This window comes from Euphorbia lathyris, chromosome 4 (genome assembly GCF_963576675.1).
Source record: "Euphorbia lathyris chromosome 4, ddEupLath1.1, whole genome shotgun sequence".
NCBI classification, from domain to species: domain Eukaryota; kingdom Viridiplantae; phylum Streptophyta; class Magnoliopsida; order Malpighiales; family Euphorbiaceae; genus Euphorbia; species Euphorbia lathyris.
Window position 1 is genome coordinate 15,733,974 of NC_088913.1, and position 71,940 is coordinate 15,805,913.

The 71,940-nt window shown below is 36.9% G+C and overlaps 4 protein-coding genes across 10 annotated transcripts in view; all 4 read left to right on the plus strand.

Moving 5' to 3' along the window:
* Positions 1-333, plus strand: part of LOC136225583 (uncharacterized) — a 4,765-nt gene extending 4,432 nt beyond the window's left edge. The window contains exon 5 of the mRNA XM_066013662.1: positions 68-333. Within this exon, the coding sequence (XP_065869734.1) occupies positions 68-124 (57 nt within the window). The 3' untranslated portion in view covers positions 125-333. The remainder of the gene's footprint in view (positions 1-67) is intronic.
* A 27,521-nt stretch (positions 334-27,854) lies between these two features.
* On the plus strand, positions 27,855-31,172 carry LOC136227616 (uncharacterized). 5 transcript variants are annotated; one of them, XR_010688150.1, is made up of 4 exons: positions 27,857-28,055; positions 28,147-28,187; positions 29,967-30,145; positions 30,271-31,172. XR_010688150.1 is itself a non-coding variant. In XM_066016322.1 (3 exons), exons 1-3 carry the CDS (start codon positions 27,968-27,970, stop codon positions 30,709-30,711), a joined length of 570 nt encoding a protein of 189 aa, XP_065872394.1. In that variant the 5' UTR covers positions 27,858-27,967; the 3' UTR covers positions 30,712-31,172. The 5 variants fall into 5 exon arrangements, 1 of the variants encoding a protein (XP_065872394.1); XR_010688149.1 differs by having other exon boundaries at positions 27,858-28,055; positions 29,849-30,145; XR_010688148.1 differs by having other exon boundaries at positions 27,855-28,055; positions 28,147-30,145.
* Positions 31,173-38,085: 6,913 nt separating this feature from the next.
* Positions 38,086-42,110, plus strand: LOC136226664 (leucine-rich repeat protein 2-like). Its single transcript, XM_066015281.1, has 7 exons — positions 38,086-38,292; positions 38,501-38,633; positions 38,726-38,797; positions 40,080-40,223; positions 40,312-40,383; positions 40,481-40,552; positions 41,881-42,110. The coding sequence occupies exons 1-7, from the start codon at positions 38,208-38,210 to the stop codon at positions 41,945-41,947; spliced, it is 645 nt and encodes a 214-aa protein (XP_065871353.1). The 5' UTR covers positions 38,086-38,207; the 3' UTR covers positions 41,948-42,110.
* An 8,584-nt stretch (positions 42,111-50,694) lies between these two features.
* Positions 50,695-55,117, plus strand: LOC136226801 (uncharacterized). Of its 3 annotated transcripts, none has more exons than XM_066015457.1 (14): positions 50,695-50,777; positions 51,217-51,284; positions 51,782-51,927; positions 52,761-52,809; positions 52,898-53,044; positions 53,302-53,423; positions 53,501-53,570; positions 53,663-53,753; positions 53,823-53,892; positions 53,966-54,061; positions 54,142-54,241; positions 54,313-54,452; positions 54,529-54,633; positions 54,779-55,117. In XM_066015457.1, exons 1-14 carry the CDS (start codon positions 50,740-50,742, stop codon positions 54,827-54,829), a joined length of 1,293 nt encoding a protein of 430 aa, XP_065871529.1. In that variant the 5' UTR covers positions 50,695-50,739; the 3' UTR covers positions 54,830-55,117. The 3 variants fall into 3 exon arrangements, with proteins under 3 accessions (XP_065871529.1, XP_065871530.1, XP_065871531.1); XM_066015458.1 differs by having other exon boundaries at positions 52,898-52,951; XM_066015459.1 differs by lacking the exons at positions 54,529-54,633; positions 54,779-55,117 and having other exon boundaries at positions 54,324-54,452.
* Positions 55,118-71,940: the final 16,823 nt, after the last annotated feature.

Sequence of the window (71,940 nt, forward strand, 5' to 3'; positions counted from 1 at the left end):
TTAGTCTTGATTAGTGAAACTATGTGAAAATGTGAATGAACTTTTGTTGTGTTCTTCCATGTTACAGGCTGCTTGGATTAAAGCTGAAGAAGAGGAAAGAAGGGGTGCTGTAGAGAAATTGTAGTAGTCAGATTTTGTTAGACTCATTTTTTCATGGTTTATTTCTCTTGAATCCTTCTGTAACATGATGTGTGTATATTTGTTCTGGAACATTTCCTCTCTTTTTTTTCCCTAAAAATTTGAGGAATGTTTGCCAGCAGCATTTGTATAAATTCGGAACATTTTTCTTTGCCAATATATAGGGGGGGAAAAGATCTTCAACCACTTGATTGATATTTTCGATTTTTTTGTTAGATGAGCTTCTAACATTTCAATTTGACATAATAATAATAATTAAACTGTTGCTTATTACATGGGTAAATTACACCCATGGCCACTGAGCTTTACCTATTTTCACATTATGGCCACTGAACTTCATTTCTTCCCGGTATGACCATTGAACTTTACACTTTTTAACACCAGTAGCCACTTAACGCCTCAAAACGACCATTGTCGGCTAAAATTAAAAAATACAAAGCGTTAATGATATTTTAAAGAAATTTAATTCTTGAAAATTTTCGTTTTGAGGTTATTTCGGTGTTGTTTGGTTAGAAGAGAGATAAAGCTTCAAAAATTGTGATTTTTGAAAATAAAAAATGTAGTTTCATGGTAAATGTCGTTCTGAACAACTTTAATTCTTGAATATTTTCATTTTGAGGTCGTTAACGATCGTTAACGGTCATTTTGAGAAGTTAGTTAAAATTGATTGGTCACCGGTGTTAAAAAGTGTAAAGTTCAGTGGCCATACCAAAGAGAAATGAAGTTCAGTGGCCATAATGTGAAAATGAGTAAAGTTCAGTGGCCATGTGTGTAATATACCCCTTATTATATTAATAAATAAGTTGTGAACATTATTAAACTGGGGTAAATTACACCCATGGTCACTGAACTTTGTCCATTTTATCATTGTGGCAACTTCAATTCTTAACGGTATGACCATCAAAATTTACACTTTTTTAATACTGGTGGCCACACAACTTTAACCAAGTCCTCAAAATGACCGTTAACGATCTCAAAATGAAAATATTCAAGAATTAAAGTTGTCCAGAACGACATTTACCATGAAACAACATTTTTTATTTTTCAAAATCACATTTTTTGAGCTTTCTCTCTCTCAAAATTCACTTTCTCTCATAACTAAACAACACCTAGATGGCTTCAAAACGTAAATTTTCAAGAATTAAAGTTTCTTAGAATATCATTAACTCTTCATTTTTTTTCCATACCGTCAATGGTCGTTTTGAGACGTTGAGTGACCACCGGTGTTGAGAATTGAAGTTCAGTGACAATAATGTTAAATGAGTAAAGATCAGTGGCCATGGGTGTAATTTACCCCATTAAATTACACAAAATATCAGTAATAGATAAATTACACTCATTGCTCTCCATTTTGCCTTTACTTTCTTTATGGTTCTTTATGATTTCTCTCCTAGTTGAGAGGTTAGGGTTTTTCTCTCCTTTTTCCGGAAGACAGCTCTCTTGTCCCTTTGTTTTCGCAATCTGCTCTTGGTGTGCGATGGAGAATCTTATGGAGAACTTGTCCCTGCAAGACGATGAGAGGAAAGAGATTGCTATGCCTGGAAATCAAATCGAACAACCGGCGGTCGATTTGAACCTGTTTCTTGTAGGAAGGCTGCTGACGGATCGCTCGATCCACTTTCCGGCGATGGAGCATCGCCTTGCGAGTATCTGGAGGCCAGGAAAGGGCTTGTGTGTTCAAAAACTTCGGAAGAAGCGCTTTCTTTTCCAATTCTACCATTCGGTAGACATTAACCGCGTGATGGAAGGTGGTCCATGGTCGTTTGATAATCACCTACTAATTCTGCACCAATTGAAACCCGGCGAGGATCCCTTGGAGGTGGAACTGAATTCGGTTCCGATATGGCTGCGAATTCACAACCTTCCGTTCGGATATATGTCAGAGGCGGTGGGGAAACTGCTTGGAGGGTTCATTGGTTCGTTTCTATCTTATGATTCGAAGAATAATCTAGGCGGTTGGCGAACTTATATGCGAGTTAGGGTTTTAATGGATGTTCGGATGGTGTTGAAACGTTGGAAACGCATTAAAACGTCGGCTGGTATATCTCAGATTGTCCGGTTCAAGTACGAGAGGCTTACCTATTTTTACCTATTTTTGCTATTACTGTGGGTTATTGGGGCATACTGATATTTTTTTGCCCTAAACTTTTTACTGCTTCTCCGGATCAATTGAAGAAAGAATGGGGGCCGTGGCTAAAGGTACAACCGCGTTGTGTTACTGGGGGCGGAGGGGAACGGTGGTTGAGGAGGGCGGATGGGAGTCCGTTTCTCGCGGATAAATCGGGAGCTTTTTATTCTCCGGTTTTTTTTGGAGAAGGGTGGTGAGTTGTTGAAAGATCATCGGGAAGATGCTACTAATGGAATGTCTAAGGATAGTGATGTTAGCGGACAAGAAAAGGCGCATAGAGAGGGATGATAGTACCAAATGACCCTGCCGGGAGCCATGATAGGTTTTAGTTGAAACTGACGTGACTGGATTTTTAAATTTCATTTTTCTTATCTAATTCCCTAAACTCTTACTGTTTTATGCATAACGTTCTTGATCAATTATATTTCATATTAATTATACGCTTCATTCCATCAATACACTAAAAGTTAAGAATTATATGAATTATAGCATTAAAGAGTAGTACATAAAGCTCGAAATCAGATTGAACATAAATACTTCTTGGTACATAAAAAGGTTATCCAATCTCATTTTTTAAACACCGTTTCCATTCTTAACAAGCCTTTTTCCACACATCCAGTACTAGCTCTCATCCTTTTTCTTTATTCTTTTTTCTTATAAATCTCCATTACCCACACCTCCATAAAATTACCTTCTTTTCCTATTACCCCAAGCTTCCCCTCATATTCTGTAAGCTGAATATGTTTATAATCGTTAGTAAAAGAAAGTGAAAACAGATCATACTTTTCATCATCAATGTCGAATACGAAAACGTTTTTTTTTTTTTTTACAGATGTCATTTGATGAAACTTCCTACACGCAGAAATAGGTGGAATCCAACTATAAAACGGCTAATCATGTGGGAATTTTACTTACTCAATTTGCCTCCATTTACTGATCTTTGAATAAAAAATCTCACATCTAAGGCAATAATATTTACCGATGAAACATTGCTTTGATTGCGATAATCTCACTATTTTGTAGTGTAAGGTTTTGATTTAAAAACCTTATAATGGCTATCGACTCGGTTAAATATTTAGTCTTGATCTTTGGAATACGTTGTCATTCTTTAGTGTGAGGTTTGCAGACATAGTATCAGGGAATTCTCTTATTCTCAATACAAACCAAAATCCCTTATACGGACGAAGTTTTAACCGTTAAAGAACGAGAGGATTAGACTTAGGCTTTGCTTATAGTTTGTCCAAACTTGGAACAAAGAATCCTTAAACAACTAGTCTTAGACTTCGATTAGTATTTAGTTGGAATTCTATTACTGTTAGGTGCCGTTTGGTTCGCGGAATAGAATGGAATGGAATAGAATGGTTATTCGGAATAGAATAGCAAAGAATGGAATAGAAATTCTTAGGAATTACTATTCCTATTTTGGTTGATGGAATAAGGTAGAATGGAATATATAATTTTTTTATTAAAAAGACAATATTATCCTCAAATGTAATTTCTTATTTATTTTAAAATTTTAATTTTTTACTATAAATTGTTCAAATATTTAATATATATTATTTTAAAAAATATATAAAAAATAGAAAAATGGGAAACACGAAAGACGAAAAAAAACACGAAAAATACATTAAAAACGAAAAAACAATAAGAACATGAAAACGGAAAAATTGTAAAAACGCGAAAAAAGAGAGGTAAAAAAATAAAAACAAAAGAAAAAAATGAGATAAAAGTGGAAAATGGTGAAAACGCGAAAACATATAAACGTGTTAACACAAAAAAAATACACACGCAAAATATGAAAAAACACAGAAAAATGTGCAAACCGTAAAAAACACAAAACATGAAAAAAGTGGAAAACACGAAAATGTGAAAAAAAATGAAAAACGTGAAAAAATCGAAAAACACGAAAACATGAAAAAGTGTTAAAAACACGAAAAATGCGTTTGTAACGTTTTTTATGTTTTTCCGTGTTTCCCAAGTTTTCTTGTTTTTTCCGTTTGTTCACGTTTTCGTATTTTTCACGTTTTGTCATGTTATTGTGTTTTATTTTGCATTTTTTTGATTTTTCACGTTTTAGTTTTTCGGTTTTTCCCCTTTTTGTTTTTTTTTCGCGTTTTTGTATTTTTCGTATTTTGTTACTTTTTCGTGTTATTCACGTTTTTCCATGTTTTTCGTATTTTTTCATATTTTTTTGTTTTTAACGTTTTCGTGTTTTGTTTGCATTTTTCGCATTTTCATGTTTTTCACATATTGTCACGTTTTTGTGTTTTCGCATTTTTCGTATTTTTTCGCATTTTCGTGTTTTTATTTTTCACGTTTTTTAATATTTCGTGTTTTGTCACTTTTTCGCGCTATTCCTATTTTGTGTTTTTCGTGTGTTTGCTTTTTTTTTTTTTTGCGTCTTTGTGTTTTTCGCATTTGTTCACGTTTTCATGTTTTTCGCGTATTTTATTTTTTGCATATTCTCGTGTTTGTAACATTTTCACGTTTTATATGATATAAATTATGGATTGACCAAAATTTATAAGATTTGGGAAAGTGATTAGAGAGAAGATTGAGGATTTAATGGAGGATAATTTTGTAAATTACAAAAATATAATATTAGGAATAGGCTATTCTTAACCTAAATTGAAGAATAGCTATTCCATGAAATCAAGGAATAGGGATTCCATGGAATAGCTATTCCATATAAAAAATCAACCAAATGTGGGAATAACTATTCTTTAGGAATAGGCTATTCTATTCCCCCTCTATTCCGCGAACCAAACGAGCCCTTAGTAAAAGGAGAGTACTCATGTTACAGGGGGCTAGTGTCCAAACTTCGGAACAACTTTGAATTTTTTATAGGATAAGGTGCAAAAAAATATTTCTAACGTTTACATGTAATAGTAATATTACTCTTAACGTATAAAATAGTGTAATTTTACCCCTAATGTTGGCAGTTAAGAGCAATTTTATCCCTAATATTGGCAAGTTGTGTCAATTTCAGACATATTATAAAACACGGATATTTTATTCCTTATTCTGTACCAATTGCACGTAAGTTGATTCTAAAAAAATTTATACTTTTGATAATTTAATAATGCAATTGGATATTAATATTTTTAAATTCGGCAAAACATTTGAATTTTTTGTCCAACTCGTACAAAATATAGTATATTTTTTAAAAACTTTTTTCACGTTTAATGATATGTTTGTGATTTGTTACTAATAAGTGAATGTAGATGGTAAGATTTATGACCAATAATACAATTTGATGAATAATTTCTCCAATTGATCCAATTTGTCAACTCTAGGGGGTATAATTGATGTTAGCTGTCAGTATTAGGGGTAAAATTGCTCCTAGTTGTAAACATTACGGGTATTTTTACACCTTATCCCAATTTTTAAACTGATAACGGTTTTTTTTGTGTTTTTAAATATATATTTTTTAAAATTCTAACTTATTGTTTTATAAATAATAGGGAAAAGTATAAAAATAAACTTTGTGGTTACACCTATTTTCGAACAATACCCATGTGATTTAAAAGTTTGCAAAATGGTACCATATACTTCATTCCGTTAGCAAACACAAACCAAATTGACTAACGGTGTTAAAAGTCAAAGCGAAAAGAGTTAATTTGGTCCTTATATATATTTATTTTATAGATTAACCCCCTTATTATCTAATTATCAGAAATAAACCTTAAAATAAAAATTAAAAATCAAATACACCATCTTCTCCAATTCTTTAATTTCTTATTTTTGTTCTTCTTTCTCTTTTCTCTCTCTACTCTTTGTTAATTTTTCTCTTTAAAAAAAAAAATCTCTCCAGATCAATATTAAGTCTTTTAAGATTTCAAGCTTGAGTAACGTTAACATTAAGCTTCCTTCCACACTCATATATTTTTGTTTTAACAGTCATTTCTCGATAGTAATTATCAATAGTTTTTATTTATGTTCCTCCACACTCATATTTATTAAACATATAAAACACAAGAATTATTTTATTCAAATTTTATGAACAAATACAGTTGATAACACTCAATACTAGCTTGAATAACTTTTATTATTATTTTGATAATAACCAATTATGGTCTGAAACATTATAGCGGTACTTCAAAAATATCAGATGGTGGAAAAATGAAGTAAAAATGTGCAGAGCCACTTGAATAAACGGTGGATGATTTGATTTCTAGGGCCAGAAAAAAGGAAGAAAGAAACGGAACAGCCACCCAAAGTTCTGTAAAGAGGTACGTGATCACACGGAATTGCATGAATGTTGTTCGAAAACAGGTATAACCACAATATTTATTTTTGTATTTTTCTCTAAATAATATTAACATTGCTAACCACGGCTGAAAACACTACACTTCTATTAGGAATTGAAAATCTTTATCTATATTACTTTTATTTTAGTCTATTACGTAATTGGACTGTAATTAAATTGTTTATAGGTCGGATTGTAAAGTATTTGTAAGACTCAGCAGGTTTTTGCAAAAAAAATCTTAGCTGAGCATAGTTAAGCGGCCAGTGGCGAATACATGATTATTCGATTGGAAAGTCAATTTTATATATGCGTTCGGGGATTTTTTTTTTTTTAAATCATACTCGTTTAATTTTTTTTTATATATGCGTGTTATAATTTGAAATGGTCAAGAAAATCAATTTTATTAATGTACAATTTCTCAAAATTAAGCTAGATTTCGTTTAATAGTTCTAACATGTAAAAAAAATGGATTTAGGGAGGGCTGAACATGTAAAAAAAAGATTTCAGATGGCCTACCAGGCCAAATAAAAATTAATAATTTGGATTTAATGAGGCCTAAGATGCCAAAAAAAAATTAGAAATTTGGATTTAGAAAGGTCTAACAGCCAAAAAAAAAAATTAGAAATTTGGATTAATAGAGGCCTAACAGGTCTAAAAAAATTAAAAATTTAGATTTAGGGAGTACCTAATAGGTCCAAAATATTGAAATTTTGATTTTGGACAAACCTAACATGTAATGGGATATATTTAATTTTTTTATTAGTAAATACTACATTTTTACATTTTTTTATTTTTAGTTTTAAAATTTAATTTAGAAATTAAGTTGTTTGAGTCTAAAAAAAAGTTAATTTTTTTATGGAAAAGACATAATAAAAATGAGTTCAAAAGTGTTATGAAAATAAATAAATTAATTAATAATGGTAACATAGTTTTATAATTATTAAAAATAAAATTTAAATAAATAAACACTTTCTAAAATAAATTGAGGTTGGAGGGATTTAAACCTAGGACCTTTTAAAAGAAGCAAGTGTTTTTAATCCTCTCATCTGCTTTTAAACAATGAAATTTTACTTTTTTTTTTGTAGAAACAGGAAAGGAAAAACAAACAAACAAAGAAAACTAACCCGGGATCAGCCTAGGCAGGCTGACCCCAATCCTATCCTCTAAAAGAAGAGACGAAAGAAAGATAGGAGGAATAGAAAGTGTAGAAACACCTAACATCCCCTCATACCCAGCTGCCGCCAAGCGATCCGCAACCCGGTTCTGTTCCCTGTAGATGTGGCTGAACTTTAAGAACTCAAAGGAAGGGCGAAGCCTTAAAATAGCTTTGATAAGATTTTGGCTGTTAAGACAAATAGCATGGTTATCAGAAATCCTGTTGATCGCCTCCAAGTTATCAGATTCCACAGATAACCTCTTAACACCCAGGCTAATGGCAAGCTTGATACCCGAGAGAATACCCCAAAGTTCCGCCGAAAAGGATGAACCCATCCCCAGGTTATGGGTAAACCCAGCCAGCCAGGCGCCACCCGCATCACGAAGAACTCCTCCGGCAGCAATTTTGCCATTACTAAGGCAGGAACCATCCGTATTCAGCTTCACTACCCCTTATCTCGGCTTGCTCCAACCAACGAGGTGGAACTCTCTTTTCTGGGTAGATCTGACAAGGGGATCCCCTTTGACGCTCTCAGTAATAATAGAGAGTTTTTTCGAGAAGAAATCAAGTAAGTCAGGAATAAGGACAGTTTTATCAGCAAAGATCTCCTCGTTCCTCCACTTCCAAATTTGGTGACAGATGATAGCAAAGAAAATGTCACCATGCTCCATGTTAGCCAATAATTTCCCACTAGCACCATCAGAGAACTAGTCAAACTCAGAATGAGCCATGAAGGAAGGGAGGGTGTGGTGAGGGAGAATCTTCTTCCAAGCCTCTTTACTCTTAGGGCAATCCCTCAGAGCATGGCACAAAGTTTCAACATGGCCTCTGCATCTACTGCAGGCTCCTGAATCCGCCAAGTGTCGTCTGTGCCTATCCTAGTTAGTGAGCAACCTGTTCTTGACTCCCAGCCACAGGAAACTCCTAATACGGTAAGGGATTTTAAGGGCCCAAATGGATTTCCAAATATCCGAGAGAGGATCAGCCCTGTTAGGGGTAAAAGCTTCATAGGCTGACTTACAAGAATAAGCGCCATTGTTTGTCAGGGCCCAGCAATGCCTGTCCTTATCTTCCTCTTGATTACTAATCTTAACTCCTCTAATTCTAAGGAGGGTCTCCAGGCTAAAGAAGGTATCAAACTTAGACCAGATCCAGTCTCCCTCTGAGTCCACCACATCGGCAACTTTCTAGTTACGGATGTTACTAGGCGGGGGGGAGCTACACACTTCTATAAGCGGTTTGTCACCAATCCAAGTATCATACCAGAAACTGATGGACTTACCATTACCCACCTCCAGGCCAACCCCCGTGCAGAACTCAGCAAACACAGCGCTAAGCCCTTTCCAGAGGAAGGAACAACTGACAACTCTCTCCTTAGGGCCACCAAAATTTTTGTCTTTCCGATACTTGCCACAGAGAAGACGAACCCAAAAGGAGGATGGGCATTGCCACATTCTCCATAGAAGCTTCATTAAAAGGACTTTATTGTTGTCCTTAGCTTGCCTGATGCCCAGACCCCCCTGCTTTTCGGCTGGCAGACCTCCTTCCAAGGGACCAGGTGAATCTTTTTCCCTTCTCCAGACTCTCCCCAAAGGAAGCGCCGGTTAATCTTATCAAGCTCATTGAGAACCGGCTCAGGGAGTCTACAGGCTTGCATGATATGGTTCGGAGCCGCGCAGTTGACAGACTGGATTAAAGTAAGACGGCCTGCTAGGGAAAGAGAATTAGCTTTCCAACTAGCACACAAACCGTTAGTTTTGTCCAAAGTATCTTTAAAAGAGGCTTTGGAGACCCTGCCGCTGTGAAGATTGACCCCAAGATACTTCCCCAAAGAGTGAGTCAGGGGAATGCCGGAGAGATCACTAAGCCTTCTGCACATGCCATTGTCCATGTTCTTAGAGCAAAGCATCCGAGATTTTTGGATATTAATCTTCTGGCCAGAAGCATCACAGAAGCAATTAAGGATATCCATCACCACACCAATTTGCTCCTCATTACCTTCCACGAAAAGCATCACATCATCAGCGAAGAACAAATGGGTAATAGGAGGGCAATGTTTGTTGATGGATACAGGGTGGAGAATCCCCTTGCTCACCGCCTCTTGGATCAGGTGCGACAATCTTTCCATAGCAATAACAAAAAGGAAGGGGCTCATAGGATCTCCTTGGCGAATTCCCCTGGAGGGAGAGAACTCATCAGACATGTCTCCACTGATCATAACCTGGAAAACAGGAGAGGAGATGCAATTTTCAATTAATTTCCTCCAGCTCTCCGGGATACCAGCTTTTATTAAACTATCTAGAAGAAAGCTCCAGTTTAAACGATCATAAGCTTTCTCCAGATCCAGTTTGAGAGCCACGATCCATTTCCTTCCTTTCTTCATCTTCATGGAATGGACCACCTCCTGGGCAGTAACAACATTATCCATCATTTGCCTGCCAGGAACAAAACTCCCTTGATTCTGGCTTATAATATCCGGAAGGATCCGCCGGATTCTATTAGCCACAATCTTAGTGGTAGCTTTATATAGCACATTGCAAAGACTGATAGGCCTCATCTGAAGAAAGGAGGAAGGCTTATCAACTTTTAGGATCAGAACTAGGAGGGTTTTATTAACTAGCCTAATATCATTGGAACCACCAAAAACACCTAAAACAAAACTCTAAATGCCCTCCTTCACAGTTGTTAGACAAGGTGCCGGACGGCCTCGCCCGGGCGGACCGGGGGGTGGACATCTCATGGCGACGTAAACGGTGATTGGCACCGAAAGCAACCAATCCTGGAATCAAGCTGCTCGGTAGGACCGGAGCTCGGAGTATGGAAGAGTCGCCACCCACGAATGGGAAAATGAACACCGATCCCTTGCGGGAGACCGGTGAGGGTTCGGGAAACTTAGGTACGAGCCGAGAAGGCTAGCTCCTTTCCGGAGAAAGGCTACTAGGCACCCCGACATCGCCCGGTTATGAACCACTGGCCTCCTACTCAGCGTGTTAGGCGATAACGGACTAATCGCATATTTCTTTAAGTTTAAAATTCATTTGAAACCTTTTCTTTCTCGCTTTGAAAACCGTTTTGAGCATGCTATTCGAAAGCCATTTTAGTAAAGAATCACCCATTTTGCATAAATTTAAAGTATATAGGAAAGAGAGGGGGAGAAGAAAGAATTGATTTTCACAGTGTGATTTTATGCTTTAGACTATACACTAACTCTAAGCTAATCTCATTCCCCAAAAACGAGATTATTTACATGTTTCGTTCCTTAATCGCCGTTGGAACGATTTAGGCACGTTTCAAAACCCCGTTAATGACGTTCACTCGAATCGCCGTTGGAACGACTCGAGCGTTTGAAAACGTTGAGCAAACGTTTTTAATCTAAAAGCGTGATTAAGCATACAAGTCAATTTATTTTGTACAAAAACCCTTTAGTTAGGAAAACAATTCAAAACTTCATTATTCACAAAAGCAATTTTAATTACAAGGTTCGCTTAATCCGTCGTTGGAACGAATTAAGGTTTCAACACGTGACATTTTAGAAACGATTTAAAAACAACAAGAAAACATTATTTACACTTTGGGAATATCTAGAAAAACTTTTAGTTTAAATAAGCAAATTAAACTCTCTTTTTGTGGTTTGTTTTCCATTTTTTCACTCAATTAACCTCTAATCACAACAATTAAGGAATTTAGTCTAAATCAACCCAAATATATTTATAGAATATATACATATAGAAGACCTAAAAGGAGAATAAATATACATATTTATACATATATACAAGAATGGTAAAAATAGTAATAATATATGTAAGTTAAATATATGGTAAGAAAAAAAATAATAGTACATATATATAAGTGAAGATAGAGATAATACTAATTAAAATACACTTTGATTTTGATTTTAAGAAACAATATAAAAATAGAGAATAAAATCCATAAATAAGAAAGTTAAATTCATCCCAAAATAGTTTTACATAATAAATATATAGAAAATAACCCCCACCCTAAATAATGGCTAATACTCCCTCCGGTCCACAATAGAAGTCTTTTAAGGTTAATGCACACTAATTAAGAAATGCAATTAATTTTAAGTAAAAGACTTTGTTACCCTTGTAATAATTGCATCCACTAGTAACTTTATCTATTCCCAAGATAAAAAGTCAACTTAAATAGGGGTATATTTGGTAAAAGTAAATTAATGTGCATAGATTTAAGCAAAATGTCATGTATTGTGGAACAAAAAAGACTCTCTAGAAAGACTTCTATTATGGACCAGAGGGAGTATAACTCAAATAAACCAAAAAATATATATATGTACGAATATGTTACTTTACAAAACTAAATTGATGTGAATTAAGTTTAAAATATAAAGTAGATGGGTAAATGATATGTAATTAATAGTTAGATAACCAAAAATAATTTTTATAAATACATTACATAATTATACACAAAATATTTAAAAATAGCTTGAATGCATATATTACATAACTATACATATGTATATAAAGGACCAAAAGTCTAAAAGTTGAGAAAGAGGGATCAAAACAACATTTTTTACATTTCAGCAACTTTACCGACGGAAAATCCGTCGGTAAACAGCCTTTAGTGACAGAAAACGGAAAATTACAGAATCAGTCCAACAGTTTCCAGATTTATTCAAAAGCTTTAGATTAGATCTATTCTATCGTTTTAGGTCCCCGAACCACCAAAATTGGATCATAGTCTATAACGGAGACTCCTAAAACGATGTTTTATTTCAAAACGTTATTTAGAAATATTTTCAAAAACTTATAATTACAACGTTTTTTAATCCCGAACTACCTTTGAATCGGATCACGGTTCGTATTGGGATGTTAAAACGAGGTTTTTTATTTCAAAACAAAACCAAACGTTTATTTAATACGAGACAAAAATTAAATAAATATGGAAGATTAAATAAAACGTGATAAATAAATAATTAACTAAATAAATAAAATTATAACATAAAAATGAATAAATAAAGAAAATAAATTAAATAAAATAAAAACGAGTCTAGTCCTCGGATAATACCTCAAAATCGGTATTGACATTTGAAGTCGGTTGATTCCACGAGTTGCGTTTTTTGTGTTTTTCGGGTTTTTTAGTAAAAATTTAACTTTTAGGAATTTCCAAATTTTTAGGAAAAAAAATGTTTTTTCCCAAAAAAAAATCACTTTCTCTCTCTAAAAAATGTTTTAGAGTGAGAAGCTCTCAAAATTCCTCCCCTCAAAATGCATGGGGATCCGTGCCTTTTATAGGCACGGATCCCAAAAAAAATTGGGCGTAGCCCGACGGGCGTCGGGCTACGCCCAAAATGTTGGGCGGACGGCCAAAATCAGTTGGACGAACGCCCAACTGATGTTGGGGGCACGCCCAACTTACGTTGGGCGTTCGCCCAACTACGTTGGGTGTTCGCCCAACGACCGTTGGGCGTTCGCCTCACGTCGTTGGGCGCTCGCCCAACGGCTGTCGGGCGTGCGCGCCCAGCGGCCGTCGGGCGTGCGCCCCGCGCTGTCGGGCGTGCGCGCCCAGCGGCCGTCGGACGTGCGCCCTGCGCTGTCGGGCGCGCGTCCAACTGCCGTCGCGCGCGCGCCAACTGTCGATAGGCGATCGCACCACGTCGCTGAGCACTCGCGAGCCGTCCACTCGGCGACCGCAACTCTTACTGACCTCTCGTTTTTTATTATATTTTTTTGCTTTTAAAACTCCCGGAACCAACTGCTTCAACCGTCTTGTTACAGGTTTTCGTCACAGGTCCTCCGACTCGGTGTCTACAACAGTATCCCAGTGTTTATGGTAAAAACTAGCAGGGATACCATCGATCCCAGGAGCCTTAGTAGAACCGATACTGGAGAAAGCTAGATCAATTTCTTTCAGGTCAATAGGACGGAAAGCTTCCTTAATAGCATCCTCCCCCAACCTAGGATAGGAGATCCCAGAGTGGGCACTCTTCAAGTCCACCACTTCCTCTTTAAAAATGTCTTTGTAGAAATCATGGGCAAGGCGTCGAATATCTTCCTCCTCAAAAGTCCAATCACCATTGGAGTCTTTGATAGCATCGATGCTATTCCTCTGTCTCCTAATAATCGTTGAAAGGTGGAAAAACCTGGTGTTCCGGTCCCCGTCCTTTATCCAAGCCTTCCTAGATTTCTGGAACCAAAGAAGCTCTTTCTGTCTAAGCACTGCTTCCAACTCGTTTTGGAGAGATCTAAGATGACAATTCAGACTGTGGTCGAAGCGGACCTCCAAACAACGTTGAATGCCTTCCATCATTCTCAAAAGTTTGTTTTTCCTTCTGATAATGTGGCCAAAGATGTTTTTATTCCATCCTACCACATTCCTCCTGAACCCCTCAGCGGCAAGGAGAACATCAGAGTGAGGTTGCCAATTGTTTTTAACAAAATTCTTAAACTCAGGATGTGAGTCCCAAGCAACAAGATACCTAAAAGGTCTATTCCCTTTAAGCCGATAACATTTAACCAGCTTGATGAGGATAGGGCAATTCTCAGAATGACGGAAAGGGAGATTAAGCACATTGACCTCGGGAAATCTATAGATTGCAGCAACATTAGCGTAAACCTTGTCTAACCGAACAAACACACTATTCCTTTTCCAGGTAAATTTGTGACCAGCGGCTCCCAGGTCCGACAGCCCACATAAATCCATACTCTGCTTGTGATTAAGGCACCGGTTCACATAATGATTACCCCCTCCTCTCTGATCACTCATAAGGGCAATGTCATTAAAGTCCCCAGCCACCAACCAAGCATCAACCATGCTAGTACTAATAGAGTACATGATCTCCCACAGCCTTCTCCGGTTAGTCAAAACAGGATCGACATAAACAAAGGTGACAAAGAAATGTTTATTACCAGGGTAACACACCTTACTATGGATGAATTGACTGTCCATACTAATAATGTCAATATTAACTTGACCTGGCTTCCAAAAGAGCCAAATCCCCCCTGCCCGACCAGTAGCCTCCGATCTGACACAACTCCAATTCTTAAACTTCCTAACCACTTCATCTGCTTTGGAACCACTAACCTTGGTTTCCAGAAGAGCAAAACAAGAAGGATTAAATTGCTTAATAAGATCATTAACATGGATGCAGGTTGCCTTGCTCGCCGCACCTCTAACATTCCAAACAAAAAAGTCCATCAGAAAGGAAGACTACTGACACAAGCCCAAACCCTAGATCAGGTATTTATTCGGGGCTCCGGAGAGCCTAGAAGAGGTACCAGAAGGCCCCCTTTTATCCCAAGAATCCAACCCACTATGGTTCTTTTTAGGTTTAGCTTTGGGTTTCTTCATATTCACCTTATTAATTCCCATATATTTTCCAATTGGAACATCAACAAGAGGATTCAAATTACTAACCTCATTTAACAACACTTTTCCTGTTGAGGGGAAGGTCTGGGAACTTCCTTTGGCATCAGCTTTAGAGACAAAAAGAGGATTAATAGATTCACCTAGGATGGAGGCTGGCTCGGCCGATTCAAGGCCTGGCATGCTTAACTCCATATGCTCATTAGAAGGATCCGAGTCCTGTCCCTCCTCAATAGACAAGACACCGAACCTTGACCCCGAACCGGATGCTGAGTCCCCACCAGCATCACCACCCCTCTTGATGTCAGGGGGCCTAACCTTGATCTCGGGAGCAATATGGAGAGAGTTCATCTCATTACTGATATCTGGATAATGACTCCTAGCAGCATTAGCTCGTGGCTTTCTTCTAACCGACCTTTTGGCAAGCATCCATGGGCCAAAATTCCTTTCTTCACCTTGACTCTCCTCAGCTCTACCTATGATAGGTGCCACCATCTCCTCCCTCACCTTCCTCTTTTTAGGACATCCATCATAGGTATGGCCAAACATGCCACACTCAAAGTAGATATTGTGTATACCTTCATATTCAATATGAAAGACCTTATTCTAAACACAGAATTTGGACAGAAGAGGCTTAGCGAGATCAATGTCAATACACACCCTGACAAACTTGCTCCTCTCTGCCCCAATGGTAGTCTTATCAACATGGTGGACTTTCCCGACAGGGCCACCAATCTTATTCAAGAATCTTTCATTGTAGTATTCAATGGCTAGACCTGGGAATCTAACCCAAGTAAGGTTCCTGTTTACAGAGCAATCATGAGGATTGAAATTTGGGACCCATGGTCTCAGCGCCAAAATATGATTGGAGATAATATAAGGTCCACCATTAACAACAGCATTGAAATCTTCAACCCTTGTAAATTTAATGACATAATAGTCATTTTCAAGGTCTGTGATGGAAACCTTTCCTTTCTTTGCCCATTGTGCCTGGATCCTCTGGGCAAAATAATTGAAGCTAATCCTTTTCCCAAGGACCGTGACAATTAAGGATAACTTCCACTTCGATCTAAGGATCCGTTTATCTTCAGAGGATAGACGGATCACCGGGCACAGCGGGTCTTCTTGAACTCCATCTTCAATATCAGAATCGGAGAAGAATTCCTCAGATTCATCCTCAATAATGTCATCCTCCAACATGGGTTCCTCCTCGACTACCCCTAACACCTTGTCTCTCCAGGAAATATTCCCCCAATCGTTTTCTACAGTGAGATTATTCACCTTATCCACCGGTTTCCATGAACCCGGCTTAGTATTAGGGTATGTGGAGATTTGGCCTTCCGCCCCCTGGGCCAGCGGTCCGGCCCCCGGGACAGCCTCCGCCTCAACTTCAGCCCTAGAGCCAGGGGCCACTGCCACAATCACCGCCTGGGCAGCAGCCCCCGTTGAATGCTCAACCGTGGCAGGACATCCCATAGTCGCGTTATCCTCCTGCCCACAGCCCTGCACGCCGCGGGCCGCGTCTCCCTCCGCATCAGGGCGCCGCACACCCCTATCGCCCACACCCCTAGCCAAACTTCCGTCGACGCTCCCCGGCGTCCCGCGCGCCAACTCCTTTCCTTCCCCTGCCGAGCGGATCTCATCATCCAGATCCCACCATTCCCTTGTTTTCCCCATCCTCCCCTCACCTGCGATATCCGATCCAGGAGCCGGATCCAGCCCCTTCCCATCCCTAATTGCCGGCCGCCCACGATCTTGAGAACGGTCCCTTCGTCTCTCGCCGCATGGCTCCTCCAAACAACCATCACCCCCGTCAAACCCCCTCCCTGCCCGAGATCAGCACCATGCGCCGTCCCTGCCGCTCGCAACCCCAGCGCTTGCGACGCACGGCCGCCTGCACCCATTTTTTCCTTCGCCCTAAATCGCCCAACCTCGCGTTCTTTCGTCATCATAGAAAGTTGTTTTTTTAAATCACTGTAGTAAACATTAGAGGGCTCTGAAACTACTCGTAACCATGGTGGTTCCGACGGCCGGAGGGGCCCCCGGCCCCCCTGTATCCGCTCCTGCCAGCGGCTTTCATTTTAGCCAGGTTGGACACGAGCTTAAAAATTAAATTACAAGACAATTCAAATGGGTCCATTTAAAAAATATATATAGTTCAATAAATATATTTAATATATACTTAAAAATAAATATATAATATACAAATATATACCTTTAATAATTAATATTCATTCGAGGCATTCTTTTCCGGGATGCTTCTACCCTTTCTATTTAATCAAGTATTCAGTTCAAAAATAATAATTAATATTGATAGGGAAGGTTGCATTGGATTAGTTTGTACTGTTTTTTAAAACTCAAACCCATCTTTAGATATATACAGGCTTTAACAAGCCTAGGCCAAGCTGGTCTTAAAATCAACTTATTTTATCCAAGCTTAGCTCATTGGACGTGGCAGCCCAAACGGGTGCTTAGACCCATGAATAGGTCTTACTATTACCAGAATAAAAAAATAAATTATTATGAAAAAATTATATTATGCGCCTTCATGCATTACATCATTCGTGTACAACACAAATAATTTAATATCATGTCATATATTTTAGGATTTGGTGTTTGTAAATTAGGTTTTAAAGTTTTTTTTAGCGTTTAGAGTTATATTTTATGGTTTAAATTTTTAGATAAATAATTAACTGAAATTATATAAATTAATTAATTACACCATGTTAGTATTTTATTGGGGGTATAACATGACATTAAATTAGTCATCTAATATGCGGATGATGAGATGCGCCAAGTAAATAGTAAAATCTTTCATTATCAAAACATTTTATTGCCTATAATAAGTAGTGTTCACATTGACCTTAATAATAAAATGAATGTAATCATTTACCGTCAGATATAGGTTTATTAAATCTAAGCGTCAATATTTTGAATCTCCACACTAGGATTCTAATAAGCCTAGATCAAACAGTGAAAGACCAAATATTACATGATGATTAAAATCTATTGTGATCAAAATTGGCCTATTATAGGGCATCAATCACATTATTCTAATTTTTTTTTGGGGATCACATCAATTTTCCTCTAAAGTTATTGAAAACCTTGTGGCAATAAAAAGAACTAATATGTAAGCCATCCTCCCTATTTAAACTATGAGCAATATGATTGGCTCCACGTCGAACATAAGAAAATGAATTAGGCCAGTCCTAAAGTCATTTTCGTTATCTAAATTTGGCACATTGGATGTGGGTCTAGACGGACCGAATGGGTATCTGGACTCGTGAACATGTCATATTGAGCCGAAATAAAAGAATAAATTATCATGGAGAAATTATACTATGCAACTTAGTGTCACGAGGCCAACCCGATGGACCCGTGTGGCGCTCAACCCTCCTGAAGTAAGCCAACCACTAGATATAATTCACCTTATCTGTAATATTCACACACATGGGTTAGATATCGGCCATATATCCGAGATATAAAGGTCACAATAATAACACAATCATAAGACAATCAATCATATTCACATACAATCATAGATAACATAGAAGAGACACGAAAGTGAATAATACGCGGATGATCTCATTAATATATAATCGACAGGAATACATCCATAAAGTCTCATCTCATAGCAGTAGGGGAAAACTACTAGAGATGGTGTGGAATACAAGCAAACCTAGTGACAAGTATTTGATATCGCTGCTGCTTATATATGAATGAGATCATCCTTGTATTATTCACTCATGTGTGCCATATATATTGCATAAAATTTGTGCGAATGTGATGGTTTGCCTATATGATTATATTGTTAAAATATTAATCTTAATTTTAATAAATAAATTAGTTAATTAAAAATGGACCCGTATGCATTGACTCATAAATGCATTCTATTGAATTATTTGGGTGAGTTTGAAAAAATTAACAAAAAAAAAAAACAAAAGCCCTAAATAATGAAGTATGTTGAGGTTTGAAATTAGAAAAATATGGTGGAAATGGTTCCACACTTGTAAGTTTATATATATAGTGTTTTATTTGATATCTATGGTGTGCCAAAGAATAGAGTGCCACTTTAATGAATTAAGTCTTCTTAGCATTTTGTGCAAATTTTCTTGTCTCTTCCGCAAATATTTTTTTTCTTTCAAAATTACATAATCAGTCCATACAAAATATAGTTCTAGTCCCTTTTAATTCTAACAAAGTGGTATCAGAGCCATATTACGAGAGTCAGTCTTCCGCCAAACAGACCCTATAAAAAATGTTAGACGGTCTCAAACTTCCTTATCAATACCCTCAGCTCACCAAAACCAATTATTCAAGTTGGTGTATTCGAATGAATGCGTTACTCGGATGTCAAGATGTCTGGGACATTGTTGAAAAAGGCTATGTAGTCCCAGCCAACGAGGCAGCGTTGACACAAGCAAAAAAAGATACTCTGCAGAAAAATCACAAAAGCAATCAAAAGGCGCTTACTCTCATCCATCAAGGTTTGGATGAATTAATGTTTGAGAAAGTAGCCGAAGCTACCACCGCCAAACAAGCGTGGGAAATCCTACGAGTTTCTCTTCAATGGGAGGAGAAAGTTAAAAAAGTTCGTTTGCAGATGCTGAGAGGAGAATTTGAGACGAGAGGATGAAAGAGACAGAGGCTATTAATGATTACTCATCCCGAGTAAAATCTGTCGTGAATCAGATGCGGCAGTACGGAGAAAAAATTGAAGAGTCCAGAATTGTTGAAAAAATTATGCGATCACTACTACCAAAATTTGATTATGTAGTGGTTGCTATGGAGGAGTCCAAAGACATCAGTGAAATGTCCGTTGATGAAGTTGTAGGGTCATTACAAGCACGCGAGGAGTGGTTTGAGAAACGAAGAGAAGACTCTACAGAACAAGTCTTAGCAACAAAGACTGTGTTTAAAAATGGCGAAAGTAGTCATTCCGGTAGAGGACGCGGAAGAGGTCCAGGAGGAAATGGTAGAGGACGAGGGCGTGGAAGAAGTCAAGGCAGAAATGAAAACGACAACAACAACAATGACAGAAGCACTCAATTCACCAGAGGCAGAGGAAGAGGCCGAGGACGTGGTCAAGGAAGAGGAAGAGGAAACTGGAGGCCGAATGAAGGACGCGACAAGTCCAACATTCAATGTTATAATTTCTCTAAGTACGGTCACTACGCGGTGGAATGTTGGAGACCGCCTAAAGAGGTAGAGGAGACTGCCAATAATATTCAAGATGAGGAAGTAACTGGCACAGTGTTACTTACCTACGAAGGTGAAGAAAATCGTGAAAATAATATATGGTATCTTGACAATGCGGTAAGTAACCATATATGTGGTGACAAGAAGATGTTCGTGGAGCTCTATGAATCCGTTCGCGGTAATATTGTATTTGGAGATTCCTCTAAGGTTCCTATTACAGGCAAATGAACCATTCTTATTCGGCTCAAAAATGGCGCTCACCAGTTTATTGATAATGTTTATTATGTTCCTAGCATGAAAATCAATATTTTGAGCTTGGGACAGTTACTGGAGAAAAATTATGAAGTTCACATGGTGGACCGAAAACTACTCCTGTTGAATGAGAAAAAGGAGCTGATTGCACGAGTACCCATGGCGAGAAACAAAATGTTCACAATTAACATTCAGACGGACGTGGCCAAATGTTTGAAAGCTTGTGTGCAAAGTCCCCCCTGGCTTTGGGATTTACGGTACGGACATCTCAATTTTGGAGGACTGAAGCAGTTGGGACAGAAGCAGATGGTAAACGGATTGCCTCACATTGACCAGCCTCATCAACTGTGTGAAGGATGTCTTGTTGGAAAACAATTCAGAACCAGTTTTCCAAAGGAGTCCATGTCAAGATCAAAGGCGCCACTTGAGCTAGTTCACACAGACGTGTGTGGACCGATCACTCCACAGTCTCTTGGTAAAAATAAATATTTTCTACTTTTCATTGATGATTATAGTAGAAAATCTTGGGTGTATTTTTTGAAGGAAAAAACAGAAGTTTTTGAGACATTTAAAAAATTCAAAGTCCAAGTGGAGAAAGAAAGTGGTCATTTTATTAAAGCACTCAAATCAGACAGAGGCGGTGAATACATGTCCATCTCTTTCAAGCAATTTTGTGAAAAGCATGGAATCTGTCATTTCCTTTCAGTCCCCAAATCACCTCAGCAAAATGGCATAGTAGAAAGAAAGAACAAAACGGTGTTCAACATGGTGAGGAGCATGTTAAAAAGCAAAAATTTGCCGAAGGAGTTATGGGCCGAAGTAGTAGACTGTGCTGTCTACCTGTTAAACAGATCGCCAACTGTTAGTGTTTGGGATCAAACTCCACAAGAAGCATGGAGCGGAATAAAGCCCAATATTTCTCATTTGCGTGTTTTTGGCAGTGTTGCTCATGTCCATGTACCGAATGAAGAACGCAAGAAGCTAGATGATAAAAGCAAGAAATATTGTTTGTGGGCTATTCAGAACATTCCAAAGGGTACAAAATGTTCGATCCTCAAACTCAGAAAATCGTCATTAGTAGAGATGTCACCATTGATGAAGAAGCAGTTTGGGACTGGACCGGTGAAAAACAAAAAAACTACAGTTTTTATCCTTTCATGGATGAAGACAATGATCAGGAAGAACCAGCCACAGTCGCAGCCACAACACCAGCAACCAGTTCGACATTAGCAAGCTCATCCAGTTCGAGTTCGTCCTCGAGTAATGAAGACAGTTCAGATGAACATCCGCCCGGAAAGCCTAAAAAATTCATACCTATTAAAGATCTCTATGATGTAACAAGAAATCTCGATGATGAATTAACTCTTTATTGTCATTTTGTTAATGATGAACCAACAGATTCAGAAGAAGCAATGAAAGATGAAAAATGGAGAAAAGCCATGGAAGAGGAGATTCATTCGATCGAGAAAAATAAAACATGGGAACTGACGTCACTTCCGGCCGGTCAAAAACCCATTGGAGTTAAATGGGTGTTCAAAGCAAAGAAAGATGCAAATGGTGAAATTGTCCGACATAAAGCAAGATTGGTGGCAAAAGGGTTCAGTCAACGACCCGGAATTGACTACAATGAAGTTTTTGCTCCTGTTGCCAGAATGGAGACTATCAGACTGGTAATTTCTGTAGCTGCTCAACACGGGTGGAGAATCCATCAAATGGACATGAAATCCGCATTTCTAAACGGATATCTGGAAGAGGAAATTTATATCCAGCAACCACCTGGGTATGTTGTGAAAGGTCAAGAAAATAAAGTGCTAAAATTGAAAAAGGCACTTTACGGTCTCAAGCAAGCACCACGAGCCTGGAACAGTCGCATTGACAAATATTTTCAAGAAAATGGTTTTGTCAAATGCCCACATGAATATGCCCTATATGCAAAGGTGAAAAATGGAGATATGTTACTTGTTTGTTTGTATGTGGATGATCTCATTTTTACAGGGAATAATCCTAAGATGTTTGAAGAGTTCAAGAAGACAATGACTTGTGAGTTCGAGATGACTGACATTGGTCTAATGTCATATTATCTTGGCATTGAAGTGAAGCAGAATGACGACGGAATTTTTATTTCTCAAAGTGGTTTTGCAAATGAGATATTAAAGAAGTTCAAGATGGAAAATTGTAATTCCGTCAGCACGCCAGTCGAATGTGGAATCAAGTTGACAAAAGATGAAGGTGGAGACAGAGTTAACCTGACATTATTTCGAAGTTTGGTCGGAAGTCTCAGATACTTGACATGTACGAGACCGGATATTCTCTATGCAGTCGGCTTAGTAAGTCGATACATGGAAGCCCCAACGGTGTCACATTGGAACGCAGCAAAAAGAATTCTCCGTTACGTGAAAGGTACAACTACTTTGGGATTATTTTATTCAAAAACTAACGATTTCAAATTAGTTGGGTACAGTGATAGTGATTGGGCCGGTGACAAAGATGATCGAAAAAGTACAACTGGTTTTGTATTTTTTCTTGGTAACACGGCATTCACATGGAGTTAAAAAAAAAGCAACCGATTGTGACGTTGTCAACCTGTGAAGCTGAATATGTTGCTGCAACCTCATGTGTGTGTCATGCGATTTGGCTCCGAAAATTGCTAGAAGAATTTCAGATGACTCAAAATGATCTGACATAGATTTTTATCGATAATAAATCTGCACTGGCATTAGCGAAAAATCCAATATTTCATGATCGAAGTAAGCACATTGACACGAGGTATCATTTTATTCGGGAGTGCATTGAGCAAAAGGAGGTGACATTGAAGCATGTGAAGACGCAAGATCAGATTGCAGATATTTTTACGAAACCGTTGAAGTACGATGTGTTCAGTTATTTGAGAGCTCAACTCGGAGTGATGAAAAATTAAGTTTAAGGGGGCATGTTAAAATATTAATCTTAATTTTAATAAATAAATTAGTTAATTAAAAAGGGACCCGTATGCATTGACTCATAAATGCATTCTCATGAATTATTTGGGTGAGTTTGAAAAAATTAACAAAAAAAAAACAAAAGTCCTAAATAATGAAGTATGGCGAGGTTTGAAATTAGAAAAACTAGTCGAAAACCCGTGCGTTGCACGGGATACAAAACTTTTATATAATTTAGATAAATAAATAAATTGACATATTTATTTTAAGTAATTTTATATTATGCTATGAGAAATTTGTATATTATGTATATTTGAAATTAATATATATTTTTTATTGATAATTCAAATCAAATCAAATTAATTATGAAAATAATTGATTAATGTTTTTTATAGAATTTTAACTAAAGGTGAATGATTTATTTATTTTTATAAAATTCAATGATTTATACTTTTTAGTAATTTTAATATATTTTCATATTTTCTTATAACTGGAATTCTATGAAACAATAATAATAAAATAGAAGATTAATTAAGAAATATATTAAAATATAATAATTGACTACTTTTTTTTTATAGAATTTTAACTAAAGATGAATGATTTATTTATTTTTATAAAATTCAATGATTTGTACTTTTTAGGAATTTTAATACATTTTCATATTCCAAATATTCTGTGAAAAAATAATAATAAAATAGCACATTAATTAAGAAATATATTAGAATATAATAAAAAACCAAAAATTGAATTAAACTATAATTAAAATTAAATATTATACTTACGATACAAAAGAATTACAATATAGGTTAAACAAAAATTGAATTAAACTACAATTAAAATTAAATAGTATATCTACGATACAAAAAAAAAATACAATCTATGTTAAAATGGAAGCAACATCAATATATTATTCTATAAACTATTACAATCAATATTTTTCTAATGTTGCATATTAAGAAACTTTATCAATTCAATATGTTACATATAAAAAAAATAAAATTCGTAAGAATTAGTCACAAATTCATCTTGATGATAATTATTTTGGTTGATGGAATTTCATGATCACCAAGTATTCGAATTCAATTATTCATTCTGCTACAATAACCCAATATATCTAATTGAATCAGTTTAAGATGATGATTTCTCTTATTTTCATCTCGTAATATCTCATCAAGACATTCGATTAATTTGTTCTTCATTCTTTCACTATATAGAGTATCAGCCATACTCGCAGATATCACTTATTTGACTTCATTAATATTTTCTAATAATTATATATTATTGAATTTTGTAAGTAAGAAAAGAATTGAAAAAAAAAATGAAGGGACGAAAAAGATAATTAGGAGAGAACCATCTTCCTCTCGGGGGTTTTTTTTTAAAAATAAGAGAGAATATCGAGACATAAGCGTATAAAGAGGAGAGTGAAAATATTTTTTGCCCATTAATTAAACATTTTATTTTTTCTTAATGAAGTATTAAGTCCATAAATTAATTTTAGTTAAATAGAATTAAATCGCAATTGTAACCACTCGGTACAAAAAAAAAACGTTTTATAATTAATATGTGAAATTAATTATATTAATTAGAATAATTATGCTCAACATTTGAGAATTTAAAGAGATTCAAATAATAATATTTTCTTAATTAATATTTTTCAATAATTTGTCCTATGATCATATTTCATTTTCATCTCTTAAAAACTCTTGAAATACTAACAATTTTGTACGAACCATAATATAATAGTTAAAAATTATATAAGCCAATGTTGCAAAAGCAATTATCTCAATATTCATAATTAATGTACATTTTTAGGATTTTGAGCATCAAAATTTATTTTTATTTACCTTGATTTTGAATTCGTATCTAGCATAATCCACATTCTTCAAGAATAAACATCTTATCAAGCGTATTAGACGCTTACAATCTCCTTGTCTAGAAAATTGGGAAAAAATAACTTCTTGATAATAATAATAATAATATAACATAATTTATATTGAAATAAACTTCATTGTAAGTATAATATTCCAATATCTCTTTAATAATTTATTTAATATGTCTCAAATTTCAATGAACATCTATCGTGTGAAACTTTATATCTATTTGTACTAAAATGCATAAAAATAAAAAATACAATCCATATCAATTAGCTAAACTCAAACTAAAAAATTGAGTGGATTTCAACGTTCCGAATTAGAAAAATTAATCTAACTTCAATTAAAACTAAAAATCGAGTTCATAAAAAGCCAAAAATCTAAATTTTAGTTAGAGTTAACAATTAAAACGATAACACCTAGGAACATATACTAAAAAAGAATGCAAATATACAAAATCTTTATTTTAGTCATTTTGAAAAATAAATAAATAAAAAAGAAAACATGGATAAGGTAGCGAGAGGTATGGAATCTGGATAACGACAGAAATGGAATTTCATCTCTGAAAGATGAAACTATAACAACAATTGTTTAATAAAAATAAAACAACCGCACAATTAAGAAAGACAAAAATTGAGTTCATATAAAGCCGAAAATCTAAATTTTAGTTAAGAGTTAAGAGTTACAAAATCTTTATTTTAGTCATTTTGAGAAAAAAAAGACAAATAAAAAAGAAAACATGGATAAGGTAGCGAGAGGTATGGAACCTGGGTAACGACAGAAATGAAATTTCATCTCTGAAAAATGAAATTATAACAACTATTGTTTAATAAAAAGAAAACAACAACACAATTGAGAACAAAAATAACTACAACATATGAAAAAAGATCGAATAATTACCTTGAGAAACATAAAAATTTCTTGTAATTTTTGACACTTTTGTGTTTTCCGATTTTAGTTGTTCATGCATCTTCTATTTCTGTCGGATTTCTTCAATTGAAGCTATCAGTTTGGAAAAAAAAAGACAAATAAAAAAGAAAACATGGATAAGATAGCGAGAGGTATAGAACCTGGGTAACAACAGAAATGAATCTGAAAGATGAAACTATAACAACTATTGTTTAATAAAAATAAAACAACAACATAATTGAGAAACAAAATAACTACAACATATGAAAAAAATCGAATATTTACCTTCAGAAATATAATACTATCTATCGTGATCAATGAATATAATGGTGGAATACTATCTATCATGCTTTATATAGAAGTTTATTTGTGACTTTTGGATTTCCTTTACTTTGTGTTTTTTCATCTTTCCGTAACTCTTGCTTTCTTTTATTATTTTAATTAATAGGCTAGTAATTATTTAATATATTATAAATATAAATTTGTTATTTTAATTAATTAAATATTTATTTTTAATTAATTAAATATTTATTTTTAATTAATTAAATATTTTTAATCTGATTTTTTACTACGTTGACAACTCATCAAAAAGACCTCTAAAACACTTCTTCTCATTTCCCTCTGCTTCTGTAATTATATATAGTATAGATATGGTGGAAATGGTTCCACACTTGCCAGAGAATAGAGTGCCACTTTAATGAATTAAGTCTTCTTAGCATTTTGTGCAAATTTTCTTGTCTCTTCCGCAAATATTTTTTTTGTTTCAAAATTATATAATCAGTCCATACAAAATATAGTTCTAGTCCCTTTTAATTCTAACATATATTGTATGTATATCATATCCCGTATATATAGCATATGTCTAACATATTTGTGTGATTATTGTAGATATGGTGAACTAATTCTCTTGGCTGGCTTACTTCGGGGAGGATAAGTAAGCGCCCCTTCGACTCGTCCTGTGACACCACACATGGAACAAATTAGCCGGAATTGTTCAAGTACAGATTAAAGTACAATTAGTAAGAGATAATTCATAAAAAGGTTCTCCTTGATAGGTTTTGTATCCTTGAAGTACAAAATCCTGAAAGAATGTCTAAAAGTCAATGAGGGGAGACATTTGATATCATGCAAAATGATGTTACACGGATGCCGTTAAGACCACCCTCTTTCTAGCTAAAAAAACCACGTGCAAAGGAGTTTGTTTAAGGGCGTCGTTAAAGGCTTTGGCTTCTTCCAAAGGAGGCACTTTCGAAAATCCTATATGAAAAAGGAATCCTCCAACGACATATATAGATTCCTTATGAGACATAGACATCCTCAGATCATAAGGACTCCCAATTAGTAAAGATTTATCCTAAAATTTCTATATAAACAGGTGTAGACACACACACAAGAGACGATACGTTAATTATTATCTCACAACTAGTTCATACTCTTGGATCCTTCCTAAATCACAAACTGATTTAGACATCGGAAAGAGTTTGCCGGACTTCGGTCCTGTCAGACCTCTGGTTCTATTTTACAGATTAATATAACGGTGGATTGTCAAGATGACTTAAACACGTAGGCAAGTCCAGATACATAATTATCACTTAGAAACGTTAAAATTAAATTTGGACAATTTCATACGTTGAGACTATATTTGTACGTTTTTTTCTTTACAACGTTAAGGTTAAATTTGGTTATGAATGTAGGTTAAATTTGGTCATTTGGGCCGTAATTTCTTTCTAGACTCTTCTTGTCTCGTTCTTCAGGTTTTCCGTTCCTCTCCGCTGCCGTCCGTCACCGTCTGTCTATTCTGATCTGATGAAGCATTCATCCATGGGAGGGGGAAACGTCCAGAAAGATAAGACGACTCGCGAGAAGAATATGGAAAAGAATCAAGCTCCAAAAGGTACTTCTCTCTCTTTCTCCCCAAAATTTTGCCCTTAGAAGTTCACAGATCCAGTCGAGTTGATTTTTAATTTTTGAACTTCAATTTGTAGAAAGCCAGCTTGAGGCTAACATGAAGGCGATGCACATACAGGTAGTCTCTTGGGTTACTTAGATCCAAATGGATTACAAGTTTAACTTTTTTGGTGTCTTTCGGAATTTTAGTATCAGGTTTTAGGCTTTGATTTATATGAAACGAGTGGATGGAGGTGTTCGGCTGCTCTTTTCATGTTCCTATTTTAAGCGAGTTTTAAACTTTTTCACTTCAAAATGTAGTGTTTTTAGGTATTTGATTAGTAAGTTCATGTTTGTAAAATCACCATGCCCGTGCCCGTCCTATGGGGAATTCCCCGTCTCCCTCAAAAACAGAGACGGAATATCCCCGCTCTATTTGCATCCCTATTTTTTAGGTGTTCCATTACTAACTTCCTGCTTGAAAAATCAGCCTTTTCCAACAGTAACAGCAAAACGGCCTGATGTTTAACTGCTATGAGTGCTGATTTTGTAAACATTTCTTTGCTTCTAACAAACTTTTTTTTTCATTAGTTAGTTTCTAGTTAGATTTTAGCTCAACTTCTAACTGTTTGGTTTGGACCTGTCCATGGCCCGGATAGGGCTGAATATTGAAATCCTGTGTCCAGACCCAACCCAACCTGCACCTTTCAAAATTCAGAACATAAATCTTATGATAAATTCCAAGCCAACCCATCTTATGTTCAAGCTTATGGGGCTTGGGGCGGGTAGGACCAACTATTAAATATGTACGTCTATGCTCAACCCATAACGAGCAGGCCTGGGCGTCCCAGCAGGCCGATGAAGAGGTCTAGGGTTAATGAAGTAAGTTAAGTTACGTGTAATAAATAGGGAAATTTACATATTTGTTTTCATGGTAATTTGGTGGGTTTTCACAGTAAATTTGGTTTGGAAATTACTGCAAGCACCCGGTCCTCACAAGAACCCTATAGAGGTAGGAATGACAACTGGTAGACTACCTATCCATGTCAATTCCAAACTCTTACCCATATTCTAACGAATATGCTTTATGAATGCCATTCCCGTGCCATTTACGTAGCGGGTACCCTTACCTGTTAATAATCAATACATAAAACAATAAATTTAATAAACCATTCGTAAATAATTTATTTACAAACTATTAATACATGGGTTGTAGTTTCGAATCCCACTTCCTACGTTGAAAACTATTAACATGTTTTTAGATAAAGGATTCGGGATAGGTAACAGGTTACCTAATACCCGTTACCCATTAAATATATGGCGGGTATCGGGTATTCTAGGGGTATAAGTATTCCCATACCCATGGCACTTAATTTTTTTCGAGTCCATACCCGTACCTGGATATCCCATTAGGATCGGGTAGTGTCGGTTGTCTGCTGTGACTCGCGAGTAGAGTACCTGTTGCCCTACTTACATAGGGAAACAATATGTGTCCTTATTTATGGAGGTCTCCAAGCACCTGGTGCTTGCAATAAAAGCTCCAAATTGGTGTGTTTTATGTATAGATTTGTTGTGGGGATGAGGTTCCCTATTATCTGTGGGATCCACATGGGGCGGGAATGGAGGCGAAAAAATCCTGGCAACCTCTAATGGGGTTCTCCAGGGACAGAGTGGCCCTTTATTAAAAATGCACCTCTGGACTCATTTGTCTGATGGAAATTTCTATACATGGTTTGTTTAACATTAGCTGCTTGATGCAGTTTTGTTGTCTTGATGAGATTTCATTTTTATTTTATTTAGCTAGTCGAACTCGATCAGTTCTTTCACAGTTTTTGTGATCTGATCTCTTGTTGATGATGTCTCTAATGTTGGTGCCAATGGCTCTCATCCGTTGATGCATCTCGCGATCATCGAAAAGCGAATCCAGTGCAAGGTTTGCATGCAAACTTTTATTTTCGTACTATGTCGGAAGGTGAAGTGTCGTGACATGCTGAAGCGAGGCACCCTAATTTTGCTCCCATCTGTATGCACGGTTTATTAACCTTGTTCTGGATTTCACCTGCATCTTTGCTGTTCTTCATGTGATGGCTCATTGAGGTTAGTTTTGCTTCAAAGTGATTGAAGTCAGCAGAATTTCAGAAATGAATTGTAAATGAATGCTTATGCTCATGTTAGCCAACCCCGAATCATTTCAGAACTAAGGCTTTGTTGTTGTTGTGTAGGAAGGTTATGCTTCAGATTCTGATCCAGAACGCGAAACAACTCCAGGAATCGAAGAGGAGATTGAGGGAGAGCAGAACATAGCTAATAGGCGCACTGTTATGCAGCGGTTGGAAGGCATAGAGAGTTCCAACAACACGCTAATAAACATCGCCACTCGAAGCCAGTTAATGGTTCAGAGCATTGTTTTGCAGCGTTTGGAAGGTGTAGAGCGTTCGAACAACACTCCGATAAACATTGCCACTCAAAACCAGGTAATGATTCAGCGGGCCGAGGGGAAACTTCAGGAGATATGGAGGGATCTTCAGGAGATGAAGAGGGAACTTCAGGAGATGAGGAGCCAAAATGAAACCTACTTTGGCATTATAGGCAAGCGGGTTACCAAAGTTATTCATATTATATTGGTTTGTCATGTTTGTCATTTTCTTATTAAACATGGTTAATAAGTTGTATCGTGTTAAGTTACGCTTTGTTTAGTATTTTTGTTGCTGTAGACGTAGCGGGGATGAGGATGGGGAGTAGTTTATTCGCCTTACGGGGGTTTCTGTTCAGGACCCCTATGAATCCCCGTAGGGACTAACAGTAGGTAAAACTCCCTATTATATGTAAGATAGTATTAGCATCTTATAAGGCATCATTGTAAACATCAGTTTTTGTGATCTGGTCTCTTGTTGATGATGTCTCCATTGTTATTTCCAATGGCTCTCCTCGGTTGGTCGATCACCGAAAAACTGAATGCAGTGCAATGTTTGTACTACATGGGAGCTGAAGTGTCGTGGACATACAGAAGCGAGGCACCCTAAATCTGATCTGTATGTGTGTTTTCCGTACCTTAAAAAGTGACACATTGCACGAAACATTGTGAAATGGGTTGTAGAATATTTTAAAATTTATGTGCTTTATCTGAATTTGTTTTGTCCTATCGGGTATTATGATTTTTGTTTGTGACCAACAGATGACTAAGATTTTTTGGGTTATTAAAAACAACCTCAATTAAAAGAATAAGGTTTTTTGGGTTATTAAAAACAACCTCAATTAAATTAAGTGTTGACGGTCTAAAAATTGAAAAAATTATAGAATTGATGATATTTAAAGCAATTTTAATTCTTTAACTTTTTAATTTTGAGGTTATTTATGTAGTGTTTGGTGAGGAGAGAGAAAGTTTCGAAAATGGTGATTAGGAAGAAAAAATTTTTGGTTTGAGAGATCGAATAAATGGTGATTGAGAGTTAATGTTGTAGTTTTGAGAGATCAGAGTTAGTATTATGGTTTTTGTATTTAGTTATTATGGAATAAGCAAGTTTAGGGAGTTGGTTAGATACTTATAAAGTTCAGAGAGCTAATCTATTTGTATGGACAAGTTCATGAAGTTTGTGATATGGAATAATGAAATTTAAAAAGTTGGTGAGACACTTGTAAAATTTAGAGAGTCAATCTATTTTTACAGACAAGTTTAAAAATCTATTAGACCTTTAGTTTAAAGTAGATCTCGGCATGGGCCGGGTTCGAGCCGGGTATGTCGGGCTTTTGATAAAACCTGATAAGTCCAAGCCCAGTCCAAGTCCACATTAATTAGAGTCGGGCTTGGGCTCGGGCCTAAAAAAGGAATCCCAAGTCCGACCGCCTATATTAAAAAAAAATTCAATTAAAATAAAATATTAATTTTTTTTAATAAAAAATAATAAACATAATAGTTAATATGAGGCATTTAAATAAATATTAAATTTATAAATGTATATATAGATAACGGGTCGGGCCAGGTCCGATTGGTATTTATATAGGCCAAGCCTGCCCATTTTCTAGACGGGCTTATTCGGGCTTGGGCTGGGTCTGACACTAATTGTATGTGTCCAGGCCTGGCTAAATGGGTCTGGGCTCGGGCCGGGCAGATGGGCTCATCAGCCCATGGTGAGGTCTAGTTTAAAGTAGAGAGAGAGGGGCTCCTCATTTTCTATACACTTTCTTCTTCTCCTTGGCTCTTTCATCTCAAGCTTTCTGTCGATACCGCCACCATCACCGTCAACTTCTCGGTTCTTGCTTTCTGTTCAGGTCCCATTTTTGTCTTTATTATTCCTCCTCCCATTTATATTTTAGTCTTTGTTTTTTAGCTTCATATTTATCTTTTCTTGTTAGTTTGAAGTTTATATACTTTCTCGAATTTCTTTTCTGTCAGATCTACACCTTTTAGTTATACTTTTATCGTTTATTCTTTTTTCGGTCTTAACAAGAGCAGAAAAGGTTTATCTTGTCCGTAGATTTATAGATCTACGTGATTGCAAATGGACTCTCACTCATGAGTTTGTTGCATTGGAAGGACAAATTAGAAATGAAGAGCATAGATAAAAGTGTGTATGGGTGTGAGGAATAAATGACACGTGGCATATGATTGAGAGGTGGGTGGGTCCATATCCATGTTCGTTTTTCCCAAAGATGTCCTTTAGCTATGGAAGAAGACTTTTAGTACATTTTTCCTTTTCAAAGAAACCTTTTCTGAACTTCAAGTGCTTCACATTTTTTAGCCTTTGATTCTCATGTCTATTTTTGTCATTTCGGTCCCACTTTCTCACGCGGCTACCACTCCAAACTCCTCACTTCCGTTGCGTGATTTACACTTTCATCTATTTTAAAATGCAAATAAAATAAATAATATCATATTAATTTTTTAGCCTTCAGAAGGAGCTGGAGGCTGTGCTTAGGCAGGAGGAGTTCCTTTGGTTCCAGAAGTCTCGGAAGTCCTGGATTAGAGATGGGGATCGTAATACCAAATACTTCCATCTCTCTACCCTGATCAGAAGGCAGAGAAATAGAATTGAGGCCATTAAGGATTCTAATGGTGATTGAGTTTATGAAGATGAGGTTATTCGGAACTTAGCCCTGGATTTCTACAGAGAGCTGTTCAAAGAGGAACCTGTTCTTTTGGAGAGGGCTCACTCTATTGCTACATTTCCTTTAATCAGTGAGGATTGTAGTCAGGAGGCCTTTCAACCTATTTCCCGAAAAGAGATTGACCAAGCTATCTTCAGCATTGGGGCTTCTAAAGCTCCTGGGATTGATGGTCTTCCGGCGGGCTTTTACCATAAGCATTGGGATGTAGTGAAGGAAGGCATCTATAATTTTGTCTTGCGGGTGTTCAGTGGTTCGAAGGATATTGAGCTGGTTAATAGAACCCTCCTGGTTCTGATTCCTAAGATTGATAAGCCTTCTTCCTTTTTGCATATGAGACCTATCAGTCTTTGTAATGTTCTTTACAAAACTGTTACAAAGATTGTGGCTAATAGAATCCGTGGCATTCTTCCTGCGATCATTTGTCAGAATCAGGGTAGCTTTGTGCCTGGTAGACAAATGATGGATAATGTGGTGATCGCCCAAGAGATGGTCCACACGATGAAGATTAGGAAGGGGAGGAAAGGCATTGTGGCTCTGAAGCTGGATTTAGAGAAGGCCTATGATCGAATTAATTGGGATTTCTTGATGGAGAGCCTTGAGAGAGCTAGAATCCCGGACAGTTGGAGAAGTTTAATTAAGGTATGTATTTCTTCTCCTGTGTTTCAAGTTATGGTCAATGGGGATATGTCGGAGGAATTTTCCCCGGGCAGAGGAATCCGTCAGGGGGATCCTATGAGCCCTTTCCTTTTTGTTATTGCTATGGAGAGGCTCTCTCACCTGATTCAGGATGCGATTGATAATGGGAGTTTCCACCCTGTGGCGATCAACAGCTTCTGTCCCCAGGTGACTCACTTATTCTTTGCAGATGATGTCCTTATCTTTCTTGAGGGTAATGAGGAGCAGTTGAGAGTCATTATGGATATTCTGGATTGTTTTTGTTCGGCCTCTGGGCAGAAGCTTAATATCCAGAAATCTAGGATGATGTGCTCTAAGAATATGAATCAGAGAGTCTGTAAGAGATTAAGTGATCTCTCAGGTATTCCTCTTACTGATTCTCTTGGGAAGTATCTGGGCGTTCCCCTCCATAGTGAGCGTGTGTCTAAAGGCTCCTTCAAAGAGACTTTGGATAAAGCTAATTCGAAGTGTGCCATTTGGAAAGCCAAGACTCTGTCTCTCGCTGGCCGCCTCACGTTAATTCAATCTGTTAATTGTGCTGCTCCCAATCACATCATGCAGGCTTGTAAGCTTCCGGATCCTGTGCTTAATGATCTTGACAAGATTAACCGTAGGTTCCTGTGGGGGGAAGCTGCGGAGGGCAGGAAGATCCATCTTGTGCCTTGGAGTGAGGTTTGCCAGCCTAAAGATTCTGGGGGTCTGGGTATTAGGAAAGCAAAGGACAATAATAAAGTTTTATTAATGAAACTCCTTTGGCGTATGTGGCAAAACCCTTCCTCTCTTTGGGTTCGCCTCCTTTGTGGTAAGTATCGGAAAGACAAAATCTTCGGGGGCCCGAAAGAGAGAGTTGCTAATTGTTCCTTCCTCTGGAAAGGACTTAGTGCTGTGTTTGATGAGTTCTGCTTGGGAGTTGGCCTGGAGGTGGGGAATGGTAAGTCCATTAGTTTCTGGTTTGATAACTGGATTGGGGATAAACCGTTAATTGAGGTGTGTTCTTCCCCCCCGCCTAGTGATATACGCAACTGGAGGATTGCCGATATGGTTGACTCGGAAGGGGACTGGATCTGGTCAAAGTTTGATACTTTCTTTAGCCTTGAGACTCTCCTTAGAATGCGGGGAGTGAAGGTGAGTAATCAAGAGGAAGACTTGGATAGGCACTGTTGGGCGCTGACTAACAATGGAGTTTATTCTTGCAAATCGGCCTTTGAAGCTTTCTCTCTCTTTAGATCTGATCCTCCCTCGGATGTGTGGAAGTCGATTTGGACCCTTAAAGTTCCTTTCCGTATTAGGAGTTTCCTGTGGCTGGGCGTTAAGGACAGGCTTCTTACTAATTCGGATAGGCACAGAAGGCACTTGGCTGATTCTGGAGCTTGCAGTAGATGCAGAGGCCATGTTGAGACTTTGTGCCATGCTCTTAGAGATTGCTCTAATAGTAAAGAGGTTTGGAGGAAAATTCTCCCACACCATATTTTCTCTTCCTTCATGGCACATTCTGAGGTCGACTGGTTCTCTGATGGTGTTAGAGGAAAGTTGCTTCCATACATGGAGCATGGTGACATTTTCTTTGCTATTATCTGTCACCAAGTTTGGAAATGGAGAAACGAGGAGATTTTTGGAGATAAAACTGTTTTTATGACAAACTTAGCTGATTTCTTCTCGAAAAAACTTTTCTCTATTATCGATAGTTTCAAAGGAGAGTCCCTTGCCAGAGCCTCTCAGTGTTGTGATGTCCATCTCGTGGGATGGAGCAGGCCAAGAGAGGGGGTTGTGAAGCTGAATACTGATGGTTCCTGCCTCAGTAACGGTAAGATTGCGGCTGGAGGTGTGCTTAGAGATGTAGGGGGCGTCTGGCTTTCTGGGTTCTCCCAGAATTTAGGGTTGGGTTCTTCCTTTTCTGCGGAGCTCTGGGCTATTCTTACTGGAATCAATCTTGCTAAAAGGCTGGGTGTTAAGAGGCTCTCTGTGGAGTCTGATAATTTGGAAGCAATCAAAATGATTTCTGAGAATCATTCTATGGGTCTTAACAGTCGCAACCTCATCAAAGCTATTATAAGGCTTTGCTCCTCCTTTGAGTTCGTAGAGTTCAGACACATTTTTAGAGAGCAGAATCGTGTTGCTGATCGCTTGGCGGCGGCGGGCCATGAAGGGACGTTAGGCGTTACTACCCTTCCTGTTTCCCCTAGTTTCATCTCTCATCTTCTCTTAGAAGATAGGATTGGGGTTAGCTTCCCTAGGCTAATTCCTGGGTAGTTTGTTGTTATTCGTTTTTCTTTTCCTTTTCTACCAAAAAAAAAAAAATTTAGCTTTTTATGGTTAATAGTATTGTTTTTGCTGTTAGAATCCGTTTGGTTTAACTGTTATTTACTGTTGTTTTTTCGAAAAATAAAAATTCACTGTTTTTATAAAAAATTAATTTTTATATATAAAAAACAGACAAAAGACTCCTAATAAATCCTAATTTTCGTATAATTTAAAGTGAAACATTAACTGCAATTCCAAAAATTAAAACAAACACCTTTTAATATAATAGATAAAAAGTTAATAGTTTTAATGTGTTAAATTTTTAGAACATATACAAATATATTGAAATAAAAATTTTATTCAAATAAAATTATAATTCTTTAAATTTCTTTTGATTTATTGTATTCATGGAATATGAAATTCTTTAACATATACAAATTTATGATATCGAGACTGCAAGTCAATCATATTTAAAAGGCCTAATACACAAATAACCTCTGAACATATCCAAATGTTACAACTACCCCTCCGAACTTTCAATTGTAATAACTTACTATTTAAATTTATCTAATTGTAAAACATAACCCTTCAAACTTGTCTAGTTGTAAAACATAATCCCAAATTGCTGACATGAACTGTAATTGAAGAAACACGTGAAATACAAAAGCTGCAACACTCGTGGAGTGTGATAATCAGATCTTTGGCGTGATACGAATATGGGGAAACGTTTTTACTGTTGTTTCAAGTACAAGGTAAAAAATTTCCAATTTGGGGTTATATTTTACAATTGGACAAGTTTAAGAATTAAGTTGTTACAATTGAAAGTTGGAAGGGGCAGTTGCAACATTTAGACAAGTTCAGGGGTTATTTGTATATTAGGCATTTAAGAAACAAAATTGGAATGTTATTATAAAGTTGACCCTAATGGGGATCCAAATACTTAACTAATAAAATACTAATTCAATTTTTATTTTTGTTTTTTAGAATAATTTTTTTTCCTTTAGAAAATTCTTTAAGATCCAATAAAAAATATTAATCCATATTATTATGTTTTTTTTTGGAGTTAGTACTTTTGTCTGAATTATTAGATTGATTACAAAATCAATGTTGAAAATAACAGTTTCATAAATAAAGAATAATTCAATGTCAAATATAACTGCAACTTAAAAAAACCCTCCAAGTTTAATTGATTAAGACCGTTTTCTTTAATTACTCCAAATTGCTTTGTTTTAAGAGAAATAATTACGACAACAATTTTTGAATGATTGATTGAGTTTATAAATTACAAAAAGCATAATTTCTATTTGCAAATTTTTAAATCACAAGATTTATTTTTATATTTTTCTAAAAAAATAAGATTAATTTCAAATAAAACCACGTGATTTCACATTTTTTACAAATCGCTACTTGTATTTGGCAAAAATTTCATTTTTTCAAATTTGGCAGATAACAAACTCAAAATGAAAAATTTCAATAATTAAAATTGTTTAGTATCATATTTACTATGGAACCCCATTTTTTAGTTTTCAAAATCATCAATTTTGTAGTTTTCTCTTTAAAATTAATTTTTTTCCCATACAAAACAATAACTCACCTCAAATCTAAAAAGTTGCAGAATTAAAATTACTTAAAAAATCATTCCATTTTTTAAAGTTTTTATTTTAACGTTGTTATTTGCTAAATTTAGAAAAATAAAAATTTAACGAATCGTAGATACTGATCTGTAAAACAACAAGATTTTATTTAAAATTAACCAAAAAAATATTTAAAAAACTAATATTAGTATTTTGTTTAAAAAAAACTAATAATAAATGTTTAGATTTCCGAATTTGTTTTAACCGGACTTTAATTAAGGATTTTTGTTTAGAAATAACATTATTTAATTGGAAAAATCCAATTTATTATTTCTTACACTTTCCTTGCACCTTCCAGTTTCTCTCTCTTAAAGTCTTTAACAGTGTTCATCAAAATCAAAAGGACCAAACCCACAAAACCCCTTATTTCCACTCAACTGCTCACTTAAATTGACTTGACCATTCACATTCTCTCTCTATCTCTAAAATAATAAAGACTTCATCTTTTTCTCTTATACAGACTTTTCTTTTTCATTTTTACTTCCATTCTCATAAAAAAAAACATGGAACCTCTCTCTCTTTCCCTCTCCCTCTTCTCTCTCTCCTTCCTTCTGTTTTTCTCTCCTTCTCTCTCCACCAACTCTGAAGGTATGTATGAGCTTTGTGTAACCCATTTCTCAATTTCATGTTTTTGCCATGAGAACATGGAGGAATTTAAGAAAGTTAACATATTTATTGGGTTTCAAAGTGTTCATTGATCAGATGATTTTGAATTTTTATTTGGGGTTTTTTTTTATTTAGGTTGGGTTTTTGTTTGTGTTTGTGATTGTGATTGATTTTGTTGTTTTGTGTTCAGGAAATGCTTTGCATGCTTTGAGAAGCAAGCTTTCTGATCCAACCAATGTGTTACAGAGTTGGGACCCAACTCTGGTCAATCCCTGCACTTGGTTCCATATCACCTGTGATTCCAACAGCCATGTGATTCGCCTGTGAGTTCTTTTTTTTTGTTTTTTTTTTTATTTTTAATTGAATTTGTTATTAATATTCATAAATTCTGATTTTTTTCTTCCTCTGATTTCAGGGATTTGGGGAATTCTAACATTTCTGGGAGTTTAGGTTCAGAACTTGGCGAACTTAAACATCTACAGTACTTGTATGCCTCTTTCCCTTATCTAACTCTAATTTCTAAATTGTGCCTAATTATGTAATTATGTTCAATTTCTATGGTATTGGAAAATTTGTTGAAATCCTTGAAAAAAGGGGCAAAATTATCTCAAATTACTAAATTAGAGAACATAGAGGGCGAGTTTTGACGCAACAGGTAAACGTGAGAGACCACGGTTCGAGTGTTAGGAGTGGCCTCTTGCCAAAAAAAAAAAATTTGGCAGAGGAAGGCTTGCCCCTAATTCACCCTTATGTGGACCCCTAATTCACCCTTATGTGGACCCCTCCCCGGATCCTCGCTTAGCAGGATGCGTAGTGCACCGGGCCGCCCTTTACTACATTAGAGACCATACCAGTCAATAATATTGTATCTGCCTCTAAAATTACAGTGGTGTTTGTTGTTTTCTGTTCAGAAATAGCTATCTATGTTGTACGGACACCCCTCTTTAGTAGGGTTTCTGCATTTCGTGTTTGTTTGGTGTCCATTCTTGTTTGAAGGCTATTTTATGAAGGTTATCAGGGGTGGAGACAAGGGGATGCCACGGGTGGTTCTAGTCCCCTGTCTCCGGCAGATTGGGGTGTAAGATGCCCCCAAATCTATATAATGTGAAAAATTTGGCTCATAAAGATGTAAAATGAGATTGAAAACAAAATTAGCCTAGAAAGTGTATTTAGATTTTATATCGTGTGAAAAAAGGGTGGTCCGGTGCACTATGCGTCCCTGCTAAGTGAGAATCCGGGGAAGGTTCCCATCACAAGGGTGTACTGGGAGTCTGGGGCAAGCCTTCCCCTGCCAATTTTTTGGCAAGAGGCTGCTCCTAAGACTCGAACCCGTGACCTCTCGGTCACATGACAACAACGTTTACCTCTACGCCAAGGCTTGGCCTCTAGACTTTATATCGTGTAAATTTTTTTTATACAGGCAGTTGTAAGCGTGTCAGTCCTGTATTCTCTATTGAAGGTTATGATTTAGAAATAAAACATAGATATGTTTTTCAATCATAATTCATAACCAGAAACTATTAATCTACTGTTTGGTGTAAAAAGGCACAAAGGAGAATCGAACAGATACTAAGGACCTATTTAGTTCAGCTGTTGTTGTTGGTAGCCGGTAGATATTAGCTGAGTTTCATTTCATTTCAAAAGAGCTATGAGCAAACCGAACATTTTATATCTACTGTTTTAACTTTGAAGTAAAATAACAAAAAAGAGTTAGAAAAAAGAGAACCAAACGGACACTAGTTAATAGATCGTGAAATTGTTGATTGCAGGGAGCTTTACAGGAATGAAATAAGCGGGCCAATTCCAAAAGAACTTGGTGATTTGAAAAATCTTGTTAGCATGGATTTGTATGATAATAAGTTTGAAGGAGAAATCCCCAAGTCCTTGGCCAATTTAAAATCACTCCGATTCCTGTAAGTTACTATATTTGGATATTTAATTCTGTTAATTCCTGTTTTATGAACTCTAATCTTGATTATTGTTGAATATTAATGTTTATAGACGGCTTAATAACAACAAGCTTACCGGATCAATCCCGAGAGAGCTCACTACCTTAAGCGACCTTAAAGTTTTGTAAGTATAGAGAAAAGGGGAAGTTTGTTACTATTTGCTTAATTTTCTGATTTTCCAACTTCAATTTTTGCTTATGTTCTGTGTTATATGGTTGCAGTGATGTATCTAATAATGATCTCTGCGGAACAATTCCGGTTGATGGTCCTTTTTCGACTTTTCAAATGGAAAGGTATTGCCTCGTGCTTTGAATTACATGTTCTGTTCACTAAATTTCCATTCTTATTAAGACATAGAAGTTACTGTCCGGTTCGGTGTCCTTCCATTTTGGTATAGATTAACTGGCATTGACATGTTTGTTACCGAGTTTGTGTTCATCATTGCAAATGTTTAGTCAAGCCGACGCCATTGTTAACATGTTGTTTTGAACGAAGTTCTATTCTTTAACTTTTAACACATGGAAGTTACTGGCTGTTTCGGTGTTCTTCCAGTTCGGTGTAAATTAACTGGCATTGAAATGTTTGTTACTGAGGTTGTGTTTGTCATTGCAAATGTTTAGCCTAATAACAATCAGTCGAGCCGACACCATTGTTAGCATGTTCATTTGAACAGTTGCATTCTTTAACTATTAACACATGGAAGTTACTGGCTGTTTTGGTGTTCTTCCAGTTCGGTATAGATTAACTGGCATTGAAATGTTTGTTACTGAGTACGTGTTTGCCGTTGCAAATGTTTAGCCTAATAATAGCAATGGGCCGAGCCGCCACCATTGTTAGCATGTTCTTTTGAACGAAGTTGCATTCCTTAACTATTACCACATGGAAGTTGCTTGCTGTTTCGGTGTTCTTCCAGTTTGGTATAGATTAACTGGCATTGAAATGTTTGTTACTGAGTCCATGTTTGTCATTGCAAATGGTTCGCCTGATAGCAATTATTAGTTGAGCCGATGCCATTGTGAACTTTTTCTTTTGAACAAAGTTGCGTTCTTTAACTATTAACACATTGAAGTAACTGGCCGTTTCGGTATTCTTTCAGTTCGGTATAGATTAACTGGCAATGAAATGTTTGTTACTGAGTTCGAGTTCGTCGTTGCAAATGTTCAGCCTAATAGCAATGAGTCGAGCCGACCCCATTGTTAACATGTTCTTTTCAACGAAGTTGCATTTTTTTAACTATTAACACACGGAAGCTACTGCCCATTTCAGTGTTCTTCCAGTTCGGTATAGGTTAACTGGCTAATGTTTGTTACTCAGTTCGTGTTCATTGTTGCAAATGTTTAGCTTAATAGCAGTGAGTCGTGCCGATGCCATTGTTAAACTGCAAGTGAAATGAACTACTATGCTTGAACTGTTTACGAACTTGTATGGAAGCGTTAGGCAATGTGACCTCGAATCATCCAAATGCATCTGCAGAAAACACCACAATCTCGTATTATAATCGAACCATACTGTTATTATCAACACGAATCATGCATTTGTTCGCAATTTCTGTCATATATTATGTTATCTAATAGGTCATATGCTGATGACTTGACCGTTTTACTTGCTGGTATTGTTGCAGTTTCGCGAATAACAGGCTGAACGGACCGGAACTGAAGGGACTTGCACCGTACGACTTCGGATGCTGAATCATAATTTATGTAAAAGTTGGCAAGTGTTTAATTAGCTATGGTATATATATATGTAATAGAAGGATGATTTGCCATATTACAATGCAGTAATTGACAATGGTTCAGTATATCTAGAAGAATTAAACCAGCAAAATAAACAATCTTTCGCCGCATTGCATTACTCGCTCCGAGCTGCTAACCCGTAACTCTGTGATCGGCTACCAGCAATAACTAACAAATTTAAATCTTAACTGATATAAAAATCATTTCGGGACTAAAGCTTTGTTGTCGTATTGAATCGGAGAACCAAAACAAAACATTATCGCATCTTTCTAAGAACAAACGTGGCTCTTGCTTTTTGTGTGGGGAGACGAGTCATTGGATTGATCGTTGCAACAAAAAATTTCGAGGCGTACATGGCGGTAGAGGCTCGGGCCGAAACTCATTTCAGTCCTAGGCTCACTTTGCCTAGAATAATCCAATGATGGATCACCCTCAGTTTGAATCCGGCTGTAGCACCGACTCAACCTTGGTATCCGTATACTGGTGCAACACATCACGTGACAAATGACAATGGTAAGTTATAACATGCTATGCTGTATCACGGGTACGAGAATATTCATCTTGGTAATGGTCAAGGCGTGTCTATATCTCACTTTGGCTCATCCAAATTACATATCTTTCATCTCTACGATATATTACTGGTTTCTAAGCTAACTAAGTCCTTGTCCGTTCAAAACTTCACCAAAGACAAATCATGTTATTTTGAATTTTGATTTCCTTATTTTCTTATCAAGGACTAGTTCATTAAGGAAATCCTCTTACAAAAATTGAGTGAATTTGTGACATTATTAGTGAAACTCTCTCATAGTTACTAATCCACAGTTTATATGTGCATTATGTTATTATTCACTATTAATATATTAAAAACATGTATACGTGAAAAAAAAAACTTGTGTTCTATATATATTAGACAAAAAAAATTCACAATAGCAATATTTTGTCGAGTTTAAAGATGTTATATCTCCAATTCTTTTCTAAAATTACAAAAAAAAAAATGCAATTTATTTTAAAAATCAACTGATATGCACCTAATGCAGAACACACGAATATAATATCTATATTTTCTAATGATGTTTAAAAAATGCAATTTATTTTAAAAATCAACTGATATGCACCTAATGCAGACACACGAATATAATATCTATATTTTCTAATGATGTTTAAATTGGCTCGAAATACTAATGTTAAAATTAAAATTACACCATTTTTTAATGGGGTAAATTTCATCAGTGGTGTACAACCTTTACCATATTTCACACTTTGGTGTACAACCTTCAATTTGTCTCATTAATATATACGAACTTATAGGTGACCTTCCACTATGGTGTACAGCAGGTAAAAATGACCGGACAACACCCGATCAACGCGCCACCTAATCATTTTCATTTAAGTCATTAGTAAAGTGGGACCCACAAATTATAAAAAAAAATCAAATTTTTATCCTTTTTCTTTTTTACCCTTATCTCTTTATCTCTTCATCTTCTTCCCTCAATTTCTTTCTCTCTCTTCAAATTTCTTTCTCTTTCTAACTTCTCTCTTTACATTTCTCTCTCTCTAACTTGTTTAAAGCTTCCATGTTCAATAATTTCTTCATCAGAAACATGCTAAATATATTTTTATTCAGTTATATATTACTATGAAAAAAAAACAAGAACAAATCCATAAATGTCGCTAGGGAGGTTGAGATTTCTTTATTTCAATTTCAATGTTCCTTCCTTCTCCAACATTGATATTATTTATATTATAGTTTCTAAAATTTTCAAAATAGAAGAATAAAGAAGAAGATTTCTTACAGGTTTGCCATGAATACCAAGTTGAGCCGAGGCAATAACCTCTAGCAATTCTTCAAGGGTGCCATATCCACCTGTCATTAATGAATGTCATTTTCAAATGTTAGGTCATTAATTAATAAAGTAAATTAATTTATGGATGAAATCATAATTTTACCAGGAAGTGCAATGAAAGCATCAGCTTGACAAGCCATTTCTGCTTTTCTTTGGTGCATATCAGACACAGCTCTAACTTCTCCACCAGTCTAACCAGTTATCTGTAATTTCATCTGTATATATCTTTTGTTATTAAAAATCCTTAATTAATTCTTATCAAAACGGAAAATGACAAAGAAATTAATGGAAACAACTGAACCATTAGACTTGATGATTTTTGGGTTATTTATCGTCATGTTTGTCAACGAGTTGTTAAATCAGTCCAAAATTAACACATATCAATGATTGTTTATTAAATGTATAATTAAACAGTGCAAAGATGTTGTTCTTGCCAAATAAGCCATTCATATCAATATATTTAGCATGTTTCTGATGAAGAAACTATTGAACATGGAAGCTTTAAACAAGTTAGAGAGAGAAATGTAAAGAGAGAAGTTAGAGAGAGAAAGAAATTTAAAGAGAGAGAAAGAAATTGAGAGAAGAAGATGAAGAGATAAAGAGATAATGGTAAAAGAAAGAAAAGATAAAAATTGATTATTTTTTATAATTTGTGGGCCCCACTTTACTAATGACTTAAATGAAAATGATGAGGTGGCGCGTTGACCGGGCGTTAACTGGTCATTTTTACCGGTTGTACACCAAAGTGGGAGGTCACTTATAAGTTCGTACATATTAATGAGACAAATTGAAGGTTGTACACCAAAGTGTGAAATATGGCAAATGTTATACACCATTGATGAAATTTACCATTTTTTAATGTTATGACTAAAATTGTTTTAAATTAAAGCATTATTTGACATTTGATTTATCTAAAACTTTGATTTTTGGGTACTGGATTATTATTTGATAACATTTTCCATTTGACCCATTCAAAATGTTAAAATTTGCCAATTGACATAATATTTGGTTACATTTACCCCACGAGCTATTTAAAATTGGTGAAATATCAACCATTCACACTGGTTGAAATGTTACCAAATAATAGGTTAAAGATAAAAATAAACATTTTGAATAGGTTATGGGACAAATATTATCAAATAATAAATCAATCACAATAGATATCTTTCTAGATGTTTTTTTTTTGTTAACCCTTCATAATATATTACGTTTTGATTCAATCCATATATATTAAGTTTATTTTACCAAATGTAGATTTTTAAGTTGTCTTTTCATTTTGAAAATAAATAAATTTTTTTATTATTAAATGCAATTAATATAAAGATAATAAAATTTTTAATTATTACATTTTCTAATAATGCATTAACCTTTAAAAACTTATGTTATTATACAAAGAGAGTAATTGCTCTTAAAAAAAAGAGTAATTGCTTTTAAAGAGTCAACTTTAGGATATTTTTATAACTTATGCTTAAATTAATGTGGCTGTCACATTTTATTTGAGTCAAATACCTGATTCATGTTATTATGTTAACGTATTACTCATATCATTATTTCGATTCCTTTTAACAACTGAAATTGGTGAAGCAATCAAATTAAAACAAAACTTAAAATTCAATAATTTTATTAAAATAAATTAAAATTAAACGATGATTTTGAAACAATGTAATCAACGAGACACAATGTTTTAAAAACCGGACCAGACGTTGAACCGGTGAGACAACTGGTTCAAGGTTCAATAGATTCAGCCGGATAAAAAATAAATAAATATATATAAAATAAAATCATATTTCATTAAATATAAAATTAAAAATTTCATAAATATAATAAATAATTCTTAAGTTAACATATTAAATAAAAATTAAATTTAATCCTCACGAATTAGTTTTAACTATTTTAGTCTTTGATTCTTAAGTTATCATATTAGTCTTTGATTGTTACTGTCCTGGGTAAGCGAATTAGTTTTAACTATTTTGCCTAAAGAATACAAGCGCAGTGGGCAAGGAAAGGTAAAGTCAGTATTACTGACCTGGAAAATGACTACTATGTCATTAAATTTACCAGGGTTGAGGATTATAATTCGGTTATCAAGAGAGGCCCATATATCATTTCCAATCATGTTTTGTCCTTAAGGCCTTGGGTTCCTAATTTTAATCCTCACGACTATTCGGTTAACAGGATCTTGACTTGGGTAAGATTCCCGGGCCTTCCCATTGAGTACTATAGTGAAAAATTTCTGAGTAAAATAGGAGGAATGGTTGGTAAGGTCCACCATGTGGACAAGACTACAATTGGGGCCATTAGGGTAAGTTATAGATGTTGATCTGGCTAAACCTTTACTTTCAAAGTTCTGTGTTCAGGATAAAGTGTTCTTTATTGAGTATGAAAGTTTACATAACATCTGTTATGATTGTGGCATGTATGGTCATTCTCAGGAGGGTTACCCTAAAAGGGAGAGGGTTGTTATAGAGAGGGTTGAGAGTAGTGTGCAGATTACTGGAGGGAACCAGGGGTATGAAGGGAACTTTGGTCCCTAGATGGTGGCAAAGAGGCCCGCTAGACGTAGGAATCAACCTGCAGTGGTTCACAATCGTCCTCCTGATATCAACACAAATTCTAAGTCCCTTTCTCCTAAAGCTACTGTTGTTCCAAATGTCAAGGAAAAGCCTGTCCTCAAAGCTAGAAAGGAGGCTGGGGTTTCTTCAGTAGCCTTGCCTGGGTCCAGATTTGGGGCCCTGATGATTGAGGAAGTTCAAGAGTCGGACCAAGATGAGAATCATATGGATGAGAGTATTCCAGGATTGGAGTCTGTAGATCCAGTCGAGAAGGTGGTTGAATCTGTGAACCCACTTTTTGTCTCTAAGGATGAAGCCCAGGGGGGGACCCTGACCCTTGCAGCTAGAAGGATGAAGAAATCAAATGAGGTTAGTATTCCTGTTCCTGGTATTGATCCTGGGATTGGGAAATCTATGGGAGTCCCATCCTAAGTTTAAAGAGTTCGTTCATGAGAGTTGGAGACCTCATTCGTATGTACTGCAAGCTGCTGAAGGGTTCAGGAATAAGGTGCAGGGGTGGAATAGGAATGTGTTTGGGCATATTATCAGAAGGAAGAACAAGTTATTAAAGAGGATGGAGGGCATTCAACGCAGGTTGGAGGGGAGGTTTGATCATAGCCTTGAGGGCCTCCTCAGAACCCTTTAGAAGGAGCTGGAGGCTGTGCTTAGGCAGGAGGAGTTCCTTTGGTTCCAGAAGTCTCGGAAGTCCTGGATTAGAGATGGGGATCGTAATACCAAATACTTCCATCTCTCTACCCTGATCAGAAGGCAGAGAAATAGAATTGAGGCCATTAAGGATTCTAATGGTGATTGGGTTTATGAAGATGAGGTTATTCGGAACTTAGCCCTGGATTTCTACAGAGAGCTGTTCAAAGAGGAACCTGTTCTTTTGGAGAGGGCTCACTCTATTGCTACATTTCCTTTAATCAGTGAGGATTGTAGTCAGGAGGCCTTTCAACCTATTTCCCGAAAAGAGATTGACCAAGCTATCTTCAGCATTGGGGCTTCTAAAGCTCCTGGGATTGATGGTCTTCCGGCGGGCTTTTACCATAAGCATTGGGATGTCGTGAAGGAAGGCATCTATAATTTTGTCTTGGGGGTGTTCAGTGGTTCGAAGGATATTGAGCTGGTTAATAGAACCCTCCTGGTTCTGATTCCTAAGATTGATAAGCCTTCTTCCTTTTTGCACATGAGACCTATCAGTCTTTGTAATGTTCTTTACAAAACCGTTACAAAGATTGTGGCTAATAGAATCCGTGGCATTCTTCCTGCGATCATTTGTCAGAATCAGGGTAGCTTTGTGCCTGGTAGACAAATGATGGATAATGTGGTGATCGCCCAAGAGATGGTCCACACGATGAAGATTAGGAAGGGGAGGAAAGGCATTGTGGCTCTGAAGCTGGATTTAGAGAAGGCCTATGATCGAATTAATTGGGATTTCTTGATGGAGAGCCTTGAGAGAGCTAGAATCCCGGACAGCTGGAGAAGTTTAATTAAGGTATGTATTTCTTCTCCTGTGTTTCAAGTTATGGTCAATGGGTATGTCGGAGGAATTTTCCCCGGGCAGAGGAATCCGTCAGGGGGATCCTATGAGCCCTTTCCTTTTTGTTATTGCTATGGAGAGGCTCTCTCACCTGATTCAGGATGCGATTGATAATGGGAGTTTCCACCCTGTGGCGATCAACAGCTTCTGTCCCCAGGTGACTCACTTATTCTTTGCAGATGATGTCCTTATCTTTCTTGAGGGTAATGAGGAGCAGTTGAGAGTCATTATGGATATTCTGGATTGTTTTTGTTCGGCCTCTGGGCAGAAGCTTAATATCCAGAAATCTAGGATGATGTGCTCTAAGAATATGAATCAGAGTGTCTGTAAGAGATTAAGTGATCTCTCAGGTATTCCTCTTACTGATTCTCTTGGGAAGTATCTGGGCGTTCCCCTCCACAGTGAGCGTGTGTCTAAAGGCTCCTTCAAAGAGACTTTGGATAAAGCTAATTCGAAGTGTGCCACTTGGAAAGCCAAGACTCTGTCTCTCGCTGGCCGCCTCACGTTAATTCAATCTGTTAATTGTGCTGCTCCCAATCACATCATGCAGGCTTGTAAGCTTCCGGATCCTGTGCTTAATGATCTTGACAAGATTAACCGTAGGTTCCTGTGGGGGGAAGCTGCGGAGGGCAGGAAGATTCATCTTGTGCCTTGGAGTGAGGTTTGCCAGCCTAAAGATTCTGGGGGTCTGGGTATTAGGAAAACAAAGGACAATAATAAAGTTTTATTAATGAAACTCTTTTGGCGTATGTGGCAAAACCCCTCCTCTCTTTGGGTTCGCCTCCTTTGTGGTAAGTATCGGAAAGACAAAATCTTCGGGGGCTCGAAAGAGAGAGTTGCTAATTGTTCTTTCCTCCGGAAAGGACTTAGTGCTGTGTTTGATGAGTTCTGCTCGGGAGTTGGCCTGGAGGTGGGGAATGGTAAGTCCATTAGTTTCTGGTTTGATAACTGGATTGGGGATAAACCGTTAATTGAAGTGTGTTCTTCCCCCCCGCCTAGTGATATACGCAACTGGAGGATTGCCGATGTGGTTGACTCGGAAGGGGACTGGATCTGGTCAAAGTTTGATACTTCTTTAGACTTGAGACTCTCCTTAGAATGCGGGGAGTGAAGGTGAGTAATCAAGAGGAAGACTTGGATAGGCACTGTTGGGCGCTGACTAACAATGGAGTTTATTCTTGCAAATCGGCCTTTGAAGCTTTCTCTCTCTTTAGATCTGATCCTCCCTCGGATGTGTGGAAGTCGATTTGGACCCTTAAAGTTCCTTTCCGTATTAGGAGTTTCCTGTGGCTGGGCGTTAAGGACATGCTTCTTACTAATTCGGATAGGCACAGAAGGCACTTGGCTGATTCTGGAGCTTGCAGTAGATGCAGAGGCCATGTTGAGACTTTGTGCCATGCTCTTAGAGATTGCTCTAATAGTAAAGAGGTTTGGAGGAAAATTCTCCCACACCATATTTTCTCTTCCTTCATGGAACATTCTGAGGTCGACTGGTTCTCTGATGGTGTTAGAGGAAAGTTGCTTCCATACATGGAGCATGGTGATATTTTCTTTGCTATTATCTGTCACCAAGTTTGGAAATGGAGAAACGAGGAGATTTTTGGAGATAAAACTGTTTTTATGACAAACTTAGCTGATTTCTTCTCGAAAAAACTTTTCTCTATTATCGATAGTTTCAAAGGAGAGTCCCTTGTCAGAGCCTCTCAATGTTGTGATGTCCATCTCGTGGGATGGAGCAGGCCAAGAGAGGGGGTTGTGAAGCTGAATACTGATGGTTCCTGCCTCAGTAACGGTAAGATTGCGGCTGGAGGTGTGCTTAGAGATGCAGGGGGCGCCTGACTTTCTGGGTTCTCCCAGAATTTAGGGTTGGGTTCTTCCTTTTCTGCGGAGCTCTGGGCTATTCTTACTGGAATCAATCTTGCTAAAAGGCTGGGTGTTAAGAGGCTCTCTGTGGAGTCTGATAATTTGGAAGCAATCAAAATGATTTTTGAGAATCATTCTATGGGTCTTAACAGTCGCAACCTCATCAAAGCTATTAAAAGGCTTTACTCCTCCTTTGAGTTCGTAGAGTTCAGACACATTTTTAGAGAGCAGAATCGTGTTGCTGATCGCTTGGCGGCGGCGGGCCATGAAGGGACGTTAGGCGTTACTACCCTTCCTGTTTCCCTTAGTTTCATCTCTCCTCTTCTCTTAGAAGATAGGATTGGGGTTAGATTCCCTAGGCTAATTCCTGGGTAGTTTGTTGTTGTTCGTTTTTCTTTTCCTTTTCTACCCAAAAAAAAAAATTAAAAATTCATACAGATAATATAAAAATTCACACATTAGTAACCAATCCTTAATTTAACACATTAATTAAAAATTCACACATCTAAAATCAAATTCATAGTTTAACATAATACTTAAGATTAAAATTATATTAATTAACACCAATTATTAAACAGATTGTTCTCTGTCTAATTTTTAGTTTTTTTCCTTAATTCAATATTTTTTTCAAAAAATAGTAAAAAAACCAGGATCAATTCGGTTCACTGGTTCAACACCGGTTCGCGATTCAATTCCGATTTAATGCGGTCAGATATAGTTGGACCTGTATAGTTAAAACCGGACCAGACACTTGACTGGTTCACGGTTCGACCGGTTCGACCGACCGGTCCAGTCCGGTTTTCAAACATTGACGAGACATTTAACCCGAAGAATACAAGACACCGAATTCCAGTTCTACTACTAGTGCAAGATAGTTGAGTTTGTCAAAGTGGGACCCATCTCCGTTAATTTTATCTTCTGCCATTTTCATTATTTTCTCAACTCATGCATTCCTCCCTGTGCTCATGCTCGTGCTCTACCAGGTCATTTTCATTTTCTCTCTTTTCTTTCTTTCTGTTTGTTTCAATTTCTTATTTTCATCATAAGAGCTGTCTTACTCTGTTTCATTTCTAAGCTTTTTTTTTAATTATTTTCCTGGAGAAAGATTGAACAATTTCTGATTTTCTTTTTGTGCGAAAATTTGAGACCTGGTTCCCAAATTTTTAAGAAGTTTTAGTTAAAGTAATTCTCTTCTATTTTAGGGTTTTATTCATTTTCATATCCTGTTATCACTTGTCTTTGTTAGTATAAATCCCCTTCAATGGGATTTGTTTTTTGGGTGTTTTTAACCTGAAAAATGGTTGGTCCATACACAGCTTCAATGGAGTTTTCTGCGAAACTGTGTATATATGTCATTAAATTGATTAAAATTCCAAATTCTGTCGAAAATGTGTTTATTTAACAGATAATTATCCTTTCCAGAGCATTTGTCTTGTTGGCTATGGCGCTCAGTTTCTCCATTACTGCTACACTTTTACCTCAACATCAAGGTTTTCTGCTTCTTCTATCTCTCTTGAGAAAATGAAGCTTTTCAATTTTGAAGATATTAGAAATATGGGATCACAAACATAAAATAGGGACGTGATTAATCATTTTCCTTAAGGAAATATTAGCCCCCACTATCAATTGCTATTGGGTTTCTGACTAAGTTTCCTCTAGGATTTCCCTAACATAAAATTAATGATAGCAATTTCACTAATTTCCCTATGAACTAATTTGAATAATTAAAACAGTCAGTGAAAAGGTACGAAGGATTGAAGATATTTATAGCCAAAAAACTGGTTGTCAAAATACAGATGTCTCCAGAAAATACAGATGTCTCCAGACATTCAGATGTCTCTAGACAATACAGATGTCTCTTAGACAAAATAAAATACAGATTTCCTTCTTATTCTTTCCATGTGGAATTTCCACAACACCAATATTAAAGACTAATATCTAACAGAAGATATATTTCACATTGTATGTTGTAATTCTTGAATCTCAGTAAAAGTGAGTGAGAAGGAGAACAAATGTCTCAGCAGTGTAAGAAATCTTGTGAGAGAAATTGAGGTTCCATCAATGGTTTCTTCTCCAGAGAAATCACTGCATAATGGCAACTGGGTTAAGCTTATATGTGGTGCAAGCTTTGAGGTACAAATTAAATTTTTTATAAGTTTGAAACTTGATTTAAGAATTAGAGGACCATATGTGTATTTTCCCTTGAAACCCCCTTGTAAAACCCGGGCTACCTTGACAACATTTGCGCATTTCCATTTTGAATTTGCTAAATGGCAGCAACTTTGATCCGCTTCTCTAGTTTTATACCATCCAGGCGACGATTTTGGTCCAGTATTAACAAATGCAAAGAGAACGTGTATCATTTTCCTAGATAAAATGCAGAGTGCACATCTAAAATACACATTTACTGTATGATTTTGATTATGCATTGATTTGATTTAATTTTGTTATGTAGGTATGATTATGTTTCGTTGAAAAGTTCGTTATTGTTATTCTCCAACTGTTTTCGAAGAGGGATGAAATAGTTTTGCAGAATTGACAATTTTGATTTAATATTGCCAATTCTGGGAAACTATTGCATCCTTCTTTGGAAACTGTGGGAGAATAATAAGGACAGTCTCATAGACAAGCATAAACAAACCTATATAACAAAATTAAACGAATCATGGTAATATAGAATCATAATGATATCGTGAATGAGCGTTTTAGATGTCCACTTTACAATTTGTTTAGAAACCGATCCATGTTATCTTCGCTTCTCTAATCCCAGAGCAAAATCTCGGATAGATGTTTTAAAACTAAAGGAGCATATCAAAATTGCTCTTCGCCAATTTAAAGCCTCTTTAGCAAATTTAAAATGGAAATGCTTAAATGTTGGGTTGTTGTGCCTGGTTTTATGGAGTGATTTTTGGGATAAAATACATTGATGGTCCTTTAATTTCGGATTCGCACCTTTGTCTCTCTAGGATGTTGTGGATGTCAGGAATCTCTCTCTTGTTTACACTCTAGCTGGAGGTAAACAATCTCGAATTTGATTTGGTTTCTGTTTAATCATTGATCTTGGGTGTAAGATTAGGTGGTGAAGATAATACTTTTCTTGCAGTTGATTGCATTGACTGTGCTGCTGATGAATCAGTGGTGAATGCTGTGAATCAAGGTATTGAAGCTGCGAGAGAGATTGTGCATATTCGAAAGCCTTGGGTGATGATTAGTGTTAATGATGACGAAGATCTTCATTTTCGCAAAGCTGGTGATTTCATTTTTGCATCTAATGTCATAATAACACATATTCCAAATGATTATATATGATATAAATGCAACAAAATGATAATTGTGTCAAGCAGGTTATCTTGTCTCTATCAATCGTGTTGTTGTATCAGAATTGTCATTTTAATGTGTTGTATTGTGTAACGGGTTCCATTTCGTGACAGAATTTTATGAGATACTTTTGTCTGTAGATCTAATGACTGAAACTTTGTAGAATGACATTAGTATTTTCCTCTGCAGAATTTGACCCAGAAGACTGTCCACTGGACTGTTCAAGGCCTTGTGAAAATGTTTGTCCTGCGAACGCAATATCATTCCAAGACGAAAACGCGGCTTTCGTTTCCTCCGATAATGTCTTAAAGGTCTTAACTTTCATGAGTATATGATTTTCATTTTCACCTATATCATTATTGTCATTGATCTAGTAACCTATATGCAGGGCGGAGTTGTGACTGAGCGCTGTTATGGCTGCGGCCGTTGCTTTCCCATCTGCCCTTATGATAGAATAAGTAATTTATTATGCATAGTTTCAGCATTTTCCTCACAAAATCATGGATGTCTTTCAAATTAGTCATGTTCGATTCGGATTAACTTGTCGTAGGAGAAGTTACATATGTAAGAGACGCTACTGCTACTGCTGAACTTCTTAAACGAAACGATGTGGATGCTGTAGAGATACATACGAGTGGCAGGTAGCGTTTTACGTGCATTCGGTAATTTGCAATCTACCGGATAGTTTTTCATGTTTCTGCTTTGCTTAGGCATATATCTCCCTTCAAGGAGCTATGGGATGGTTTGGGAAACTCGGTTGAATACCTGAAACTCGTGGCAGTAAGTAAGAAAAATCTGCAGTCTTTGTTGGATGCCGTATCGAGTTTTTGGAATTACCATATACTGTCTGCAGGTTAGTTTACCTTATTTCGGGGATTCAACTGTATCTTCAATGACCAATATGTACTCGGTCATGGAACCTCAGCTAAATTGCCTCAATTTGTGGCAGGTTTGTGAATCTGTTTCAGATACAGCATCATAAAACTCTATTTCTGTTCTTAAACTATGTCTTTGTCGTATGAACTGAAGTTGGATGGCCGCGCCATGAGTGGAGACATAGGTCGAGGTGCCACGAGGGAATCAATTGCATTCGCTGCTCGTTTGGCTGCAGCAAAAAACAAGCCTCACGGTTTGTATCACACTGCTCGACTCAGTTTTCGCCTGTTTTCAGCTGCATTTTCACATTCTTGTGGACGGTAGGTTTCTTGCAGTTGGCTGGTGGGACGAATGCTCACACGGTTGAAGGGTTGAAAAGGGCAGGACTTTTTCGAGTTCGATCACAATCTGATCCACTGGAAGCTTTAATTGGTGGGATAGCTTACGGAGGGTATGCACGCAAGGTTAGTATAACATATTCTTCTCCTAGTTTTCTGCTAAAGTTGGGATTACTTTGCCAATGATTTAAATAATTCCCAGATTGTTGGAAGGGTATTGAGGTCAATGCAATTAGAACATGGTGTTGCTTGTATTGAAGATCATCCAGATCATCTCTTAAAAGCACTCATTGAAGCCCTTAAATTGGTTAGAACAGTTAAATGTTATGATATCCCATTACCATATGATCTTTAACATTACATCAAAGCGTTCTTGCTCGTTCTGCAAAGTCCACGTTTCCATATGTTGCAACACACCGGACACATTGAGCTCCTTTTGTTCTATTTCGCAGAAAAGGAAAACGTTCTTCTGCAGGAACCTTTCCAAAATAAGCTCGGAGTAGAACATAGAAAGTCCAAGAAGCTTGCTGAAGTTGGTCGTTGATAAACTGTGAATCGTGTTGTTGTATTAGAAATTGTCGCTCCTAATTTCTTTTTCTCGGTATCCATATTTCCAAATGTATATTATACTCATAAAAACTGCAGCAACAGTTATATCTTCTTTAGTAGAATTTGTAAAGAACTGGACTTAGATAGACAAGCTCCAGAGGTGGTAAATTTGTGTTATCTCATATATATGTTTCATATGATTATGCATGATATAAATGATAGAAAAATGAATTTTGTATCAATCATATCGTTTCAGTCGGAGTGTCTTCGTGATAAGTCCGTCCTTTGCTTTGAATAATTTTTTTCATTTGGTAGTTTCTCTTTATTTGTAGTTTTTCATTTTTTATGCTTTTATTGGTAGTTGTGGTTTGTCTCATATAAGTGGCTGCGGTCTATCTCTTTCTATGGGTGTACTACAAAATCATAGTTAGATTTCTTTCGCTGCAAAACACGCAATAATCCGCTCTCTAAGAGGTAATGTAATAACCCGTTTAATCTATTAACATTGGCATCAGAGCCGGGGATTTTATTTTCTATTGTTTTAATCCACGAATTAAAATTGACACCTTTCTTTTATAATAACAATTAATCAGAGGCTTAAATCCGTATTTATTTATTTAATAACAATTAATTAGAGGCTTAAATCTGTATTTATTTAGAAACCAACTCATGTCAACCTTTATTGTCACATTATAGTTTAGCTCTCTGATCGGAACGGACTAGCCAGATGGACCTCTCTTGCATAACTCTAATTAGGGTTGGTCCTGATAATTTTTGGGCCTTTGGCGAAATAAAGCATAAGGGTCCTTTTAATAAAAAAAATTGTACGTAAAAATTTAAAACTAATAAATTAATAATGATAATAAACTAATAAATTAAAACTAAATACTGAACTTCTCCAACCATATACTGCAGATGAGATAAAGAGGGCGGTTTTCTCAATGCATCCAGATAAAAGTCCCGGTCCTGATGGCTTTAATCCATGCTTCTACCAACAATATTGGGACTTGGTAGGCTCTGATGTGATTCAATCATGCATTCAATGGTTGAATGAAGGGCTGTTTCCAGAGAGTATTCATGACACAAATATTGTTCTAATCCCAAAGAAATCTTCTCCAGAAAAAGTATCAGATCTCAGGCCCATAGCTTTATGTAATGTTATCTACAAGATTCTGGCAAAAACAGTTGCTAATAGGCTGAAGAAGGTTCTGGATATTATTATCTCACCTACTCAGAGCGCTTTCATCCTAGGACGGCTGATTACGGATAATATTATGCTTGCGTTTGAAGTAAACCATTTCCTGGAGCATAGAACTCGAGGTAAACAAGGGTATGTTTCTCTTAAGCTTGATATGGCTAAGGCTTATGATAGGGTTGAGTGGGCGTTTTTGGCACAAATGATGCAGAGGTTAGGCTTTGATGACAGGTGGATATCTTTAGTAATGCAGTGTGTTATAAAGTTCTTCATCCTATTCTTCTATAATGTATAGTTGGATCCAAAGAATAGGGGAGGCCTAGTTATTGATAGTCCCTCAGGGAGTATCTGTGTTGTTTGGTTCCCGTGAAGGAAACGAGTGCTATTCTCACCTATTTTTCGGGATCAGCTCAAGATTGTTAGATCTTTCAGTAGTGAGCTTAGGCTCTGATACCACTTGTTGGTCCCTAGTAATTAGTTCCAAAGGGGGGGGATAGGAACTAATGTAACTTTTTTTCTTTTAATTATGCTGACTTAATGTTATTTTAAGAGTTTGTTAACTCAGCGTGTGGGTCAGCACGCCCGATTGATTAGTCAAACAGTTTTAGTTGTATGCTGACTAAGACTGCTTGACTTGAGAGTTGGGAATTGACACTTGAGAGGTCAACTTCCAACTCAGCACTCAGATTTACTCAGTTTCAGCTTTAACAGTTTATATGCTGAGTAAATATCACAAGCAACACACACACACACACACACACACACACACACATATATATATATATATTGAGAGAAAGAGTTTAGAAGTTACTCACTTATCCTAGTTCGGCCTCTCTGCCTACGTCCAGTCCCCAGTTCCTCCTGGGATTTTCAATCCAATACTGAGCTCTTTCAAGGTAGAGCACAAACCCTTTACAAGGCAGTGAGTATGCAAGAGTACGTCCTCTATTCGTCTACTCAGCTCCTACTAAGTACTACAACCCATCACTTAGATTTTTCTACCACTGAATGCTTACAACCAAGCACTCATCATACACTCTCAATATGACAATTGATAAAACACTTGTTCTCTTTTCAGTAAAGAACACTTTAGAAGATTACATAGAATCACCCTAGCATTTACACAGAGAATAGAAGATTTGGTGTAAGATCTTTGTATTTGAGTGCTTTGAAGATTTCTCTCTTGGATTTTTCTTTTTGTGATGCGGCAATGATCCAAGGTTCTTGATTGTCCTTTTATAGATGGAAATCTGCAGATGGATCATTTGAATTGTTTTAGCCGTTAACACCAAAACGGCTCTTTTAGGGAACATCTTCTGGTCAGCTTCAGTTTTGCAGTCCAATCCTGTCATCTGTTTTCTTCAGGTGTCAGCCTTGTCTTCTTCCTACAGACTTATCTTTTTGTGGCAGATGTCTTTTACCAATAATCCATTGACCCATGTTTCTTGGAATTAGTCTTCTGTGTATTTTCGAGGCTTCAATTATTGGTGCAGAAGATTGGCAGACTTTGTCCTTTAGTGAACGGATCCTTCATGCTGTTCTGACTGTCACTCAGCTTCATTCGTCATCTTCGAATGTTCAACTTCCATGTTGAGTTCCTTCTTAGTCAGCTCCGTTCTGTTTATATAATTCTGAAGGAGTCTTCTAATTTAGTCAGCTTCGTTCTGGCAACTTTTGAAGAAGACTTCTGATACTGAGTTCTACTCCACTCAGCTTCTATTCTTTTATGCTGAGTTCCGTTCCACTCAGGTTGGCTTATGCTGACTTTTGTCATGTCTAACTTTATATATATTTTTTTGCACTCAATATTGAACAAACACATTAGTACAATTAAATCAAAGCATTTAAATTTAATTGCCTCTTAATCATGGATGATTTTGTCAAATCAAAATCTTGTGGAAAGGTGTTTCAACAAACTCCCCCATTTTGATGTTGGCAAAATACATAATTATGGAACTCAGTAATAAGTTACCCCATGATTGATTTATTTTTGAAATGACTCCTCCGTAAGGGTTGCACATATTGTCTTTAACTTAATTCTAAACCTTCCAAGATTTAATTGAATTAACCTTAAGACATTTGTGTATACTGACTTAGTTTAATGTTAGATTTTTCAAGATCAGAGCTAATTGGATTTAAGTCTTCTTTCAAAAATATTAGAAGTATGTTGTTACTCAGTTTATTACATAAGTGTTTTAGTGTTAATGTATACTGAGTATGTTTTACTTCTTAATTTGTTTGTTCAACTTTATCAGCCAGATTGAGAAAATGGTACTTGTCATAGATTAAGCAAAAACATATGAGGAAAGATTCTATGCTAAGTTCTAAACATTGACTAGACTATATCTAGTTCTTCTTCTTCTTTTCCTTCATATTGACCTGAGCTTGATGGTCAGCTTGATCAACTTGATATACTCCTTTGCCTTTATCTTTACTTCCTGAGGCATTACCTGCAAGCTGAGTTCCGTCTTGGTTTTTCTCCCCCGTTTTGCCATCATCGGGGATATACAGGAAGGTTTCGTTTCTAGCTGCAGTGGAGAGGAAATGGGAGTAACACTGAAGCCTCTTTGTGCTTTCACTCAAGCCATCAATTATAGGGACACTGTCATCTTGGACATGGCGATGAACCCGGAGAGAGCTACTAATCATGCTGAGTAGGCATTCATGTGATTTGCTAAGCCAGGTGTGCACACTGGTGAGCTGAGCAAAAGATTGGTGGTACATCTTTAGAATGGCAGAGTCATAAAACATTCGCTGAGCATTGTTGATGCGCATTGCCTTCATAATTGCTTGGAAAAAGCTCAAGAGTTGGCCATTGGAGACTGGGTCAACATCCATCTGAGCCTTGTTGACGTTAAGTAGACTGACCGCTTCACTCAGTTGGTCAATGGTGCACTGAGAGGTAGAGGATACTAATTCACGCGTACTGGTTAGTTCAGCAGTTAGCTTGGCAAAGCAGTCTTGTAACTCAGCAGAGGTAGCATACTCAGGATTGCCAGTTGCGCTTGATTTGGACAGTTCTGCAGTTAACTTAGCAAAATAGCCTTGAAGCTCAGTGGAAGTTGCATACCCTGGATTAACTTCCGACGGTTGTTGGATTTTTCCTTCAAGCGAGTTCAGATGGTTCACCATTGTGAGTACCAATTCAGTCAGCTTTGCTATTTGGTCTGACCTGGGTTGCTGAGTTTGAACGGTGGTCATAATACCTACTAGATCCTTGAGTCCTCGTAGTTCATTGAGAAGCTGAGTGATTCCAGACAGTTGAGAGGACTCAACATTAGAGGATCTAGGAGCATCATCTTGAGGAGGGTTCAATTCTTGAAGCAAGGACTGAGCAGAGGCAATGATTCGTCGGCCTGACTTAGTAGCATTCAAGTATGTGAATTGAGCAGCATTTGTCTCAGAGGCTGGAATTGAGCTTGATGGTGGTGGAGTTGGCTGTTTGCCAGATTGACCATCTTGCAGATTGGCTTCAGGAGCTGATTTATCAACATGCTGTGTTGGAGGTGGAGTTTGGTTAGTCATGTTGACCTGCTCAACTTGAGTGGGTGAAGTTGAAGCAGGATTTGTTCCATCTTGAGCAGTTCCATTTGGATTCTCCGGAGTCTTGGCTTGTTCCTCAATATGAGTAACAGAGGCTTGTTTTTGCACAAGATCCGTTGGAGGAGACTCAGGCTCATTATCATGGGAGAAATATTTGAACTGAATTTTGGAGAGTTCAGCATCAATATCTTGAGGAGGAGAGTCTGCAAGGAGGTCAAGAGCTGGAGTCTTATGGGCTTTCTTCTTGAGCCGATTGAACCTTGTTTCTTTAGTAGGAGATGGGTCAGCATGAATAACCTCCTCATCAGTATCAACTGTCTCTTCTACCACAGTTGGATTCTCATGTTGCTCAATGTGATCCTCAACAGCAACATTTTCTTCTTCCTCAATTCTCCGCTCAGCATCATCCTGATGTTGCTCAGCATCAGTAGATTGTTCCTGCTCGGTATTGACTTCTTCCTTAACATGAGTTTCTTGCTCAGCATCCTTGACCGGCTCAGCATGAGTTTGGTCTAGGTCAATTCTATGACCTTTTGGAGGTACAACCCAATCCAAGGGATTTGCTTCAACTGTCTTTGAGGTATGACCCTTCTTCTTTTTCATCAAAGGGGATTCCGGAGTTCCCTCTTCTTCATCCTCAGGCTCTTCTGGCCTCTTTCTTTTCTCTGCCGACTCAGCTTTCTCCTTAGCCTGGTCAGTATCAACATTCTTAGCTCTGCTCATAGCCCGCTTCTTCTTGGGCACTGAGTCAATATCTTTTGCGCATGTTGCCAGCGCTTTTCTTTTGTCCTTAGGGGACTCAGCAGGAGCCTCCACTTCTTTCTCAGGCTCATGCTCAGGCACCTCTTCCTATTCAGCTTCATCATTTTCCTCAATATCTTCAATTTCTTCATATCCTTTCAATGGTTGATTGTATAATAATCCAACCAGCAGAGCTGCTGTGATCTCACTTCCCAAAGTATCAGTTTCATTTATGGTCTCGATCTGTTTATCCTCGAGGATCTTAGTGATTAAAGAACCTAACCGAAGTTTCTTACCTCCTCGCTAGAGCGCACCAACCAGAAATACCGGAAGGTTGAGAGGGGTGTAGGTCAGCATGTGCCATATGAAGCACTGCTCAAAGTTGGAGGCAGATGAGGCTGAGTTGAGTTTGGGGAAGATGAAATTGGTCAATATGTAGTGTGCTATCTTATGGTTTTTCCCCATACACGTGCTGGGTATTTCACCTTTATGATTCTTGGGTTTGCAGAACCCTTTGATCTGGTCAAGCTTTTCCTTTGGTACCTTTTCTTTTGTTGTTCTAAACTCTATTCCTTCGTCTGGTAAGTTTAGCAGAGTAGCTAGATAGGCAGGGGTTATTGTGATTTTCTGTCCTTTGACCATGGTCTCCAAATAGTCAGCATCTTCTTCATCAACAAACATATTGGAATAGAACTCTCTGACCAGCCTAGGGTATGTTTTTCCGGTGAGGGAGAAGAGACCGGTCCATTTGTTCTTCTCGATCCAGTCACAGAACGATTTCTCAGAAGTGATGAATCCTGGAGAGAACCATCTGCATTTTAGAACCTCCAAGTTGTTGACCTTCTTATGGACCTTGATCATGTTCCTTTCTACTGGCTTTGATGAACCGGTGGGGTCAGCTTGAGTGGGTTTGCTAGAGGTTTGGCCAAGCTGAGTGGTGACGTTAGGGATTTCGTTTTTGCCGGAAGCCATTGTTACAGATGAAGGTTTTAAGGTTTAGGGAGAGAGAAGGATTCGATTTCAGAAGATTTTAAGTGTAAAGAGTAATGAGTGGGGATCCTTCCACTACTTATAGGGTCTTGAATCATTCCTAATTAATGAACTAGCCGTTTTCTTCTTGGGACTTTAATCGACAAAGATTCTGCCATTTATGACAGGTTCGACGCATGGGTATTCATTATTACTTGCGTTTTTCTAGGTATGATTTGTTACATGTGTCATTGTTTATTGGTACAAGTGGGCTTTTACTCAGTTTGCCAGAATATGAGTCATTTATGATACTGAGTATTTAATTCTACATAGATGGATTTTCTATCTCTTAGTAACTCACCATACGTTAATCACTCAGCATGTACATCTACTCAGCATAAGGTGATTACTCAATATGTTTATCTACTCAGCACAGAATATTTACTCAACATTAGTATCTACTCAGCATAGACTATTAAGTTCAGTGTGCAGTAGTTACTAGATTGATATCAGTCAGCATGACAATCACTCAATATTTATTCAAATATTTAGAATTATTGAAGAGGATTAGACATACCGATAGCTTCCCTTAGTATGTTAAATTGCTCACGAGCCAAAGGCTTGGTGAAGATATCTACAAGCTGTTCATTTGTTGGCACATAGGTCAGCTTGATCTCACCCTTTAGTACGTGATCTCTGATGAAGTGATACCTTATGCTGACATGCTTCATCCTGCTGTGTTGGATAGGATTCTTGGATAGATCAATGGCATTTTTGTTGTCACATTTGATCTCTATTGTCTCAGTTCTTACTCCATAATCCTCAAGCTGTTGCTTTATCCATAGGACTTGAGCTACACAGCTTCCAGCAGCAACGTACTCAGATTCAGTTGTAGACAGAGCAACTGATGACTGCTTCTTGCTGAACCAGGATACTAGACAACTTCCAAGGAAATGACATCCTCCTGAAGTACTCTTATGTTCTAGCTTATCCCGTCCATAGTCAGCATCAGTGTATCCTATGAGTGTGAAGTCATTTGAAGTTGGATACCACAACCCTGCATCAACTGAGCTCTGCAAATATCTAAAAATTCTTTTTACAGCAATTAAGTGAGATTCCCTTGGGTCAGCTTGATATCTTCCACAATAACATACTGAGTACTGTATATCAGGTCTACTAGCAGTGAGATAAAGTAAGGAGCCTATCATACCTCGATAGAGTTTACTATCTATTGACTTACTTTTCTCATCTTTGCATAGGACAGTATCAGTACCCATAGGGGTTGATATGGGCTTACAGTCTCCCATATCAAACTTCTTTAACATCTCCTTGGTGTACTTGGACTGACTAATGAAGATGCCGTTCTTACCTTGCTTGATCTGAAGTCCAAGAAAGAAGCTAAGTTCCCCCATCATGGACAGTTCGAACTCAGTCTGCATCTGTTTGCTAAACTCTTGACACAAGGATTCGTCAGTAGCACCAAATATTATGTCATCTACATAGATTTGTGCAAGTAGGGTATGTTTGCCCTTTTTCTTAATGAACAAGGTTGTGTCAGCATTTCCTCTGACATAGTTCCTGGTCAGCAGGAAGTTGGTCAACCTCTCATACCATGCTCTTGGAGCTTGTTTCAGGCCATATAGGGCCTTCTTGAGTTTATAAACGTGGTTTGGGAATTTTGGGTCTTCAAAACCAGGAGGTTGATTAACATATACCTCTTCGTTTATAAAGCCATTAAGAAATGCACTTTTAACATCCATTTGATACAATTTGAAGTTCATGAAACTTGCATATGCACACAATATACGTATAGCTTCTAATCTAGCAACTGGTGCAAAGGTTTCACCATAATCAATGCCCTCTTGCTGACTATAGCATTGGGCTACAAGTCGAGCTTTGTTCCTAACAACATTTCCATGCTCATCTAGTTTGTTTCTAAAAACCCATTTAGTCCCTATGGACTTTTGATTTCTGGGCTTAGGTACTAGATCCCATACCTCATTTCTTGTGAATTGGTCAAGCTCTTCTTGCATAGCATTGATCCAATATTCATCATGCTCAGCATCAGCAAAGTTCTTCGGTTCATGTACTGATACAAAGGCAACGTTGCTGAGGAACTTCCTAAGCTGATCTCTTGTCATCAGTTTGTTGTCAGTAGCATCAAGAATGGATTTTTCTGAATGTCCTCTTGGAATTTTTATTTCCTTAGGCAATGTTGAGTCATTTGGAGCATGTGTTTCTACAATTTCTGCAGGAACAGATTGGTCAACAAAGGTAATTTCTGTTTCGTTTTTACGTTTGGTCAGCTCTTGTGCTGATGACTCAGCATGTCCATTCTGGTCAGCAGAAGCTGAGTTGGGTTCTTCCTCTGTGTGTTGAGTTGTTTTTCCTGCAGGGTCAGTTTCATCGAAGTCTATATGGACTGAATCTTCTACTACCTGAGTCCTTTTATTATAAATTTTATATGCTTTACTGTTTGTTGAGTACCCCAGAAAGATCGATTCATCAGCTTTGGCATCAAACTTTGCCAGATTATCCTTAGTGTTGAGTATAAAGCATTTACACCCAAAGGCACGAAAGTATCCAATATTGGGCTTTTGTCCTTTCCAAAGTTCATAAGGAGTTTTCTTTAATATAGGTCTTACCAAGGCCCTATTCAATATATAACATACTGTATTGACAGCTTCTCCCCAAAAATACTTTGGAAGCCTATTTTCACTCAGCATTGTCCTAGCAATTTCTACTATTGTCCTATTCTTCCTTTCAACAACTCCATTCTGTTGAGGAGTTCTAGGGGCAGAGAAATTGTGGTCAATACCATTAGTTTCACAGAATTCATCAAACATTTGGTTTTTGAATTCTCCACCATTATCACTTCTAATGTGAGCTACTCTTAGGTCTTTGTCATTTTCAAGCTTTTTGACTAAAGTGGTAAACATCTCAAATGTCTCATCTTTGCTACTCAGCAAGATGACCCAAGTATACCTAGAGAAATCATCTACAATAACTAAGGAAAATTTCTTACCTCCCATGCTGAGTGGCTGAATAGGTCCGAAAAGATCCAAATGTAGTAATTCCAATGGTCTTTTGGTTGAGACAATATTTTTGCTATGAAATGACTTTTTGATTTGTTTACCTTGCTGACAAGCATTACATAGTTGATCTTTTTCATATTTTAGTTTGGGTAATCCTTCAACTAGTTGCTTTCTAGCTAATTTGGTTAGGAGGTCCATGCTGACATGCCCAAGTCTCCTATGCCATAGCCAGGAGTTGTCCTCTTTAGATAGCAAGCATATACTTTTTGAAAATTGTTTTTCCAAACTCAACATGTAAACATTTTCTACACGAGGGGCTGTTAAAATCAAATCATTTGTTTTTCCCTCGAGTATTTGACACTTAGTATCATCAAATATAACCTTTCTTCCACTCTTGCAAAGCTGAGCTACGCTTAGAAGATTATATTTGAGACCTTTAACTAAGGAGACTGACTCAATTTTAGGGTTACCTCCGATAGTTCCTGAGCCAACACTCTTTCCCTTCTTGTTGTCTCCAAAGCTTACACTACCTCCTCGTTTAAGCTCTAGTGTGATGAACTGAGTTTCATCACCTGTCATGTGTCTTGAGCATGCGCTGTCTATATACCAAAGTTTTGATTTCTCCACGCATGTCAAGCTGACCTGCATTTTAAACTATTCGTTTTTAGGTACCCAATTCTTTTTGGGTCCTTTCTTGTTAGCGTAAACAGGTGCAAAGTCATATTTCAACTTGTGACGACATACTTTTATAGTGTGGCCAGGCTTACCACAGAAGTCACAAAAAGGTACCATTTGAGGGTTGTACTGAGTATGGTCAGCATTGTTGTGTTGGGCGTGCCAGCATACTTTTGTGGAATGCCCTTTTATTCCGCAGAAGTCACATTGGACAATCCGCTTATTATGCCAACACACATCTTTTGTGTTCCCCCTTTTTCCACAACACTCACATTGAGTGAATTGCTTATGCTGACTAGTACTTGCGTACTCAGCATGGGGTTTATTTCTACTTGAGCCTTTCACCTGACTCTGCAAGGTTGTGACATCCTTTCTAAGTTTCTTTGACTCATATTGAACCTCCGTGACAAACTTATGCAAGATTTGCATGTTGGTATGTAAATCTGAGTTGTCCTGGAGGAGATATCGGAGGTCACTCAGCTTGACCTCTTCAATCTCGTCACATCGCCTGCTGAGTGATTTTATTTTGTTATTGCATTTTTTAGTTAGCTTATATAAATCTCTCAGGGTATTTACCATCTCATTTCTAAACAAAAGTAAGGGTGTTACCTCATTAGTGTGTACTTCCTGATCAGTTTCATCAGAGAGGTCATTATGCTCAGATTGAGAATGGTCAGCATCATCAGCCATGAAGCATATATTGGCTGTTTCATTTACATCAGCTTCAGATGAGGTTGACTCATCACTATCGCTCCATGTTGCTACCATAGCCTTTTTGCTTCCATTCTTCTCCTTCTTAAGGTTGGGACAGCTTGACTTGATATGCCCAGTTTGATGGCACTCAAAACATGTGACAGACTTGGAGCTGTCCTTCTTGTATTTGTCACTCGGCTCAGCTTTGTATTTGTCACTTCTTCTGAATGACCTTTTGCCATTTCTGTCATTTCTTCTGAACAGCTTCTTCATTTTTCTAGTAAACATGGCCATTTCTTCATCATCAGTTGACTCAGCTTCAGTGGAGTCAGCTTTCATCACTAATGATTTCTGCTTCTTATCTTCGGTTTTCTCCTTAGCTTCAAAATTTTTCATGGAAATTTCATGGGTCAACAAGGAACCGATCAGCTCATCATATTTGTATGTGGTCAGGTCCTGAGCTTCCTCTACAGCTGTCTTCTTAGCTTGCCAGCTTTTGGGAAGACTTCGTAAGATCTTCTTCACTTGTTCTTCTTCAGTGAAATTCTTACCGAGTCTTTTAAGCTCATTTATTATGTTAGTGAACCTGGCATTCATTGCTGAGATGTCCTCATTGTCAGTCATCTCGAACAGCTCATACAATCGTATGTGTTGGTTCACTTTGGATTCATTGACCTTGCTGGTGCCTTCATAAGTCACTTCCAGCTTTTTCCAGATCTCCTGTGCTGACTCACAACCTGAAATCTTATTGTATTCTGTAGCATCTAGAGCACAGTGAAGCATATTGATAGCCGAAGCATTATTTTGTAATTTTCTGAGGTCATCCTCTGTCCACTCAGCTTCACTTTTAACAATCTTCTCATTGTTAACAATTTTGTATGGCACATGTGGACCTTGAACAATTGCAAGCCATGCACGCATGTTAGTGGCTTGAATAAAGTTCTTCATCCTATTCTTCCAGAATGTATAGTTGGATCCAAAGAATAGGGGAGGCCTAGTTATTGATAGTCCCTCAGGGAGTATCTGTGTTGTTTGGTTCCCGGGAAGGAAACGAGTGCTATTCTCACCCATTTTTCGGGATCAGCTCAAGATTGTTAGATCTTTGAGCAGTGAGCTTAGGCTCTGATACCACTTGTTGGTCCCTAGTAATTAGTTCCAAAGGGGGGGATAGGAACTAATGTAACTTTTTTTCTTTTAATTATGCTGACTTAATGTTATTTTAAGAGTTTGTTAACTCAGCGTGTGGGTCAGCACGCCCGATTGATTAGTCAAACAGTTTTAGTTGTATGCTGACTAAGACTGCTTGACTTGAGAGTTGGGAATTGACACTTGAGAGGTCAGCTTCCAACTCAGCACTCAGATTTACTCAGTTTCAGCTTTAACAGTTTATATGCTGAGTAAATATCACAAGCAACACACACACACACACACACACACACACACACACACACACACACACACATATATATATATATACATATATATATATATATATATATATTGAGAGAAAGAGTTTAGAAGTTACTCAGCACGACTTATCCTGGTTCGGCCTCTCTGCCTACGTCCAGTCCCCAGTTCCTCCTGGGATTTTCAATCCAATACTGAGCTCTTTCAAGGTAGAGCACAAACCCTTTACAAGGCAGTGAGTATGCAAGAGTACGTCCTCTATTCGTCTACTCAGTTCCTACTAAGTACTACAACCCAGCACTTAGATTTTTCTACCACTGAATGCTTACAACCAAGCACTCAGCATACACTTTCAATATGAAAATTGATAAAACACTTGTTCTCTTTTCAGTAAAGAACACTTTAGAAGATTACATAGAATCACTCTAGCATTTACACAGAGAATAGAAGATTTGGTGTAAGATCTTTGTATTTGAGTGCTTTGAAGATTTCTCTCTTGGATTTTTCTTTTTGTGATGCGGCAATGATCCAAGGTTCTTGATTGTCCTTTTATAGATGGAAATCTGCAGATGGATCATTTGAATTGTTTTAGTCGTTAACACCAAAACGGCTCTTTTAGGGAACATCTTCTGGTCAGCTTCAGTTTTGCAGTCCAATCATGTCATCTGTTTTCTTCAGGTGTCAGCCTTGTCTTCTTCCTACAGACTTGTCTTTTTGTGGCAGTTGTCTTTTACCAATAATCCATTGACCCATGTTTCTTGGAATTAGTCTTCTGTGTATTTTCGAGGCTTCAATTATTGGTGCAGAAGATTGGCAGACTTTGTCCTTTAGTGAACGGATCCTTCATGCTGTCCTGACTGTCACTCAGCTTCATTCGTCATCTTCAAATGTTCAACTTCCATGTTGAGTTCCTTCTTAGTCAGCTCCGTTCTGTTTATATAATTCTGAAGGAGTCTTCTAATTTAGTCAGCTTCGTTCTGGCAAATTTTGAAGAAGACTTCTGATACTGAGTTCTACTCCACTCAGCTTCTATTCTTTTATGCTGAGTTCCGTTCTACTCAGGTTGGCTTATGCTGACTTTTGTCCTGTCTAACTTTATATATATATTTTTGCACTCAATATTGAACAAACACATTAGTACAATTAAATCAAAGCATTTAAATTTAATTGCCTCTTAATCATGGATGATTTTGTCAAATCAAAATCTTGTGGAAAGGTGTTTCAACACTTTCCCTCTTCTTCCTTCCTAGAGGCGGATCTTGGTAATCAACCCAGCTTTATATGGAGAAGTATACATGCCGCACAGTCACTTGTTATTTCTGGTGCTAGACGCGTTGTTGGGACAAGTGAGTCTATTAACATCTGGGAAGACCCTTGGCTACCTTACCTTGACCATCCTTTTGTCGAAAGTGAGCGCCTTCCGGGCCTAGAAGTGGAAACTGTGAATAACATCCGACAACCTACGGGGGAATGGAACTTGGAATTAATCAATGGGATCTTTGTGGATCGGGATATAGAACTTATACGGAGGATTCCTTTAAGTCTCCGTTTGGTGTCTGATGCGTGGGAATGGTACTGGGGAAAGAGAGGCAAGTTTTGTGTGAAAAGTGCGTATAAACACCTGTGGACTGGAAAATATGGTAATAATTCCTCATTGACAATTGTCGCGGTGTTAACTGGGATTCGGTGTGGGCACTTCAGGTTCCGCCTAAGGTAAAAAATCTAATTTGGAGAACTTTGGCTGGATGTTTACCGACACTGTGTGCTTTATCTGCTCGAAGGGTTCCGATCAATAGCTTGTGTCCGACATGCCTGCAATCGTAGGAGGACGATTTCCATGCCTTAGTTGGCTGTCGTCAGGCTCGGCTTTTCTGGGGTCTGACTAGCGTTGCAGGACTGGGAGATTCTTGCTCTTTGTTTAGAGAGTTCTGGGAAAAGCTGGGATTATTGTTCCCGTCAGAAACTGATATGGTGGCGGTCTGCTGCTGGTTCTTATGGCTCAATCGGAACAATAAAGTATGGTCAAAACAAGTCATGTCGCCTACCATTCTCTTCTCTGCTGCCATGCAGTTCATCTCAAGCTGGAAAGCTGCTCAGAGTCAGGGACGTGATGTGGTTGTGACGACTGTTGATGTAACTCAGAAATGGTGCAAACCCCCGCCAAGTATGTTTAAACTCAATATTGACGGGGCTATATTTTCTGCCTTGGGTACTGCCGGTTACGGATTCATCTTGCGGGACAGCAGTGGCGGGTTCCAGGCTGCAGGTAACGGTACTATTTACTGCTCTCTAGACCCTTTTTTTAGTGGATGCGATCTCATGCCGTGAAGCGTTGAGTTGGTTGAAGGAGTCTGGCAGGCAGAACGTGTTGGTGGAATCGGATTCACAATTGCTAGTGTATGCTATTCAGCGAGAAACTAGTAGCAATTCGGCTCTGGATCTAGTTATTGAAGACTGCAAAATCCTTATTAAGGATATAGTTAATGTGTCAATTTCTTTTATTCGTAAGTCAGCGAATTCCGCTGCTCACTCTTTAGCCCGTGCAGCTACACCTGCTTTTGAGAGGATGGTCTGGATTTCAGAACCTCCTCCTTGTGTCTGTACTGCTGTTGTTTCTGATATTTAATAAAGATGACTATTCCTTGTCAAAAAAAAATAAAATAATAATGATATGGTACGTATTATTACGCTCACCAGATATACTTTTATTTATCCAAAATTAGAAAGATATTTCACAATTTTTTTTCAAATTAACTTATATTAAAAAAAAACCAATTAGACCCTTTTGAGGTCTAAAATATCAGACCATTTAAAATCTAGATATTATATATATATATATATATATATATAAAATTGACTTAAATTTTTTTTAGGCTCTAGACGGCTCCACTCCCGGCCTAGGTCCAGGGAATAATAATTATAGTAAAAAGCAACTAATATAAAAAAAAGGGTAAATTACAGCTATGGCTACTAAACTTTAACGGTGGTCACCATAATTTTGACCATCATTTGTGACTTTTGACTCTTCTTTTTAACCGTTTCTCTCGCTGATTTCCGTCTCTTTCAAAACCTAAAATACTCATTTTACCTTCTCTCTTCTCTTTCTAAATTACACCTATGGCCACTGAACCATCCTTGTATATTGCAGCTAAAGTTTTAATCCATTTTTTACTAGTTTTTTTAACCCTTAATTTATCACCAAGAGATAGATTACATCAATTTTATGCCAGAGTGATTCCAGAACTTCAGGTGAAAATGGCTGCAAGACTACCTCTAGTCTAAATTCTGATTACATCAACTTTTTAATGTAATTCTCTAAACCCTTAAATTAAATTATTATTAAATGCATATTTTTACATCACATTCAAAAGATAACAAGTTTAAGCCATAAAATAACCAACAAAATCAAAATCAAGTGTTATTAATCAACTGAAACATATATAAAATGTCAAAGGAAAGGTAACAACTAAAAACCTAAATTAAAGTTCAACTTGTACAATATTATCAATGCTAAAATATGTATTTACTCCTCAATGATTTCTTTTTTGATTTCTTAGATACCTTGTTATTCTTTTTCTTATCGAACTTGTGAAAAAACTCATCTGCAATATCAGATTCCGATACTTCATCTACAATGTGTTTTGCATCACAATCTGATCTTGTAGATGAAAATAAATCAAAACTGAAGTAAGAATTATCTTCTTCTCCTTCTCTTTTGACAGCGCTTTGACGCTCGTCAGGATTTTGATTCCAATTCCATGGCGAAAAGAATGAATAGTCTGGAGTCAAAAACGACGTCAATTTCGAATAATCAATTACCTGTTCTGTGTAAATCGGCATTCTGTTTGCTGCAATTTGATATTGCCATTGGAGAGAAAATTGCAGCAGATTATAACCTTCATTAAATTCTTGTTTCTCCTCTTCTTCTTTTTCGTCAAACAATTCATCCACCATTAGCTTAAGATATTCTTCCATTTCTATTACTCAAGTATTTTTTTATGAATATCACATGTTTAGTGTATATATAGGGAAGTGTATTACTTCTATTTAGTTTTGGTTTTACTTTCCTTTTTATACTTGTATTAGGAATTTATTTCGATTAAGGCTTTGTTTTTTTTTAATTATATATTATCTTTCTCACTTTCTCAAGTAACTAAATAAAACCTCTGTGGTTTCACTAATTTTCAGATAAAAGACTGTGGTTTACTTTTTGTCAAAACGAGGAATGAGGTTTTCAAATTTAGCAAAATAATGATTTTTTCGATTGATACTATTAAAATCACTCTTGACGACTTCAAAAATGACATATTTTAAAAACTACTAATATTCTAAGCAACTTTAATTCTTCAACTTTTTTATTTCGAGATTATTTAGATGATATTTGGTAAAGAGAGAGAAAGTTAATGTTTAGAGAGAGAAAGTTCCAAAAAAGATGATTTTCTAAAATCGAAAATATAGTTCCACAGAAAATATAGCATTGAACAACTTTAATTCTTGAAAATTTTCATTTTCAGGTCGTTAAAGATAGTTTTAATAGCATTATTAAAAGTGTGAAACCTAAATCCTCGTTTTGACAAAAAGTAAACCATAATCCTTTATCTGAAAATTAGTGAAACCACAGGAGTTTTATTTGAACTTTACCCTTAATTATTTAGGATCACAATATATTAATGGTCAAAGTACAAAAATAAAATGCTTCTGATTTGTCTTATTTGCAAATAGTTGTCCGTGGTTTAAATGTTTATAAGTATGTGGTATGTTTAAAAAAAAAAAAAACAAAGTATTTGAAATTATATTGTTAAATTTC

Bases quoted from the DNA above. Each gene is read 5' to 3' on its own strand.
- LOC136227616 (XM_066016322.1), top strand. From the start codon at position 27,968: ATGAAGCATTCATCCATGGGAGGGGGAAACGTCCAGAAAGATAAGACG. The intron at 28,056-28,146 runs GTACTTCTCTCT...TTCAATTTGTAG, and splicing joins AAAGAATCAAGCTCCAAAAG to AAAGCCAGCTTGAGGCTAAC. The intron at 28,188-30,270 runs GTAGTCTCTTGG...GTTGTTGTGTAG, and splicing joins TGAAGGCGATGCACATACAG to GAAGGTTATGCTTCAGATTC.
- LOC136226664 (XM_066015281.1), top strand. From the start codon at position 38,208: ATGGAACCTCTCTCTCTTTCCCTCTCCCTCTTCTCTCTCTCCTTCCTT. The intron at 40,384-40,480 runs GTAAGTATAGAG...ATATGGTTGCAG, and splicing joins TTAAGCGACCTTAAAGTTTT to TGATGTATCTAATAATGATC. The intron at 40,553-41,880 runs GTATTGCCTCGT...GTATTGTTGCAG, and splicing joins TCGACTTTTCAAATGGAAAG to TTTCGCGAATAACAGGCTGA.
- LOC136226801 (XM_066015457.1), top strand. From the start codon at position 50,740: ATGCATTCCTCCCTGTGCTCATGCTCGTGCTCTACCAG. The intron at 53,045-53,301 runs GTGATTTCATTT...TTTCCTCTGCAG, and splicing joins TCTTCATTTTCGCAAAGCTG to AATTTGACCCAGAAGACTGT. The intron at 54,062-54,141 runs GTTTGTGAATCT...TATGAACTGAAG, and splicing joins ATTGCCTCAATTTGTGGCAG to TTGGATGGCCGCGCCATGAG.